At 45.0% G+C, this 72089-nt stretch overlaps 1 protein-coding gene across 1 annotated transcript; it reads left to right on the forward strand.

The window, feature by feature from the left end:
• The first annotated feature begins 11236 nt into the window (after positions 1–11236).
• LOC8041229 (carboxypeptidase M-like) lies at positions 11237–57136 on the forward strand. The gene is made up of 9 exons (XM_029991050.2): positions 11237–11459; positions 13554–13651; positions 22085–22257; positions 25422–25609; positions 31034–31201; positions 31263–31415; positions 42356–42498; positions 54941–55061; positions 56988–57136. The coding sequence occupies exons 1-9, from the start codon at positions 11243–11245 to the stop codon at positions 57134–57136; spliced, it is 1410 nt and encodes a 469-aa protein (XP_029846910.2). The 5' UTR covers positions 11237–11242.
• The last annotated feature ends 14953 nt before the right edge of the window (positions 57137–72089 follow it).

Raw genomic sequence — 72089 nt, forward strand, 5'->3', positions numbered from 1 at the left:
CACGTCACGCGTGTTGTGTAATGTCATAATCAGCTCAATATTTTGTTTCAACCTGATGTATATGTATTATCCACCTTAGGGCTTTTTAATGCTTTAACTTTCATTTTGGTGTTCAAATAGTTATCTCAGATTATTTTAATATTGTCCCTTTTTTTACAATTACACTTTTTTCTGGCCCTCGAGAGTGCAACACACGGGTGATTTGGCCATTTACCAAACAGTATGGAAACCTATGGCCAATATCATTATTACCGCGACGACAAAACTCTCCGATACCTTAAAGGGATACTTCAACGAAATTTGAAATATTCCTGTCGAGTTCAAAAATAGGCTGAATATGATCCACAATATCCGTGAATGACAATCGCACGTTTGTATTTTGAGCCTGATGGCTGTATTTTTCGTTATAAACGGCCCACTCTGGCAAGCGCTCGGAGAAGGCCCAGCGGAGACCACGTGACATCCAACGCAATCGTTACGTAGGTCGTCTCAAGAAGAGCAAAGCTACGGCGAGGCTGACGTCGAGAGGATGGCCTAGTCGTTCCAGCCACCGAAGCGGCCGCTTTTGTACGAATTTTGAGTGACGGGTTAATCTTCTGTAATCTTGTAGGGGGACAATGGCGACTTCTGCGACACACAAAAGGCATTCTCGGAAAGAGGGGAGTTCCTCCTGCCCCTCTTCTCTCGTCGTGGCCGGAGACGAGACAACCTTCGTCACTAGCTGTCAAGGTTCCTAGACGGGCATTACAAGCGAGGCGTTAGCGACATCCACCAGGTGCTCTTTGCTAATCGTATAATTCGTTTTAAAATTCCTTTTCGTGACTTTTTTAACAAGATATTGGTATGTTCGATGTGATGCTGCTTTTCTGAAAACATATAGACCAAAAAATGAGCGCCGAAATTTCGTTGCAGTATCCCTTTAACGCCAGTGTTTCAAACAGTTATTGGGAGTGAGATATCGCTCTTTGAATACGCAAATTCATAATTATAACCATTGTCTTCTTGAAGGATAATACTTCATATTGGTCGTCTCCAAGCACTTTGATAGGAACGTTAAGTCTATTCAGGTGATCTCAAAAATCCTCCGGGTTGCTTCACTAAACAAAACTTATGGAGAGCTCTCAATGTGCGTCCCAATGGTTACAGCCGAGGCTTTCGTAGCTCCTTTCAGTAGATTTAATTGAGAATGTCAGGTGTCTTCCGTTGTTCGAGAACGACCAGGCGCCACTTTTTCGAACATTTGACGCAATGGTTCGACTGAAGTTCGTCTCTTATGCGCATGCTCATAAACAGAGAACAAGCGGACGGCTCTGGTCGGATTATAATGCCAACCTAATATAGAATTAAAATAATACACTTTCTTTATAATGCGTTCAATTGGCATTTATTTCCTAATATATAAATTAAACTACGTTACGAACTATGAGAACAACTCTGTAATAAAATTTCGCTACACGTTCGAAAGTTCGGCGAACTAGTCGAACTTTAAGGTCTAGGAAAGTTCGGAACACCCATAGATTTTACAACATACCCCTTTACACATTGTTTATTGTAAGACCCCAGTCATTTCTTCGTCTGGATATTCATATTTAGCTAGTGGTATCTGCTGCCCCAACAACGAAGGTCTGCACCTGCGATTCTCAGCGTAAACACAGCTCATCAAAACGGTAAGGCGTAAGCACAAATACATTATCTCTAGATCCACCATGCTTAAGGTACAGAGTTTGTAAAACAAGATTAAGGTTTTTTAAGCATTTGTCCTGAGTAGTGAACAGTCTAGGACATTAATTATCTTTATATTACTTAACGAGAGCTTCTTGACAAAAACAAAATGCTGCTGAGTGGTCAGAACGAGAAATCAACACTACAGGGAACATAACAAAGGTGAAACAATAATCAATCGCAAATTTTCTTGTTTTGTTCAACAATTAATTATTTTTGTATTAAAGAACACTTCAACCAAGTATTGCCGTGAAAGAGCGTCATTGCACAGGAGCGATCGAATTGTGATGAAGACAGCTTCAAACTCGTTTACTCCTAAAATGCTTACGTGTTCGCTTTAAGGAACTTGCACGAGCAACCTATACACGGGCGCAAACCTTCGCTCAATGTATGCAGGGACGAATTAGAGTAATTTTGCTGATACGTACAACTTAAGCGATCTTAGACCAATGTCCAAAGCTAAACAATTAACGGAGAAATAACTGCATTCACACTGTACCCTAACTGATTTTTGTTTGTATTGTCTGCAGTGTGGGAAGGGAAAAATATTGACAGCGGCCATTTTGTCCAAAGTCTTCTAATGCATTAAATACAGTATTTGAGGAGCGACGGTTGAAATGTTCTTAGAAGACATTAAACAGTCGTCTTGAGAAGTGCTCCGAACGTATATTGGTATCAATTTATCCCCTAAATTTAACAGGGAAACTGACCTGATACAAAAGCCACGTCACATAAATTTGCCCGCTAAATTTAGCGGGAAACTAAATACCTGACGTCAGGTCACGTGACATCAATATTCCTTCTAAATTTAGCGGAGAAAAATTATGTACGTCTTCATTCCCTGTAATACCGAATTAGAGCGCATCCCTTGAGGAGAAGGAGAGGAGGGTACGGTGGAGAGGATTTCATCTCCTCCCACTGCGTACACTCCCCACCTCCTCGCCTGCTGCCTTCCCATTAACCGGCAAATTTTCGCTCAATTTCCCGATAAATTTAGCAAAAATTTCTCAGCTAAATTTAGCGGAGAAATGTTGCCGCTAACTTTACCGGCTAATTTAGCGAAACTTTTCACGCTAAATTTAGCGGGGACACTACATTGGTGTTGAGATCACGTGACGTCAATTTCCCCATTAAACTTAGCGGACATATTTTTCCGCTAAATTCAACGGGAAGATTTTATCGATAAATTTAGCGGAAAAAACTTTCCGCTAAATAGGAAGTTTTTTTATGATGCGACGCGCGCGCTTACGCCGACGCCGACGGCGACGCCGCTCAACGCGGAAACGGGCGCCTATACCCTGTTTCTTTTTTTTTTTTATTTAGAGGATACTACATGTCATCGAAGGCCCAAGTATGTGTGGGATACAACATATACATTCACACATAAAACGAAAGCAAATAACACGACATTAAAAGGTCTACAACTAACTAGCAAATATACAGGATATATTATTTAAAAAAAGGGGGAGGGGGGAAAGCAAGCATCAAGCAGAATGTAATTCCATCATGCACTAATACAAAATGACCTATCCAGATGTAGTATGAAGGTTTATACAATCCTAATGTCCATGCGAAAAAGATGAAGGTGCAGCAATGTACAAAGCAAAACATGTTAGTTATCAAGACGCTCGAGTCGATAAATAGTTCGAGAGGTAAACCGTTCCAGTCGCTAATAGTGCGAGGGAAAAAGCTAAACTTAAACATATTAGTACGCGCAAAAATGGGTGTTAGTGAAAACTGATGTCTGTGCCGCGTAGCTCTTGACGCTAAAGGGGAAATATATTGCAATGGGTCTATGCGAGTCTGTCCTTGCTGAAGATGAAACAAGAATTTCAACCGCGCTAGTTTCCTTCTGGCCTGAAGAGTCTGTATTCCGTTAGCCTGCATAAGTTGAGATGGTGAACCCAGCCTTCTATACTTTCCGTAAATAAACCGAACCGCTCGACGTTGCACCATCTCCAACTTCCGGATATCTTTCTGAGTGAATGGATCCCAAACGATATTTGCATACTCCAACTTGGATCTGACTAATGAATAATACGTATGTAGCTTAACCTGAATCGGAGCATCGTTCAACTTTCTTTTAATGAAACCCAACTTCCTGGATGCCGAAGTACAGATATGTTTTATATGAGGAGACCAAGAAAGTGTGTCCGATATAATTAAACCAAGATATTTACATTCTCGCTCCACAGTAACCGGGGTGTCCGCGATATTATAAATGTATTCAAAGGGTTGCTTCTTTTTTGTAATACGTAAAAGTGTTGATTTAGCAGGGTTAAGCTTCATTTTCCACGTATCGCACCATGATACAACGGAATGCAAACTATGATCTAGCAATAACTGATCCGAGCTCGAAGTTATTTCTTTAAAAATAATGCAATCGTCGGCAAAAAGACGTATATGGACACCTGCGTCAATGATTGAAACAATATCATTTATGTACACCAAGAACAAAAGAGGACCTAAAACGCTTCCTTGGGGGACCCCTGACGTTACAGGCAGAACTGGAGAGATGCAACCTCCGATGGAAACAGACTGTGTGCGATGTGACAAGTATACAGCAATCCAGTTAACAAAACCATGAGGAAGACCAAGCTGTTCAAGTTTAAAAAGCAGTTGTTCATGAGGCACCTTATCGAAAGCTTTGCTGAAGTCCAGGAAAAGCACATCGATTTGACCTCTCCTATCAAGGATTTGCGCAAACTCATGGATGGTAGTGACGAGTTGGGTCGTAGTTGATAAGCCTTTGCGAAAGCCATGTTGAAATTCTGTTAGAAAATTACGACTGTCCAGCAGTTCATTGATTTGGCTGCAGATGATATGCTCTATTAATTTACACGAAGAAGTCAAGGAAATTGGACGGTAGTTCTCAACTGCTAGGCGATCCCCTTTTTTGTGCACAGGTACCACTATGGCAGTTCGCCAATCATCTGGCAGCGAGCTGTTTGAGTATGATGCACAAAAAATAATGAGAAGATAATGGGCTAGCGACTCAGCGTACCGTCGTAAAAACGTGTTTGGAATCTTATCGGGACCAGCACTTGTTTTCGTTTTCAGTGACAACAGCAAAGAAACTATGCCGTAATAATTTATGAACTCAGAGTGATAGTTTGATGTGGTGGAAATCACATAATCATGGTTACGGATATCGGAAAAAACCGACTGAAAATACTCATTGAAATGGCACGCTATAACACCAGGATCAGTTGAGACAGTGTCATTCACCACGATTTGCTCAACAGGCTTATTTGTTTCAGTCAAGTAGCGCCAAAACTTTTGGGGGTCATGTTTAAGATAGTTTAGAAGCGTACCGGAGAAGTAGTTGTTTCTAGCCACTGCAATTAGGCTACAAAGATCGCTCTGCTGATTGGTGACATCACAGTTAACTGGCCTTGATTTCTTCGCTCGTTTTATCCTGCGTTTGAGATGTATGATTTTTCTGTTAATCCACGGATTATTACGATTAATACGCTTGTATTTTGTAGATACAAATTTGTCAAGGCAGTATTCACATAAGTTCTTAAATTTTAGCCAAAGGGTACCAACATTTGTGTCAGTGAAATTATCAAGATTTATGTCAAGAAAATCGAGTATGCTAGTATCGTCAGCTTGCGAGTAGTCTTTGAAAGGTGAATATATAACTCTTTTTGTAGGTGAAAAGCGCTCAAGTAAACAAGTCAAGAGGACCAAATAGTGATAAGATATACCCTGTTCAACAGATATGGTGCAATCACTAAGCGAATTGTTTACGAAAACAAGATCAAGAATTGAGTGACTTGTACCATGTACTCTGGTTGGATCCTGAACTAACTGCGTCAGATCAAAGGCGAACATCATATCAAAAATGATTTCAGTTGCAGAAGAAGAACCACACATATTCGGCCAGTCAACGGACGGGGTATTAAAGTCACCAGCCAGGATTATTTTATGGCTGCTAAATTTAAACAAGTGGTCAAATAACCTGCACAAGTAGTCAGGAGTACCAGAGGGGGGTCGATAAACAGTTCTAAGGATAGCAGTGTTGCCCCAACAGTTAAGGCGTAGAAACAAGCTTTCATGATTTTCTATTTGGGTTTCCAGGACCGCTTCAATGCCTGGTTTAAGTAAAACAGCCAGTCCGCCACCCCTTCCATCACGATCCCTGCGAAATACATTGTACAGATCCGGAAATACCTCTCCGTCACCAATGTAATCAGTAAGCCAGGTTTCGGTTATAACACAAACATGCGGGTCATGCGTAAGAAGGATAGATTCAAGTGCGTGTGATTTGTTGACGACACTTTGTGCATTTAAGTTCAAAAGCCGAAACTGTTTACGATTAGGTACAAGTCAGTCAGAACGGGTGGTTTTCATCTGGGTTGAAATACTTGCGCGTGTATTTTTGTTTTCGTCCCATACAAATACATCGTCATTCACGTGAAGCTTATAATTAAATAGATAAACACGGGCACCTTTATCTTTATCGTTTCTGGCACTCTCCCACAGCATTTTTCTTTTCATGAGTGTAGCCTGCGAGTAATCATTGTTTATAAACACTTTCGAGCCTTTAAGTTTTTTAGCATCACAAAGGATTTCCGTTTTTTCATTGTAATCCTGAAAGTATAAAATAATCGGTCTTTTGGAGCCATGTTTACCAAGCCTGTGAGCACGCGCCACGGGCGAACACGCAACGCCCAGTTTATCTTGAAAAAGTTCAACGAGTACTGTTCTTTTTAATTGGTCGTCGGTTTCATTGGGAGTTTCTGGGATGCCATGGATTACAAGGTTTAAACGGCGACTTCTGTCTTCCAGATCAGTAATTTTTGCATTTTGTTTCAATATAATTTGCTTAAGAGCAGTTACAGTTTGCTTTAGGAATCAATCTGCATAGTCTTTATTTGTAGATCGCTCAGAGTTCTCTCGATTCCCGTGCATTTAGACGTTAGGTCTTCAATTTTTTTGTCATTACGATCGTGTCGAGCCCTGAGCTCAGATATTTCACTTTTAATCGCGATTTGGCCATCAATGATTGTCTGAAACATTTCTTCAGTTGAAACTTCAGAAACATTTCTTCATCTTACGATGGACTAAAGACCAAAGCCACGGGCCGCCAGGTCCAATCGCGTTCCACGCTATTCTACGACACGCTTAACATTGATAAGGGGTAGACGAATAATGCTCGAATCCAAAAGCGCCCCATCATTTCTATAGCTTCGACGCTGCAAAGAGCCTATATGTTGTGGCTTTCTTTGCGGTGTAAAATTGTTGAGTCCCTGTTTGCTCTTCGATTCGAATCACTGTTCACCCGTCTCCTTATCAGTGATCCGAGATTCGGGCACCGATGCGTGCATCGAAGCGAAGTATCGCACAATTTCTAAGTGGCTCTTGATTGGATCTGGCGGTCTGTAGCTTTTTCCTTTAGTCCATCGTAGGGTGAGACGAAGTATAAGAGCTACGCCCTAAATATTTGATGTAAAGGTCTAGTGATGTCGGGTAACGTGACATTAATTTCCCCGCCAAATTTACTGGGGAAATTTACTTGCTCAGTCACGTGATCGCAATTTTTCCGCTTAATTTAGCGGGGGAAACTGAATTGGTTTTTAGGTGTCGCGACGTAAGGTCACGTGACATCAATTTTCATGCTAGATTTAACCGGTAAACCTAATTGCTGTATAAGTCACGTGACGTCAAGTTCCCCGTTAAATTTACCGGGAAATCCATGGAAGGACGGCCAAAATGTTGAGATTGGGGAAGGGAGGGGAGGGGGGTGTTCTGCTCTAAAAGCATTTCATGCTTTCAGGTGAAACCCCACCCTTGGTTAGTGTGATTCTGAACCAACAGATGGCGGTGGGATCGCCTTCCAGGACAGGGTCTTTTGCGAACCAGAACATATAGAGCGAAGTACCAGGAAATGTTTACAGTGTGCACTGCTTGTGGAGATTTGGACGAGACGGCTGAGCACTTGATACTCTACTGTAAAGGACTTCACCCTATGCCTACCGAAGACAACATAGATATAATAAAGTCATTGGGTTTTAGAGACAGCGAAGGAAGAGTGGATTTTAAGACAGTAGAGATTACCAAGCAAACATTAAGTGAATGGTGGCAAAAAGCGAGAGAAAACTAGGTATTTTATTATTAATTGATGGCAAGGGGTTTTCATAGCCTCACTTTCTTTTCAGGGCGGAGTGAATATTGTTTTCACATTTAAATATTCCAAGCTTAAATGGTCAAACAAAATGGCTAGGTGGCGTAAGCTACCGCGCGGTGCAAAGGGCTCAGAAGAATTCATCCATCGATTCAGGCCTGTACGTCAATGCGAGAAATCGTGTGTGGTGGCGCTTCGATGCAGTGGAGTATTTTTCCATACCCTGAATGGGACATCCCTGGTCCTTCGGTTGTTTTTCTCTGCACGAGCTTTCTTTGGAACACGCACAGCTGCGCCAGTTCTTGTGAAAGAAGGCCAGTTGCCTACGCTCCGAGCTCACGTCTCCAGCAAATGTGGTCAGAACAAAGCGCGAAAATCGTCCTGGGCCAAATAGCGAGACCCATGCAAAACAAAACAACCGATGTGTTAAAAACTATAAAATTGCCTGCGCGCCGTTTGCACCCCGCGGGGATTTCGGAGTCCAATTACACATATTTCAATGTGATCAGATTTATACCACGGGCCGGCCCTTTTGTCGTGCACGTGTTTGGCTTTTTTTGGATTTCCAGGAAACCGTGATAACGTGATAAACTTGGGTTTCCAAAATGCTAGCTTGAGAAAGTAAATACCTCCGAAATCAAAACAAATGAACTATTTTTTGTGCGGTCAGGTCTCTACTCTCATTTAGGTGGCTGGGTGTTTATTTTTACCAAAACCACGAGGCTGGAAAACACAAAAAATGACACTCAGGTTTAGATATTGAGTTTGGTAAACGAAAAAGCAGGAATGGTGCGGGAGTCATAATGAAAAAAATACCAAGGTTAAAAATTAACTCGCAGGAATAAATGATAAAAATTAATTTTAAATCGAGTTTAGTGATTAATGCAATGACTTACCAGGAAAAGATTCAGGGACTGTGGATAGCTTTTTTCACAGGGTTTAAGCAATGTACTAGCCTTAATTTGGTGATTTATGCGCGCAAGTAGTGGTGTGCAAAAATGAAAAAGATGCAAACGGGTAGAGTTTGACGTTCTATCAAATATAGTGCAAGCACGCCTATGGAACGCTGATTAAGACAGAAACAGCGCTACATTTTACACTAGGGTTGATTGAGCGTATTAAAAGTTAAGGGTACATCAAAATCTAAAGGTTGTACATATACGCTGCTCAGGCCGTTCTCTTTGAATGTTCATAGTACTTTATTACCCTCAGATTTGGTGTAAGTTGTCTAGTGATTGCTTACAACAGAAAGAAGGAAACATTCTGATTCTGGGTTGATAGAAAAGCTCTACCTGCTGACAGCTACCAATCATCTCGACGCCGATTATGAGTTTTCACCGCCTGCCAACGGTCGCGTGCTTAGAACGAGTTTTTCCCACGTGATTTCATACAATCGCAAATGCTCTTGACAAACAACATTGTTTACCCCCGCAACCGACCACGTGCAAAGTTTAGAATATTTTGTATTGATTGTGCCACACGTAACAAGTAGCATAGATTTTTTTTTTACAATCTGCGAAATAGAATGTTTTTTTTACCTTGGTCTCTAATGCATGTACCACTATAGTCTCCTCAATACTCACAAAGTCTGACAGTTCGATGACGGAGCCATAGAGTGCCCGGTCGCAGATTTGGTGCGCGAGGATCTGGTAGCACAAAGTATTTCTCGGGGAGTCCGGTATTCAGCGCGCAGCTTTTGCAGTGGCGAGAACCCGAAACATGGTTTTCGAATCCCACGAGAAGGGAAGCGGTAGCCCTAGGAACGCCAGAAGCACGAGCGGACATTCCATTGCTCGGAACAAGCCTGTCTCAGCGTCTCGCCGCAGCTCGGCGTCCGTTACATGACTCTTGTCTACCACTCTACCTTTTCACTTTCGGCGGCCGCGTCACGTGAGGATCTTTTGACGTGCAACCAAAATCTCAGATTGGCCTCCGTCAGATTGCGGGCAGCTCGGCCGGTATTTAAACCCGACACATATGAATTCAATGCCAGCGCGTTGGCTCAGAGACACTGAAACGTTTTAATGTTTTGAGTTTTGTTTAAATATCATTCCAACTTAAGAGCCACCGCAGTCGTTTTTTAGACAAAATATAGTAACTATTCCAACAAACATAGTTTGATTGCGAAAATGATTTTCGCAAGCGATAAAAACATTCAAATGATTTCGCATACGTGGCGGAATCGTAAATGGCGGAATCCCTTTCATGGCACCCATTTCATGTGGATCCCGTCAGGCATCTGTACCGACGCACAGTAGAACGCGCGCAAAAGCAACTGTGGCGCACCCGTAGCCTCACGCCTTTTGTTTTGACATCTCTGGCTCGCTCACTGCAAACAAAAAGCAAATTGTTGTGTGTATGTTTACACAGCCGAGAGTTAGCCCGCCCCAGTGGGCGTCTGGTGTCTCAGCTGCAGATGAGCAGTATTTACCCAGTGCTATAACACCGCTAGCTTGTGGTCTTTAACGTGCACGACGCAGTAGTGATACACGACCGCACGCCGGTATGATGCTCATTTAGATCAAAACGGGCAGGAGTGGGGATTGAACCCAGGATCCCTGGGGTCTGCAGCGCGAGCTTTCGCACCACGTGCTCCGAGCTGGTGTGCGCTAACCCCCTCAGCCACCGATCCCCCCTCGCTCACTGCGGGAATCCTGGCATCTGACACCCTGACACCCGGCGCTTTTTCTGTCTTTCACGTGGCGTTCCCAGCGGCACACGACGGAAAATGCACATCAAGCTATTCTTGAACACGTTTCACTATCTATATTTTATATTAAGAGACTGCAATTTGGCGTAACCTAATGGGAAAAGTTTGAGGCCTAATAACATTCTTAACATTTAATATATCATTATAAAAGTTCTGGAAAATGTAATATCAAAGGATGGGCTTTCATAATTTAATGTCTCGTAATTTTGATTAGTTGACGTGATTCCGTTTTTATAGAACCATAAAATAATATAATTTTAAGCTTTATTTTTATTTTAAATTATACATTATCTGTACAGTTCATTGGTAAATTTTTAATTCATTATATTCAACCGGACGTTCACGTAAAATATCGTGGACGATGGAACGTTATAACTTGAGAAATATTTTTTTTTCATTATTGGTGACTGTGGTTATTAAAAGCTGGATAATAATCTAACAACTAAAAATAATTATAATATCGAGACATTAAAGTATCGTTGAAAAACAGCTCTTTCATTCGACATTAACTTTATAGCTGTAGGATACATAGAAAGAAATATATAAACCGTCAAAAAAGCACCAAAATGTCATGACCGGTGGGGTTGCACCTTAATGATGAAAACACGTTTATACTTGTGCGTGTTTTGATCTGCCTGACTCCGGAATGCATGTCCTCTACTTTCGCAGGTTCCGTCAGCATGCGGCCTTCCAACTGGTGCGCGTCGGCGCTGGTTCTCACGAGCGTCCTTCTGTACCTAAGCGCCGTGAAGCACGTGCGCGGGAAAAGCACGGGAGGCAAGCACCGGAACGATTACTTCTACTACAACCACGAGGAAATGACGGCCTTTCTGCGCAATGTGAGCACCGACTACCCGGACTTCACCAAGCTCTACAGCGTCGGAAAGTCCGTCGAAAGTAAGCCACGCGTCGATCCTACCAGAGAAAGACAAATCTACTCTATCACTATACTTCTTTTCACCTTAAGTCAAGACGTAGCCAAACACTGCGAGCCGATGAGACCAATCAAACAGCGTCAAAAGTGCAGTGTGATGGTATTCATCAAGTGTCGTATACGTGTTCTATCATCGCCGAATCAATCACGTACAGGAAAGACTCAGTCACTTGCGCTTTTCACGCTGTTCGATTGGTCCCATCAACTCGTAGCATCAGCTGCGTCTGGACTTTGTGAAACGAAGACCACTCTAAACAATGCCCGTGCGTCTGCTTTCCCGCACAAGCTCGGAGAGCCAATCACCGCAACTTACGGAGGCAGCTCAGCGAATGACGATGCCGAAACGTATGTTTAGACCAAAAAACGCAGTCGGAGTTGTGACATTAAGCAATGCAAAACGTCACGCTTGCATTGCTTATAGTCACAACTCAGACTGCGCCTCGTAGTTCCAACTGACTGGAAGCGAGGGCCAGCCCAACGCTGCCGTATCATTCGTCCCCAATCTGTGACCCGCGCTGACCGCCAGTAGATGACTTTAAAAAATCAGCACACTACGCCTTTCAATTTACAGTCGCCATCAGCTAAACACACGTGGGGCATAGCTTATTATGTCTACCCTTCTTGCTTTGTGATTGGTTGTCTGGCAGTCTTATCGGCAAGTGCTGTACTCTGATTGGCTGAGGAGAGGTAATAAGATGCCCGGGACCCACCTCCCCCGTCGTTTCTTAAGTTGTCCGCGACTATAGGCTGTTTTCACTCGGGTAGTTGACTAATAACCCCCCTTAAAAGTGCGCGCAATCTTGTAGTGGCTGTGCAAATTATCCTGGTCCGCCATTGCTTGGGTGCGTACTCTGGGCATGCATTAGACGGGAGGGCTGCGCCAGCGCCCTCCCGTCTATCTCGATGAACTTTGGAAGAGGGTCTATTGCCGAGAGTGCTTTTGGCTATATTTCAATATCAAAGGTTCAGCTACAAATCACCAGGGCCTGCTTGACCGGAAAGGGACACTAAAGTGCTTTTTGAGATCCTCTTTTTATGGTCATAACTCAATCTACGAGCTCTAAGAATCCTAATAAATAGAAACGCAATTACATTCATGCGCGACCGATCTGCATATTTGAAAAGTGATCAAAGTTCCCGACGCGTATCACTTTTTTAATACGCGAATCGGCCGGGCGCGATTACTTGCCTTTTTTTTTTTTTTTTAGAGTGCTTAGAGCTCGCAGATTGAATTATGACAATAAAACTAGGATCTCGAAAAGCACTTTAGTGCCACTTTGATAGAAATAATTTCAGAGTTTGAGACTTTGACTGCGGCAGCTTGCTTCTTTCTGCAGGAGCATATTCGACCTGCTCTAAAATTTTAGGGGTTATAAGGTCGTTTAACCTCTCACGATGAAAGACATTGTTTAATTGACGTCTTTACGATGATTTATTGTAAGGTTGTCAACGCAGCGGTTCATTGGCCGCTGCTTTTAGGCACTGTTTACTTTCATGGTTTCTCTAGGGTAAAGTCGCTCTTAAAGTCTTTTTTATCTGTTGGCTTTCTAGAATACATCGCACATTACGAAAACGCAATTGGATAGTAAAAAGAAAGGCTAAACCAATATGCAATACACACTATTTTATGACATTACCACTTTTGGACGAGCAATAAACATAATACATTAGGTGGCAGGCTAAGAATGAAGTGGAAGCTCCTCCCACCTCTTTTTACTTAAGAAAAGCGAACGCTGGCTAGGAGGTCGCCTCCTTTCCAGCGTTCACTTTGCCAAAGTGGAAAGAGACCGGAGGAGCTTCCACTTTACTCTTAACTTGTTACCGACTATAGTGTGTGCATAATTGCAACGTTGATTTTCAAATATTTCTGCTGCTTTGTACGCATTTTTTAATCCTAACGACAATGTACCATATTCAGGCTTAGTGTTTCTTGTATAGACACTATGATCAATATTATTAGAATATTATGCGAAATAATTTAAAGTACCCTTACGACCCTAGTCCCACCCTTCGCTCAAGTTATTTGCGCCTTTGTTGACTCGCTTCTGTCTTCCCAGACCGGGACCTCTGGGTTCTCCTCATCACCAAAGAGCCGCACGAAGAGCCGCTGCTTAAGCCCAACGTCAAATACGTGGCCAACATGCACGGCAATGAGGTAAGGACGCTACAGGCGTACCGAGCGAAGCGCGTCGTATTATTTCCCAATTACTTAACGAACTACGGGTTAACGTATACGTTGGTTGCTAATGGAAAAACAATGTCCTTTATGAATAAAGCCCCTAATATTTTTACGGAAACGCTGGTACTGCCTACGTGGCGTTTTATTGCGGGCGAAAAAGGCCAGAGAAAAAGTTCATGCCTTTTTTTTTATTTCTCATGTTGATTGCTGGCTGACGTTGCCAAATTGTTGCTATTATTTTGTAGCCCCTGTATTTTAAATAACGACAGAATAATTATTGACGGGGCTCATACTAAGAAATCACAGTCAGCTGTACAACACGTGAACCCCAATTTGAAAACAAATGAAATGAGTCGCGTTTCTTAATTTGTTTCTGAAATGAATCATGAAGCCTAGAAGTAGAGTATATAAAAAAATATCGATTATTGCGAGCGTGGCATAGTACTCGCGGGGCATTTTACTCTGGAAAGTATATTCACAAGTAATTATCGTCTGTGGAAGCCATACAAGCTTGAAGAATATCGCGCCAAAGGCACAAGACAAACGGCTTTGCCTTCCTACAAAGACACCAAAACGGCTGCATTTTTCGGACTACAGGCAGCGCCCTGTGCATAGTCCGAATGACCAAAGTTCGGCTAAATAAAAAGAAAAAAGTTTTCCCTTACATAGTTTACACCCTGTGCATAGACTCACTCCAGGTGCATATTGCGCGAGTGAAACAATTATCCCTCACCATGGCCCATTTTCTGGGACATACTATATAATTAAAAAAAAATCTACGAAATATCCAACTTCTAATTTATTTCCGATTTATGATACGCAGGCAATTACAGTCCTCGGGAACATTAAGATATTTTGTCAAGAAAAGCAGAAATTGATAATTTTGGGAATGTGGCCTATGGGATTTAATGCAACAAAATTGGTAGAGTCGTGGAATAAAAACTATACGCGTCCGGAAGTTGAATTATAGCTATTTTATGACTGATAGCTAATTAGTTCCGGGGAACAGTGCGACGTTTTTTATTTTGTTAAAATTCTCATTTTACTGCATGCACCCAGGCTTTGATTACCAAGTGAGTCGGGGATGAACACACCTTAGCACATGAATGCTTCAATAGAGCACAAATAAGCTTTTAGCATACAGAAATCAGTATTAACATAATCTGTCATTAATAAAATCATCACGCCTCTTCATAATGATCGATCTTAAAAACAAAACAAAAAAATCTAATCCTCATATAAACCGAACCTGTAGATAGTCCGCACCGCGAACAATTTCAACTTTTATACATGCATAGTTCGCGACCTTTAGTCCTCAAAATACGGTGTAAAGTTCCCTACTCAAAGTGACATATGCAGATTCGCTTAAGGAACCGCAAACAGAACATCCACCTGGTTGAAGAGTATACGCGAAGCAGATGGGGGAAGATGTTACTCTTGCTTCTGCTCCTGCAGTAAAAATCCGTCTATTCTCACTCGTTCTGAACAAAAACAAGTCACTAGTCTAACATACTGAAAGAGCACAACAGATCTTCAAGTCCTGCTGTCACTAACTGTTTTTTTTTAACTCCTGTTTTTTTGTTTTTCCTCTTCCCTTTTTCGGTTTGTTGCGAATCTGCGTTAATCTGGAAAGAAGTATGTTACCGGTGGTTTGCTACTCTTGAACTGTCCCAGAATCGACGAACACAACCCCCCACGTAACGAGCTTAGTCCACGGACCTATAACTTTAATGGTTAGGGAAATGATGGTTTAACAGGCGCTTTGTTAGATACTTTGATTATAAAAAGTTTAAATAATGATCTTTCAATTTTGTAGCGCAACTGTTTATGTGCAAAATTCCGGTTATAAAGGAGACTGTGTTCCCACGAATAGACGTACTTTTCAAAAGAACGCACTTGTGTTTTGTGTCTTGGGCTACAATTTTTGATATACCCTAACTACAAATTCGGAACAACTGCAACATGCAGAACCATTCGCATGTTTAGGAAAACAAAACATTTACGCAGTATTCGACCTTGTTCTGCTCGAGTACCTTTGGCTGAATTGTTGGACTTTTGATGCGGCGGAGGGTACCCCGGGGGTGCTAAACCATTGATAGTATCGATACTATCCATAGTGGAAGCAAACTTTCAGTATCGATATTGAATGAAAAAAAAAATCGATAGTACCATCGATAGTAGACCATCGCAAGACTATCGATGGCATACTATCATACTTGTCGACTAGCGTTAAACTATCAATAGCCAACTACCGTAAAGGTGTCGATAGTATTTTGTTAGGTGTCAAAGAACGTCAAGAGTCCATTCAGGAAATGTCGTGAAGCTCGGACAAAAACGTTACTGCTACTTGGGACTTTCGCATAATCATTGAGGAAAAACCTAAAGCTATTGGAAAACAATCGGAAAATTATAAAAATCATTCTTAGAAACTATTGATAATAAGCTATTGAAAAACTATCGATTTACTATCGAAAAACTACGAATAAAAGCTATCAGCCTAATAGATTGTCAAAGTTTTTTTTTATTTTTTGTTTTTTAGATTGCTTTGCGGAGTGCGCCATTTGCTTTTTGTAGGCAGTGCTTCATCAAGAAAATGGAAATCTTTTAGTCGCTCCTGATAAGTAAACTACCTGTCGCAGAAACTCGGAATCCTGCTTGAATATGATGCTAGCGACGGGGATCGGAGGCGCAACTATGGGGACGTGGCTTTACCCGAATAGAAAAATGCGTGTGGCGTTTTTTTTTTTTTTTTAGAACCAAAATTGGTTGAGAGAAAGAAGGGAAACAATGTTGCCTTTCGCATTTTCAAAATCTTTTTACTGAAATACTGTAAAACCCTTTATTTCCGCGGCCCCTATGTTTCGCGAATCGATCACAGAGGACACCATCGCCGCCACTAAATTTCGCGACTTCCAGACGCCTGCATTGAAACTATTCAGGATCGAAATTTTCGCGTGCCCTTAAATTTCTCGAACTTTTCAATTTGCGAAATTCGCCAAAAATTAAGGGCCCGTGAACATTAAGGGTTTTACAGTAGTAGTGCTTCATTGCCACCGATATCTTTACTTGCATCACAAGAAATTTTCGTTTTTATCTTCTATTCTTGATCCAGTTTATGTTACATTCACAAACTTATTGTATTTGAAGAATGGGAAAAAAAGAACAAAAGCATCAGTAATGAACTAACCATGTTGGCTCGATATTAGCTTTTTTTTTAACGCAATGTTCAGTTTGATGTCTCCACAACAATATCTCAGTTCCATTTATTGATTAAAATATTTATTTATAGATTATGTGACGGCTCCTATCTTCTGAAGATGTATTTTACACCAATAGCTAATTTTTTTACCAGCCGTTAATCAAATCTGCGAACATGGAACCGAACAAAAAGTGTAAACATATTACGCCAAACAAGCCTAACCGCTTTTGTCGACAGCCAATTTCCGATTGTCGGTGATTCGGTATAAATTGACACCAGTAGAAAAAAAAAAAAAAAAAAAACTCCAGCAGAGTGCTAATTTTCACATGTCAGGGGTCAAGGTTATGAAAAGTAATATGTGACAATTAAATCATAAAGGAAACACAAGCGTAAAACATGCTCGTGAAAAACCCTGATGCTAAATGTTTTCAGCGAGTGTTTTCCCTAAATCAAAGACGAAAAAAAGTATTGAATATACGTTTTAGTTGTACAAATGAGAGCATACTAATGTGTGCAGCCTGGTATCTGATGTTACAGTCCATACAACTGTAAAAGCAAGTAATGTTCTTACAGTTGTATGGACACATTTCTCTACCTCATAAAAACTTCAATTGAAAATAAGAAATACGCGTGACACCACTATGACTGACCTTATCTGAGAACACCCTACAGAAAAAAAAATGTTCCGTATTATACGTAATCCGTCCCACGACATATTACATATGATGTGCAATAGCCGGTTGATATAATGTGCAATAGATTTTTGGGTAACAGATACATATAGCATGTAATAGACGGTTTGCATAGTTGACGGTTGATACGTGATTTTATGTTTTTGCATAAGGTTGTCAACGATGTTGGTGATTGCACAGCGCGACTAACTTGTGTACTACTTCGTGTTCCTCAAAGGTCTAGTCGTATACGCTCATTGTTTTATCCTTCTGTTTTGCACAACACTGATTCCATTAGCCGTCCGCAAACGGATTTTTAACAAATTCGAATCCATCTTAGATTAATTTGATATTGCTATTTTTGAATGCGATCAAACATTTAGAAAGTTCGTTGACGCCTTAATTTCATTCTGACGAGTCAAAATTTGTTCTTGAGATGTGAACTCTTAGTATTGTGACGTAGGACACCACTAAAAATGCGCGTAATTGTTTGTGTGGCTCGCAAAATAAAGCAAATGAATGAATGAACGAATGAATGAACCGTCACCTCGGCAGTGCTGTTTCTACAAGCCTGAATGGGATACCAGTATATAATTTGCACGAATTTGGTTTATGTATAAGAGACAGGTCAAAAGGAAAAAAAATATGTTCGTAATCTTGTTGAACTTGTTTTCTCAACGACGAAATTGCCAACATAGCCTACTCGTAGCATAGACAAGTGGAGAGTATCCAGTTGTAGAACTGTGGGGAGCGGAGGCTATCGCACATTCTTTCTAACCTACTTAATTACGTAAACGCTCAAAGCATCCAACCTCTAACATCAAAAACGAAAGGTATTCGAGACTTTTTTTAAGGATGAATACATGTAAATATTTTACTCAGTGTCATACTTAGTACTCTATTATTATTTTATTTTTTGCTAGTTTGTAATTTTTACATGAATTTAAGAAGGGTGCCCATTTTAGTTCTTGAATATTACATAGAATTGCAGCTTCATCCTCAGTTTGTCTATGAATTGTTGTCGGAGCTGCTTTTCTTTCTGCGTGCCAAAGTGAGTTTCGAATTGTTAAATTGAGTATACACTTTATAATTGTTTCCGTTTTTAAATAAATGTATTTCGCTTATTTACTTTTTTCTCTGTCTGCTTCCATCATGTACACTATGTCAAATAAATAATTATTATTATTATAATATCCTAACTTTGTTTCAAAAAATTCTGCTAGAAGTCCTTATGTGAGGGTCATTGCGCTCACGAGACCGCCAGTGGATACTAGGCTTTAAAAGAAAAAAAACAGAACCAAGCAACAGTATATTTAAACGTGATCATCCTGGAATAATAAATGAACGTCATGAAATTGCTAAGCCCGCGAGCTTCATTCCTTAGGAACTTGCAAATGTGGACAGCGTTTCTTATTGTCTTTATGGGTAAACTTAAAACAAGGTTGAGAAAGAGCTTGCACTTTAATTGGGTCCCTATTGGCTAAGCCATGCGGGAATGAAGTAGCGAAGGGCACTTCTGCCTGAGTGAGCCTCTACCCCCGCAATTTAGAGGATGTACAAACTGCAAAGTATATACAAAGGAACAGGATACTAAATGTTTCACATTTCTTTGAATACTAAAATATAGCTTACATCTATCTCCATAAAAACATCGTTACCACAGGATGGGCACACGAACTACTAAATAGAATATAGACACTAAAGTAATTTGGTTGTCTTTTGGTAGGAGGGGTAAAAATTAAAAACAAACAGCGTCCTTATTTAAGAAACAAAAATGTCCAAGCAGGCAACAAATGATATTCCCTTCTCACGTGAGTACCTTTGAAAGTGACCCTGTATTAGTGAAACAGCTGCTACTTATAGCCAATTTTATTATCTATAAGTCTGTGTAGTCCGCACCCTTTTCTCTACTATTTTATGGCGACACCAAGTCAGTGTTAATTACTAATATGTTCATTAATACATGATGAGAACAGCTCAAACAACGAAGTCAAAGGGAAGGAACATACGCGACAGGACGAAGCTGCATTCACACCTAAAGTTTTATTATTGCGAAAGCATTAACTGTCCCATAGAGCAAGGCGCGCCAAACGGCACCTTAAAGGGCAACTACACTCAAAAAGTCGGCCCTATAGAAATGGCTGATATCGCTTCGGGGGCCAAATACAATCATACCTAAAATATCACGTCAAACGGACGCTGCATTCTCGATTAAAACCTATATTAAAAATGTTCTTCCGGCTCGGTTAGCACCCGACAACGGGTGAGCAACGCTGGCACCAGGTGAGTTAGTGAAGCAACACTGGGCAGTGACGTAGGTTTCGTCCTCTGCTCTCGTACAAACGCCACGGACGCTTCGTTTCCCGAGGCATTCTGCGATTCTCCTGACGGCAAGAGGTGCTTACCACGTTACCCCGTGTTCTCCTATATTTAGTTGCATCCTGGCAGTTCATTTAACTCCAGCATAGCTTCCTCGACCTTGCGGAAAAGAGCGAAGCGGTGCTGCTCGCTCACGTGCGTGTCGTGGAGCCGGAAAGACTCGCCGGATTCGCGTTGGGCAATGTCGAGCGTGATTTGTAGTGCTGTGGGCTGCATGAACAACACGGTGCGCAACCCCGGAGCTGCGGCTCCACCAGTTCCCAAGAGACCGGAAGAGGCACAGGGTGTGGATCGGTGCCGTTCACCGGATAGACTTCAGAAGACCGGGGACTCCGAGCTCCATCGCAAAACTCTGCTCCCAGCAGTTTACGCCAGACACCTACACACGGGATCTGCGGCGGCTGACTGCTGCGGGTTTCTCCACGAAACACCCGTCTTTGAAGAACGATGCGGTGCCGTCGCTGTTCACGTACGGTCCGCCGGCTGCTCCAGCACGAGCGGCCGGTCGCAGCAGATCTAACTAGCGTGCACATGAAGGCACCGTAGCTTTAACAACTTAGACCGCTTGTGGTTACCATCTGTCAATCTATCTCCCATTATTTCTTTTTCTCTTGTTGCGCGAGAAAGAAACAAATACAGTCACGCTGCTCTGCACTGACCGCGTCATATTAATAGCAGTCGGATTCGCTTTAAGGTAGGCAAATTTATTAATACAAACTAAAACTTACTACATTTGGTGCATATTAACAAAGTGCAGAGGTAAAAAAGAAAATGTGCAACTTACTTTCTGCTTTGAAACTCCACGTGCGACTGAGCCGGCAGTGTCGGTTCGGCGGCTCAGGAGCGCGGGACGAGAACTACGTCATGCCGTCGACGCGCCGCTGTCTACGTTGTTGGTTATTATTTTCTTCGCTAATAAAACTTTAGTTGCGAGTACAGCTTCGTCCTGTCGTGCGTTTCATTCCTGCGTCTTCGTCGTTTGAGTTGTCTTCCTCATATATAACGTTTACCAACGCACACAATTCGCTGCCCTAGTACAATATATGTTTAGTAACGCAGAAACTAAGAAATTTAATTTTTGTTTTTTTATAATTTGGGAACATAGGCGTTTTTATTATTTTTTTATTTCTAGCATTTCTCATTGCACGAAGTGACGAAGGAACTTTGTCTACTTTATAAAACTCTTCTTTTTGTAATGTTTGCATTAGCTTAGTGTGAGAGATATAGAGGGTTCTAGGAAGAGATAGGTGTGATGGAAAGACGTAAAGGGTAACCTGAACCAATTGTTGTAGTAGGTGGAGCGAGCAGTAGATGGTAATGTGTCACAAAAGCACGGGGGAATCCACAGTAACCCACACTTAACCTCTAAGCTGCCGATGCACCATTGAAAAGCCTAAAGCCTCTGGGTTACACTGCTCATACTAGGGTGCCGCAATGTTCTTCTGTTTAGGGTGATGCCACACTTTGCAGTACCCGATTCCGACAGCACGCGCTCACGGGCAAAATGCAAAGAAATCGACGAAAACAAAATGTGGCCAAAGCACGGTCAGCGCCAGAAACGCGTGCAGCGACACGCTCTTTCACGCGCTTCTGATCAAAAAAGAAACACGAAAGTGGGCACAGAAGGACCAGATGTCTCCATCCTAAGCAGAGCGCACATGAAGGCACCCTAGCGCATATATCATACAAGAGACAGTCTGCAAACACGAGTCACCGCAATATCCTTGGTTCGAATGCCGCGTGCCCAAGTTGCTCCTTGAACACGTTGCCATGCGGCATTCGAAGCACGGATCTCGTGGTGACTGGCGTTCGAATAGGTTTGCAGACTGCCTTTTGCATGATGTATAAGCAGTGTCTGAAGTCGGGGTCACACTGCTTGTACATCATTGAAAGGCTGTCTGGAGACAGTGTCTGATGGGGGCTTCTTCCTTCTATGACACTCCTGCCTGCAGACATCTTCGAAGCATGTTTGAAGCAAACAAGCTTTGAGCATGCTTGAGGCGGGTCCGTAGATTATTTTGCAATCGTGTCTTTTGTATAATATGCGAGCAGTTTGACCGGGAATTCATTGAAAACTATCGAAACCCTTAAGGAATCGGCGTGATCCAGTTTTGTTTTTCCATTCGATGACGTACTACGTGGCCGGGGCGGTTTGCGCAGGTCGTGGGCCGCCAGCTGATGGTGTATCTGATCACGCACCTGCTCACCGGGTACAGTACGGACGCATACGTGCGCAACCTGCTGGACAACACGCGAATCCACATCATGCCCAGCATGAACCCGGACGGCTACGAGATCTCCGAGGAGGGCGACTGTAAGAGCGGGCACGGACGGTGCGTATTCAGCCGTGGCATCTTCGCGGCTGCTTGCAATGTAAAGGCAAATGTTCACACATTTGGGTTTGAGGGGGATCATCGATTGCATCGTACAACCACTATAGTGATCGCTCGCGACGAAAGAACACCGGATAGCTTAGATTGAACAGAGCGTGCAACTAAAACCGCGGGAAGCGTTTGGCTTTTATTGGCGCACGCCTCCTGCGGAGATTGGTCGCAAATGCGCATGCGTTGTTGCGTGACGAGGAGGACAACAGATGGAGAGGTGGAAGCGCTTGCTGACGATGGACGCTTTCCACCGCTACCTCGCAGCTCGAATTGCAAGCGCGCCCCATAAAGTACACAACCCAGCGGTTGGAAACTCTCCGTAAGGATTCATAAGCTCTCTAGAGAACACACTGGCATGCTGGCGCCATCTGTTGGCACTTCAAATTTGGATAGGACAATAGACCGAAAGTTTAGCAGCCTTTGCGAGATCCAAGCTACGCACTAAGAAATGGTCAATCATCACATTTTCAGAGTTGGCTTCCCGCCCACGGTGAAAGAATGTTGCGTAAAATATGCGCAGGCCAAAAGTCTTCCAGGGTTGCCCGACATATGACGCCAGTGTCTCATCTCGTCGTAAGCGGTTGTGACGCGCAGTCAATCCCACTCAAAACGCAATGGCGTGAAACTGCCATTAGGTCTCCAGTTCGTGTCCCAAAAGGAAGATCTGCTACCACTCAATGGCGATATCCTGGGATCTCGTGAAAGTGCATCCTAGAGGCAGAATCAGAAAATATTTTTTCAAAGTTTAACAAACATGTGTTTGCAGAAGAAAGGCGGGCTCCATATGCTCACAACGGGGTGAAGGCCCCTGTGACTGTCCTTCTGTTCTAAAAATCTTTCGAGACGAATTTATCGAATCGATGGAAAGTTAGGTCGACTAAATTTCTCATGTTTCGAGTGGTCAAGGGTGGGAAAACTCCGACGTGAGAACAAGCGAAATTCAAGCTGCAAAGCGTTATTGGACGTACGGGCGACCAGAGAAGACGGCAAAGGAAAACAAAAAAAACCAAAAAAAAAAAACCCTCTTACTTAAAAAAGGAAAAAGAAAACGCACATTGCACAAACTTTCCATATTTTAGTGGTGCAACAATGACGCTCTATTACCTCGTAAGATGCGGCATCTTGTATGCATTGTCATCCACAACGTGTGGTGCCGAGACCAGTTATGTGAAAAACAAGGAGAAAGTCGTGTACCTTGAACGCAAACACGTTGCGCCATCTCGATTTGCCCGGAAACTGTTTCTGTATTTTCTTCTAGTGCTTGCTACTACTTTCTGTGTCCTCAGACGTTAATTGCGTGGTTCATTCTTTGTTGGCAGGAGAAGTTGGGTAAGCAGAAGGCATGTTTACTCGAGTCTTTGTTCGACGGAGTAGTATAGACGAAGCGTATATCTATAGCTTGCCGAGGTTAAGTGTTAAGTCAATAGTTACTTGATTTTGTCTGCCATTATGGCAACTTTTTTTTTAATTGTTTGGGTGCCCACCAACTGAGTATTAGTTTAGAACCCAGTTCACGGTAGGCTCGGTTGTGGGTCTGAGATTGCTTCTATCTAGTTGCGTTGTCTAACACTGCGAACGTCCAAGGTTTTCTACTGAAATTGTTTAGACTTTTATATAACACAATATTGCAGGATGGCTTATCGTGTCGAGTCATTTCTATTTTAATCATGCATGTTCTTTAATGCTTTGGATTAGATTCAACAAAATATGCCATAGAGCGTAGATCTTGCACGTCGATAGGTTCGAAGGCGAACACATACTTTACTCGGTGTTACTAATTCACCATCACCAAAAAGAAAAAGCACAATAAGCACTCTAAAAGCCACAGCAGAAAGTCTATTATCTTGTAGGGTTTGTAGTAAACGATAGACTGTTTTACCTGTTTACTTTTTGTTGTCTTATAGCATTTTCCTGTGTGTATAGCGCAGGTGTGCTGCCTCATGGTGTGCCTAGGCTATACTTTTAAACTTGCCCATTCATCTACTTTTTCGCACAACACTGGGAGAGACAATCTCCGCAACTTACGGAGGCAGCTCAGTGAATGATGATGCCGAAACGTATGTTAACACCGAAAAACACAGTGTGAGTTGCGATATTAAGCAATGGAAAACGTCGCGCTTGCATTGCTTAATGTCACAACTCAGGCTGCATTTTTTTCATATAGTTTTGGCATTATCATTCGCTGATCTGCCTCCGTAAGTTGCGGTAATTGACTCTCCCAGTGTTGTGCGAAAAAGTAGACGCATAGGCTTTTTTTAGAGTGCATTCGGAAGATTGAGTCGTAAATCAAGGGCGCGTATTTAACTGACCAGATGTTTAGGTTAAATGCTCATGCTGAACGTTAGTTAGATTGTTAGATGTACAAATTCATGTACAAGATGTCATTGATTATATTTAAGACACGCAGACGACCCATTGGTTTAATGTTTTATACAGTAGCGACAGTAAAACCAGTAGCCTAAGTTGTGCGCGTATTCTTCACTTAAAGGCGTCTTATTAAAGCGCAAAACTTTCAAGGGTATAGTGTGCAAATAGTGTGGAAAGGCGCGGAGCTTTATTGTACTATTTCGCCTAAAACCGTCTTAAACTAAAAAAAAAAGTTCTGTGCGACAAATGAAAACAAATGGTTATCATTAGTGTTCACCACCGTCAGTAATGATTAATGGGCTCTGTAAAAGTGTACCCAATAAAAAAAAGTTTCAGCCTTTCCACTCTGGTGAAGACGGAACAGCTGCGGAGCTCTAGCTTCTGTTCTCGGCGGTGGCTTTTCAGGCGAGCGATCTGCTCGTCTTTCGCAAGGGAATCTGAACTGCTCGACGAAGTGGAACTTGAGGCGATAACGGCCTTGCGGCGGTGGTTGCGGAACCATTCGCGCTGTTGCGCACAATGCCGTCGCTCAGAGACGATGACACCGAACTCTGCACAGCTACCGCCATCTATGAGCGACGGCGGCAACCAGCCGGTTGTCTGGTTGCCGCCATCGCTCATAGATGGCGGTAGGTGTCCAGAGTTTGGTGTAACAATTTATTTGCTGGGGGACATGATACTGGGAAAATTAGTTCTTAACAGCTCCGCTGTAATAGAAATAACACATACGTGCACTACTTACGCAGGGCCAACGCCCGCGGAGAGGATTTGAACCGCAACTTTCCGGACTACTTCGAGACTCAGACGGCGATCGAGCAGCCGGAAACCACGGCAGTGCGTCGCTGGATCCACGAGATACCTTTCGTGCTCTCGGCAAACCTCCACGGCGGGGCCGAGGTCGTCTCCTACCCCTTCGACAACTTGCCAAACGCCGGTGAGGCAGGGGTAAAAAACCCTCATTAGTCAGCTTGTCGGGTAATCAGAGTTACCGATCTTGAATCACAAAAAGAAAATTTGATTTCAAATCACAAAACTGATTTCAAACGTAACAAAACTAATTTAAAATTTCGCAAATCTCGGTAAAAAGCCAATTTCAAAACTCACAACTCTGACAAGATTAATTTCAAACCTCGCAAATCTCACAAAACTAGTTTCAAATCTCACAGAAAGCTAATTTCAAACCCTCCCTCTCAACTATAACGAAACTAATTTGAAACCTCCTAAATTGTATACAACTAATTCAAAATCACCCAAAAAAGCTTATTTCAAACCTCACAACTATCATAAAACTAATGTCAAACCTCACAAATCTCATAAAACTAATTTCAATGCTCACAAAAAAATGTAACTTCAAACCCTCGCAACTATCACAAGACTAATTTCAAACCTCATAAATCTCACAAAAAGCTAATTTCAAACCTCACGACTATCAAAAAACAAATTTAAAACCTCACAAATCTCACAAAACTAATGGCAAACCTCACAAAGCTCACAAAACTATTTTCAAATCTCACAAAAAGCTAATTTCAAACCTCACAACTATCACAAAACTAATTTCGAACCGCACAACTATCCCAAAACTAATTTCCAGCCTCAAAAATTTCACAAAACCAGTTTCAAACCTCATAAAATTCACAAAATTATTTTCAAATCTCACAAAAGGGTCATACCATGCAAAACGTCCCATACGTTGCGCTCGACCCCTTCCGATTTCAAAAAAAAATGTATGGCCTTTTGCCGCAATGTCCGTCGCCATGTCCTAAAATATTTTTGCCACAAATTTTATTTGATGACATGGGCGCAGTTTTAACTTTCAAAAATAGCGTGAAACTAGCCATCACTCAATAATTTGTGAAAAATCAGCTTTTTAGTGAAACACCCAACAATATGTTTTTTTTTAATTTGCACGGCTTTCAACTTACAATGTGGTTGGGCTTGTAAAGTTTTGTTAAAAAAAAACTATTCAAAAAAATTATAAATTTTAAAATTTTAGTTTTTTATCAAAAATTTGGAAGAACAATTAATAATCCTTTGATTCTGAAAATTTAATCAAAGTAATTTTTATTTAAAGCGAGAAAACATTTTTTGAAGTTGAACTCCCGCATTAAAATCCTGCGTCGCTTCTTAACGCCTCTTCGCCGCACAGCACGCCACCTGCGACAATAGCTGACACGATTAGGTCCAAAGAAAGAGCGGAGTTTTCTGCCGCTTCCCCTTGTCCGTCTTTCCGGCTACAAGGGAAGAAACGGCGGGTACCGTGTAATAATCGGAGGTGCCGCCAGTGCGTAGCAATATCAGGCCCGTTGTGCCCTTTGTACACGAGGGCGGCTATACGGGCGGCAGCAGCTGACGTGGACTTCTCCAAAAAGGGAAACGCGATAATATCGCCGCGAAATCTAGCTGTCACGCATACTGCGGCGAAAAAGCGGAACTATTCAGCGACGCATGAAATTGCCATTTCAAAGCTGATTTAATCACGAACGAGGCGTGAGCCTCCAACTGCGCGCATTCGTTAACACCATATCGCCTCGTCGTATGAGATTGCCCGTTTACGGGGCTTTTGTGTTGGTGTTTACATCTGTCCTAATGTCGAGAAGAGAAAGTGATTGCGATGTTTTCGTAAGAATCAGCTAGCTTAGTAGTGGACGCTCTTATCTGGCAGTGCTAAGCATTTGCTGATATCAAGACAGTGGAAGACCACAGGAGGACACAGCCGCGGAAATCGGTCTGAATAGGAAAAGCCATAAAGCAACAAGAGTATAAAAAAGCCTTTTCCCACCAAGATGTCCCCGACAACTCGATGTCCTGCTGCCTACCTGCGTGCGCACACCGTGACACTTTCGCACGCTTTGCCGGGCTCGACGATGGCGTGCTGTGCAGAGAGGAGATGCAAGGACGACGCCAGATTGCGGCTCGAAAGCTCAATTTCAAAATGTTTTTTTTTTTCCTCTTTAGAACAAATTTATTTTAATTAAACTTTCAAGAACAAAAGGAAATAAACTCTTGTGTAGAAGTCACCATGTTACATAGTTTTCTTTGGGCCACCTCAAGGCAGAATTGACGGCTCTTTAAACGGGAAAACGCAATCTTGCACACAATTTTTTTTCTGCAAGATATTTAGTTGTACGGCCTGAAACCTTTTTGTGTACAGTATACCTACAGGGGTTTCAAGAAGAGTGTTTACAATCGCAAGCAGCAAAGCTATAGTTTGTAACAAAACTTAAAATATGCTAAAATGCTCGTATATACCTCATTTTTTAAAACTGTTTTGAGCACACCAAGTTCCATGACCATGATCCTTATTACATAGCAATCCAAATACCATACGATTTTTAGGCAAAAATAGTCCAGTGTTTCGTAAAAAATTCTTATTTTTTCATAAATTATAGAATGACTCACTAGTTAAACCCCCTTTTACTAGTTCAAACCGCCATCACCCGATGAAATTTGTTTTTCGTCAAAAAAAATGTTAGAGAGTCCCAGAAACGTTACGGTGAAGAGCCATCAATTTTATTTTAGGACTCGGAGGTGGCCGTGGAACCTTTGGCATGGCATGGAGAAGTCCTGGTCACCTGATTCGGCCCGTCGTTCATGCATCGCGTTTTGAGCAGCCTTCGGGTACAAAGGGCAGAACGGGCCTGCTATTGCTACGTGCTGGAGGCACTTCCGATTATGACGCGATACCTGCCATTTCTTCCCTTGTAGCCGGAAAGACGGACAAAGGGAAGGGGCAGAAAACTCTGTTCTTTCTTTGGACCTAATCGTGTCAGCTATCGTCGTAGGTGGCGTGCTGTGCGGCGAAGAGGCGTTAAGAAGCGAGGCCGGGTTGTGGTGCGAGAGTTCAAATTCAAACATTGTTTTCTCGATTTTAACAAAAATTACTTCGAATAAACTTTCAGAATCAAGAGATTATCGATTGTTCTTCTAAACCCACCATATTTTGTATTATTACTTGGACCACCTTAGGGTCAAATAAACGGCTGTGTATGCGTTAAAACGCCATTTTTTGCAACTTCAGGATTTTTGTTTACAGCGAGACATTTAATTGGACGGTTGAAAACATTTTTATAGATTATATACGTGCAGGGCAGCTGGTAAAAAGTTCTCTTAAATCCCGGGAGCTATAAGATATTTTTAAATAAAATAACAAAAATGATAAATGTTTAAAAATGTTGTTTTAAAAAAATATATATATTTAAATTAAACAAAACATTAAAAGCCCAACCACATTGTAAGTCGAAGGCCGTGCAAATTTAAGGAAATATGTTTTTGGGCGTTTCCCTAAAAAGCTTATTTTTTCTGAATTATTGAGTAATGCCTAGTTTCACGCTGTTTTTAAAAGTTAAAACCGCGCTCACGTCATCAAAAAATATTTTTCGTCAAAAGTATTTCAGGGCAAGGCTACAGACATTGCGGCAAAAGGCGATATTTTTTTTTATAAATTGGAAGGGGCCGAGTGCACGTTTTACGTGGAATGACCCAAAACTAAATTCAAACCTCATAAATCTCATAGAACTATTTTCAAACCTTACAAAAAAGCTAATTTCAAACCTCACAACTATCGCAGAACTAATTTTAAACATCACAAACCTCACAGAACTAATTTATACCCTCACAAATCTCGAAAAACTATTTTCAAATTTCTCAAGAAGCTCATTTCAAATCGTACAAAAGGAGCTAATTTAAAACCGCACAACTATCGCAAACCTAATTTCGAAGATCACAATTCTCACAAAAACTAATTTCAACACTCACAAACAAAGCTAGTTTCAAGCCTAGCAAATATCACGAGACTAATTTTAAACCTAACAAATCTCTCAAAAATAGTTTCAAATCTCACAAAAAAGCTAATTTCGAACCTCACGACTATCACAAAACTAATTTTAAACATCACAAAACTATTTTAAAATCTCACAGAAAATGTCACAGAATATCGAACCTCGCAACTATAACAAAACTAATTTAAAACCTCACAAATCGCACAGAACAGTTTTAAAATCTCACAAAAAGCTAATTTCAAACCTCACAACTATCACAAAACTAATTTCGAGCCTCACAAATCTCACAAAACTAATTTCGAAGCTCACAAATCTCACAAAAGTATTTTCAAATCTCACGAAAAGCTCTATTCAAACCTCACAACTATCACAAAACCAATTTCAGACCACACAATTCTCAAAAACTATTTTCAAATCTCACAAAAAGCCAATTTCAAACCTCACAATTAGCACAGAAAAAGCTAATTTCAAACCTCACAACTATCACAGAACTAATTCCAAACCTCGCAAATCTCATTTCAAATCTCACAAAAAGCTCATTTCAAATCTCACGAAAAGCTCATTTCAAACCTCGCAACTATCAAAAAACTAATTTCAAACCTTAAAAATCTCACGAAAAGCTTATTTCAAATCTCACATAAAGCTCATTTCAAACCTCCCAGCTATTACAGAACTAATTTCAAACCTCCAAAATCTCACAACACGATTTTAAAATCTGCCAAAAAGCTCCTTTCAAATCTCACAAAAAGCTAATTTCAAACCTCCCAACTATCACAGAACTAATTTCAAACATCACAAATCTCAGAAAACTATTTTCTAATCTTACGAAATGCTTATTTCGCAACCTCATAATTTTACAAAACTAATTTCAAATCTCACAAAAAAGATAACTTCAAACCTCACAAATCTTACAAAACTAATATTAAACCCTCACAAATCTTACAAAACTCACAAAACTAATTTCAAAGCTCACCCACAAGAACCCGCACACGGAGGCAGATATAAAAATACCCGTGGACAAGATATTGCAGCTTTCATGGTTGCTAACAATTTAGGGAACTCGGACGTGGCGAGTCCCGAACATCTAATTACCGCTCCGCAGCCGATCAGGTTGCGGCATCAGCTGATAAAAACACCCAAGATCCAATCAGGAAACAAGAAGCGTAACCATGATGCGCCACACCCTGAGTGTTGTCAGTGACTATATCTACATCTCTTGCAACGACCATATTAACAAGTTTTATACAATTTTGAAAGAGGCATAGAAGAACGTTCGCAAAACCGAGGAGTTGTAGCAATCGTCCTCGGAAACGTGTGTGAGCAAATAGTGGGCCAGCGTCCTCTAACTATATTACCTGGAATGTTCATGGTGTATATAGTCTGCCTTCCGAGGGGGTATTTATGAAGCGACAGACTGGCACGGCTCGACCGTAACAATGACTACTGTTGTGTGAAGCCACCCTTCGCCCTAATGCAACTTTTAGACTCGAAAGGCCTTAATCACTGCAGTCAGGAAGAATCGAGGTTCATATTCCGCGTGTTCGCACGCTCGCGTTCTTTTTTTCCCCCTCTTCCCGTAGTGTCCCGCCAGTACAACAAAGCGTCACTGACGCCCGATGACGACGTGTTCAAGCACATCGCGAGCGTGTACTCGTTCAACCACGCCAACATGTACCTGGGGGCGCAATGCGACGACTGGTCCTTCCCCAACGGCACCACCAACGGAGCAGCCTGGTACCGGCTCAAAGGTGGGCGTTGTGCGGGTTCCGTCGCCTGGTCCACGTTCCTTACACCGCGTTGTTCTCGCAGGTGGCATGCAGGACTACAATTACGTTTGGGAAGGCTGCATGGAGGTGACGTTGGAAATCTCCTGCTGCAAGTACCCGCTGAGACAAGAGCTTCCCCGCTTCTGGAAGGACAACAAGCAGTCCTTGCTTGCCTACTTGGGCGAAGTCCACAAAGGTACCCTCTGCGCCGACTGCGTCATCGCGCACTTTAGGACGTGAATCCGAATCTTTTCGTTTGCACGAGGGAGATGCATTCACATACGTCCAGGCAGGCCACATTCGTGACGCTGCTAATGCGTTGTACAAAAGATACGGTCTGTATACACACTGTCTGAGGCGTGTCTTCTCCTTGTGTGACGGTTCTGCTAGTTTTGTCATACTTTCTGCGGACATATCTTCGAAGCGTGTATGAAGCAAACGTGTTTCGAACAAGCGTGAGGCGAATCCGCAGATGAATTTCTTATCGGGTCTGTAGCGGAACACCGTGTCTTTTGTATGGATTAATCAGTATGACTGCGGTTTTATTGAACCCTATAGGAGGCATTCACTGGACGCCATATTTGAGGGCGATGTTTAGTGCGCATGTTCAGAACGAGCTTACATTAAGAGCCTGCTGCTAAGACCGGCAACCTTGATGGTGTAGAATGCACGTTCCAAAAGAACTGTGGAAGCTCGCCGTCAGCACGCGCTCAGCAACCACACACACAGATATGGCCTCAAGTGAATACTCCCTATACTGACACGAATGACAATTGGTGAAGCGATGATAACTGGAGAAACTAAGCGTTTAATGCGGCGAAGTTGTGCCCAAAACAAAAAGGAAACAAAAGATAACAATAGCACATTGCGGGCGTTGATAGCGGCGTAACAGCAGGATCGTACGCTGGAGCGAGACTGATCCCGGCTCGCCACGCGGACCACCTTTGTACGCGCGTTGGCTTCCAGCTGGAACAATCGGCCTAGAAGATTCGGCGCGAAGAACATTCTGACCTAGAACAAGCAACACGGTTCTCGAATTTAGAGAACATCACATTCCAGAGTCAACTAAAAATCTGTAACCGCGGCCACGCATCGAATTTTGGCTTTTTTTGCGTGGAAGGCAAGGGCGATAACCGTTAGGCCAGGAGCCCGCTGCCTACTTATCTTTTCATCTTCATTACCACAACAAGCAACAGTTCACGTCGATACCACTTAAAAATGGATTACAATGCTTTTGCAGTGCATATTGAAAAGCCCGCATTTCGAGCAGTAGTTTACACAAGCCCAGCCACTCTGGCTTAGGCTCGCGTGTGGCAAAAACACATTCAACCTGTTTTACGAGTGAAAAAAAAAGAAACGTACCTCTTTGGCACTGGGGTTCGCATGCCAAACTGCCATGGGGACCGCCGAATGCTACACATCCCCAAAAGGAAAAACATGTCATATGGCACACAATCATCATTTGTCACTTTCAGGCAACGTATGCCAGATGGGGTAATGCAGAACTTCTTCAAGGTACGTTAGGAGCCGTCCCCCGAAAAATTGCGTCCCAACAAAATATGAAAACGTTTTCGATGGTTTCAGGTCGTTTACACAACCGACACGCCACTGGCCATAGCACATCTACACCTTTTTCCTTAAGCTAAGCTTTCGTATGCAAAACATTGCAGTGCAATTTAAAGAAAAAAATATTTACTGAAGGGGGAATGCACATACGTTTCACCCGTTTCAATACATCACGGCCCTCGCTGCAAGCAACATTCCTGTACAAAGGCACTGGAAATATGCTTAACAACAAGTCACGTTTTAGTGTTTTCTTGGATACCACACTGTTAGCAAGTCCCGTGTATTTGGCGAATATTTGGGGTGAAAAACACGCTATTTACACAAATTACCATAAATGTACACGATGAGTAACGGATAATTCGTTCAGAAATCATGCGAGGTTGTAAAAAACGTGTTTTGGTTCGGTCATACACGCATAACCGTGTAGCCGACCTCGATAACACGCATCGCCCCCGGCGACGACCGCGGCATTGCCGGCTATCGAAGCACCGGAATGCTTGGGGACACACTTAGAAAGGACCGTCGAGACAAATGCCGCGGAAAAAAACATGTCTCGGAGACAGATATGCACCAAAAGCAATTGCGCCATGTCGCAGGACGTCGGCGAAACCCACCCTTACTGTGCAAGCCGCCCCGCCATTTTCTGGTCGATGGCAATGCGGCTTCCCTCATGTCGCCCATGTTTGTATTTAGTTTAGGGGTCTTGATAACAGTTTCTTACACACCACAAATAAAGTCATGGGTCTAATTATTCGTTCCAAACAGTTAAAAGAGATATAAAAAGCGTGTCCTCGATGTGAACACGTGACATTGCAGTTGGTTTCGTTTTTGCTTCAACCTTCAACTGCAAGCGATCTGGCCACGGCGCAAGCGCAACGCCGATGTACGCTGGAAGCAAGAGCCGGTTGGCTTTCGTTGTTTTTGTTTGACCGGAGAAAATCTGGCAAGTGCGCATGGCGCCACTACTGTTTTGGTTTGACGGGACGCGAGAAGCTTCGCATAGAGCTTCGGAGTTTGCGAGCAAATAGTGAAGACATGACCGGAGAAGTGCCCCTGTGATGTTCCCGGAAGACGGAAAGTACCATTCGTAATCGTCGTGTGTGTTTTGAAAGCGAAGGGAGCCACAGGGTCCACGAGTTCGCAACCACAAGCCAAGGTTCACGACAGCGCGGCGTTGACTTCGGCGATCTCGTTCTGTTTGGTGCAACCCGGCGATGCGAAAAAGAGCTGAAACGTTCGTCGTGTGTGGTGCGGTGCTTTGTATTCCGGGTCTGTTTGAACCACGCTTTTAACACGGAGCGCAAATTGTTTGTTGCGGGGTGGAGATTCAACGGGTATAGTCGCCTCGTCGTCAGCTGATCCGGTCCAGCTGGTCCGGGAGGACGCATCGAGCGTTTTTAAAAGTAAGTCTTTCTTCGTTCCGTTTCAAACTGTGTAAATATCCCGACACATACCGTGAGTAAGAAGCAGCGGGCGTTTTCAACAAAATTACGTTGTTTTAATTGAATAATAGACTCCGGATTGTTGTTTTAAATCTGCCGTTTTTTATGCTTCGTGTTGGACTGCGTTTGCACAGCGACGCACACCACTCGAGTAGATGATTCGGTCCTGCAACGAGTTTGTTGCGTCAATCATGCGGCGTGAATAAATTAGGGCAAGGTTTCCTACCTCCCCACAGATGCATGCACTGAGACCATTTTTTACGTTGTGAACGTAGTGCTCTTTCTTTATTTTGGAAGGGGCGTTGGTGCATTTATTATAGTACAATCACGTGAGAGTTGAGAAATTGGAGAGCGAGCAAGCTTTCCCAACTTCGTCTCTTTCTCTCTGGCTCTGCCCTGTTTCAGTTTCAGTAGGCATATTTACTAGCAGGTACAAACTGCTCTAAAGCAGGTAAAAAACGGGAAGCTTAGGACGGTGCGGACTCCGTGTTTCGCGCTTTTCGCAAGGTGACAGGGTAAATGCTTTTGTGAGATATGCGGAATATGCAAGCGATTTTGTTATGCCCGTCGTTTGCGTCTCTCCAGCAAAACGAATAAGATGCTACAAAGGCGCAATCACAAGTCAAGATATAAGATAGCAGTGCGTTTGCTTCGGTGTTCCGTGTAGCTGTATTTTACCCTGCTCTCTGCAACACCGTGTCATGACGAAGAGCTGGAACGGTCACGGTTTGTGCTGGCCTCCTGGTTGACAGAAACCCGCTTCGCCGGCATCGGCACCGAGTGCGCTTGGGCTGTTGATGCTCAAGCCTTTCATCCGCGGCTTGTCGCCAGCTCATCCTGCTGCTCAACGGTGAGGAAGCGGCGAGAGTAACCTCGGAAGTGAATGTAAATCCTCGTTCATTCAGTTATCCGGTGTCAAAGTGTGGAAGATGTCCAACGTGTACTGAAGGCGGGAACTACGAGCGTTTTGCCTTGCTTTTATAACCGAAACCAGACCAACGAGATAACTGCCTTGCGTAGTCTAAAATGACGGAAGCAATCAGTTTCAACAGGTCAAGTACGTCACCGGGGATGTAGGCGAGACGGTGCACACTGTTTAAACACTTGCAGTATCCACGAGTGGTACCAGGAAAGCGACGTCAACAGAGAAGGAGCTCGCGATTCAGCATAATGCACTGCTATACGGGCCCGTGTATCTTCAAATTTCGGGGTGGTGGCAGTATAAAAAATAGACGCATCAGCGCCCCACACCAGCGTTCACGAATAACACCGGTCACAAACTCCCAAGCCTTACCGCTCCACTCGACACCGACACGACATACGACAACAAACTGCATCAAAACGCCCCAAAAGTGAAGGCGACTGCTCCCGTACTGCAACTAGCGGAAGTGAAGTGTTGGGCGGATGTCCGGATGTCCTCCACAAAAATATATAAAAAATGCTTTGCGCAAGGATCATTTTCATTTATTATTGTATACGTAATGACAAAATCCCAATAATTTGTTTTCCTATCTGATTCAAGCTATTCGGACTGCTCATAACACTGGTTAAGCAAGAAAATAACAAAAATTTGAACTTTTTCATGACCGGTTTAAGATTTATTGTTAACATATCGTTATTTATTGCAACGGACTAGCATTATAAATTTTGCCTCCATACTTTTTAAATGCTAACAGTTCTAACACACGGCTGTCCATTGCGCCGCGTTTTGTGTATTCTTCTATAAATCTGTAATGGTCAGCGACCGAAGAGCTCACCCGCACATGTCAAGCTTATATGCGCCGCGGGGAAAAATGGAAATCGAGTAGGAAGTGTCGGGCGTAGTGTCGGTTGTTGTGTTTGTGTACATGTCGATGCTGTGTAGTACGTGGTACTGGTGTTGCCTGCGTTGTATGTAGGGTTGCTGTGTAGTCGCGGTCGCTCGTAGTGTTAACAGACTCGTTTTTTTTAAATACAGGCTACTAGAAATCTCTATAGGTTGCGCAAGTTACCGCCCGATTCTAAATAGTTTGCTCAAGTTATTTATCCATGTGAGTTCGGCATTCGTTTTATTTTTTGTCTAGCGGCTCGTTGAGGCTACCGACACCGCCGACCGCCGACAATGCACGTACGTACCTTTGCAAGTAGCTACGTGCTACGTCCGCCGCTTGGAGACATTTTTACTGTGTATAAAAGACATCGACCGAGAACTAACGCGCCCTGTGTGCTTTCAATTCGGCTGAAACGCGCGCGGCTCGCTGGGCTCGTCTCTCGCCTGTTCTCGGCCGCTGGCCGCCATGTTTCATAAGGAACACGCTCGAAACGTTTTTGCGGAAGGCAGACACGGTGTAGCGTGTTAAGTTTACTCAGCACCTCATGTGTAGACGAAAAACACAGATGGCCTCGTGTAAAACGAACACGTTTCGACGTGTCCGCTATGGGACAACGGTTTACACGTCTGGGCGTGTTATTTTTGCTAACAGTGCACCGACAGGCAGTCCAACGAAAAGCGCGAAGTCAAAAAATGCAGGCCATCGACGACCTCTTTCTGGAACCCGTAAAGCCGTGATGGCTCACCGCCCCAGGATGACACAAGGAACGATGGCAAATGAGGTGACAATTTTGTTTGGGTGAACACGCGTATGAAGTGGTGCTTGTGATTGCGTAGAAAAAAAGAACAGTGTCACCAACTGTCGCACAAACAATTGAGATAACCCTAGTCCCTCGTTACTCACACAATGAAACAGATTATCACGTCTCATAGGCTCCCAAGACGATTCCCAGGTAAAAGTAGCGAATACGCGATAAAACCTATGCACATTCATACGAGCTAATGAATGACTTGCAATCCTACACCATATTTTGGATATAAGAAAAACATTACAGACAATCGCACGCGCGAAAATGGACAGGTCACGCCTCTTCCAGCGAGAAGCAAGCCTGTCGAGGTCGGTGGCGACACCCGACCAGTAGCGCTTGTTTTCGCGATAACAATTGAGTGGCACGCCAAGGTATTTGCACGGTTCGCAATATCAGCTAATGCCTTCATAGTCTGAAGACGTTGTAGCCCCTGCCCCATGCCAAAAACCACGGCACTTATACCAGTTGCCGGACGCGCCTGCAGCCTCACAAAATAACAAACTAAACAAATAGCGGCACTGACGTTCTGCTTATTCTTACAAAAAAAAAAATACGCAACGTCGTTTGCGTAACTCCTAACTTTCCCTTGAGCACCGCCCAAACTAAAAACAAAAAAACCGACACTGTTCGCTGTTCAGAACGCTCAAACAGAAAAGCTCCAAATATAAATTGAAAATTGAAGGCGATAAAGGGCATCCCTGCTGACGGAGGAGCGAACACAATTATTGCTTCAGTTAACTCCTTGTTGACGATAAGTCACGTCGTACAGTCTTTGTAAGCCATTTTGGCACCCTCCAAGATAACTGAACCAATATGGATTCGCTCCAGAACGTCAAAAAGAACGTCGTGTTTAACACGATCGAAAGCTTTGTCGAGATCAATCTGAAGTATGTCAACTTGGTCCACGCCGTCATCACATGCCCCTAAAAAACTATGTGCCACATGAATGTTTGCCGTTATAGAGCGGCCCTGCATATGCCACAGGTCTGGTGTTCACCTATAAGTTGACGGGCAGCGCCCTGGAAACGTCGTGCTAGGATTTTCGCGAAGATCTTGTAGCACACGTTACACAGCGTTATATGTCGGTAACCTGTGACTTTCCGCAGCTTATCGACGGCATCACTTTTCAAGATTAAAACCCTGTACGGTCGTGTGAACGAGGGTGGTAGCATTTTACGTTTATACGCTTCAGAAAAACAGACACCACAAAAATGTGGCTACAGTGCTTTTGAACTTTTAAAAAAACTCCGCCCCTAAACTATCTTGGCCCGGCATCTTTGAGTTGGGCAGATCGTCAATGGCCCTTTCTATCTCCCGTGTGGTGATAGCCTCCTCGAGCCTTTCTTGCTCCTCTTGGTCGAGCTGAGGAAGAGACTCAAGTAGTCTCACGCAGGCGGGGTCCTTCCTTCCTTTGACTTGGCTATCGAAGAGCTGCTGATTGTGCTCGACGAAGCTTTTCCATCATGCTTGGGCTCGTGCTGCTGACTCTCCGGTACTCGATTTCCCCAATCTCGTTACGTAGCGCGTACGTCTTCTCGTCAGCCGAAACGCGCCTTCGTCGGTTGCTCTCCTAACAAATACGTTTCCGAGCGAGCTCGCACTACGGCACCCCGGTAACGTTCACGGTGCAGCTCGTCTGAGCGTTCCTTGGCTCCTTCCAAATCTTTAAGACCAACGTCAGGGTTCTCACACTCGTCTCTCGACAGTACTGCCAAGTCGCCGTTTAAGCTGCTTTCATAGCGTCGAGCCTCAAACGCTAAAATTGACGACCTTTCCACAGCTGTCATTTTAAACTCTTGTGTGCGATGTTCCCACGTCTCAAAAACGTCGTCCCCCGTTTGTTCACGAGAAATTTGGAAACTGCTGTCTACTGCTTCTAAGAGCGTTTCATCACTCAGCAGCTTCAAGTTAGGTCTTCAAATCTTTCAGTTGAACAGCTTTGCTGGCGCCCTGTCACATATAGTTGTTCATACCAAACAATGGTCCAAAAAAGAAAAAAAAAAAAAACAGGCGTGACGCGGTATTTCCGCAGCATGGTTTCTACTGAAGCCGACAGGTACACTCAATCTAAGCGCGGGTTCGACGTTGCTTGGAAATGTGTGAAACGAATCTTTGGCGTTTCGTTCCTCATGGTTCCGGCATCTACCAAATCAAAATCCTCGAGGAGCTCGCTCAAAACGGGAACACATCTATCTGCTTGCCGCTGGTACGGCGCCCTATTCAATTCTCTCACGTCGCCGTTAAAATCGCCTACAAGCACAACGGTCCTACCGTATTCCACAAAACGGCGTAAGTCAAAGAAAAATGAAACCCAGTTTTTCATCGTGCTGGGGGCATATATACAAATAAGCCGCCAGTGAAGTGTTGCAAAATAAAAATCGCCTAAAATGAAACGCCCTTCCTCGTCAGTCGTGACGCTCAGCTCTGACAAGGGCAAGGGCTTCCTCAAGTACAAAAAACAACCTCCCGAAAAACCGACAGCATGGGTAACGCAAATCTCGTACGTAAGTAAAAAACGGTTTCAGTGCGTTGGCTACCTGCTCCTCGTCAGCCATCTTGGTTTCTTGCACAGCTAAAAAATCGGGTCTCTCCTTAAATAGCAATCGTTGTGCTTGGTACTGTTTCTTGCGTGAGCTAAGACCGCAAACATTTAGCGTTGCTACTTTGATGGCCTCAGCGAGTGCAGAAATAGTAGAGTCACTACGCAGAACTTGCTTTCACAATCCTTCGAAGTCCTCGTAACCAGGCGTTGCCGCCTTACTGACTGTCACGGCTCGGCCTTCCATCCGGGAGCTTATAAGGCACCGCCTTAAAGGGGCGATGCAACTATTTTTGTATTTTGCGCAAATACCGCTTAGAACGGATCCCTGACGTTATTGACCTGTGAAATACTCGTTCGTTTTTCACCACACGCAATCGAAGTCGAAGAAAAAAATAAAGAAAAATTAGCAGAGTTCACCCCCTCAACTCGCAGCCAGAACTAGTGGTCACGTGATCTGGAGGCGATTATATGCCTCCAATGTTGATCATAGCCATGCGCGGGGGTTGGCAAGGCACAGGACACGCGCTGAGTTCCAGATATTGCTATAGTTTGGCTGTTGTCGTCATTGCAGCGATTGGGCACAGGACACTACCCGAATGCTTCTCGAGCTATCGATTAGCACGAGCCCAAATCGAGTGTCCACGCCATGCTCGGATCCAATCTATGAGCCGCATTCAAATATCGTCACTGGGCGGTACTGCTACCGCCCAGTTACGTCCTCAGGTTTTGCGAAGGAGAGATTGAATGGAGACACTCGGTTTTGTCCTCGAAATTACACCGCAACAAAGTAGTTTCTTGGTCAGTGGCGTTGCGTGTGAATATCCTTGAGTCCCACTAGTGCCAGTAAGCTCGTGTAAAGGGAAAAACATTCCGATTGAATATCGTTGTACCGCCCCTTTAACACGTCCTCTCCTGTTCTTTTCTATCCCCATCCAATTAAGGGTTGGGGTCGGGCGTCGTGCCGGGTGCTAAGGGCCTGTCCTCCAGGCTTTAGTCTCGTCCATGACGAGGCCGCCTTCAAGAGCCCTCTCAGCCGGCGGGGGACAAGATAGGACCGCAACGGCCTCGGTCGACGTCATCTCAGGAGTGGACGTACCAGGGCGTTGCACAGAGACGGCAAGTGTAGACTTTTTGACGTCTGCCGTGGTGACCTGCGGTGAGGCACCGTCTCCGCCTGGAAGCCCCTGTTGCGGTTGGACGTCGCGCTGCAGTCCTCGGAGAGCCAGCTCTGCCTCTTCAACCTCCATGGTCAGCGGCGACACCTCGTCCTTCTCAGTTTCGCCGGTGACACGGGCGTACGTCTTGACGCACTATTTCTTGTCGTGTCCGAAGCGGTTGCACTCCGAGCACTTCGGTACACGGCAGTTGCGTCTGATGTGCCTAACCCGGTTACAACGCAGACAGACCGGCGCGCGCCTTGGGACGACAACGAGGACATTGCCTCCGTGGAGCCTCCGCTGGTGCGGTAAACTGACGGGCGTGACGCCGTTCCTCAGCGTCATACGGACGATGCGCGTGGTCAATTCGATGGCCTCGAATCCCTCGACGCGCCACTTCTCGCGGGAGACTTCGATAACTTTGCCATAATGCTCGAAACGTTTACTCACCGCGTCGTCGGGGACGTGTAAGGGAACCCAGTGCACCCGAAGGCGCACTTCGGTGGAACACGTGCCTATTATGACACACCGCAGACGTTTCACTCTCAGTTCATTCGCTTTCAACAGTCGTTGCTTGGCGTCGGGCATCCGAAGCGTGGACATCCAAACATGGTTCATCTGATATGCGCCTAACGAGGCAATATCAGACAACACTGCGATTCGCTTTAGTTCCTGGCGAAAGTCTCCTGTCCGATACGGACGCCCCTTGAGGTCACAGTGAAGAAGTAACAACATGTTTGCCCAGTGGGTACAGAAGGCAGAACAATCTTGTATTCTTACGAAGTAGTGCCAGCAAAAGACAAGGAACCACGGCCGGCAAGGGCCGCTATCGCCGCTCCATCGGAGCTAGTTACCCTGCAACGTCTCGTGCGAGCGCAGAAGCAGAATCCGCTGCCTACTTGATCAGCTGCGTGCGCGGCAATACAAAGTCATTATAGCCGTAAAGATGGGCAGCATGACTCCTTTGGGGGTGTTCACTATTCTAGCGGCCATGACTGAGTCCATGGCTGCTGTCGGTGAGTGGCCACGGTTTCTTATTTTTATGTTATTTTTTGCAACTTGGATTTTACATCATTATGTTTATCACTCTTGGTAGCCTACAAGGGTGCGCTTGTTCTGGGCATACACAGTGAACAGCGTACTCAAATATGGCGTCCAGAAAATACTCGTTCTTTAACGCAAAACATATAACTTTTTTTTTTTGTGGGGCGCAAGGGTTATGCGCAAATTCTTTTAAAACGGTATAGTAACAAGCAAAAAACCAACGCGCTCAAATCACACGAAGGTTCAACATATGGTGAGAGTATTCGTGTTTCTGAACATTAACTGTGTTGTTGTGCAATGATGAGTCTCACTTAAAAAAAAAATTGGGTTGTGTGTGTGTTTATACAGCCTAGAACTTGGTCTGCCTCACAGGGGCGACGAGTCTCCCAGCTGTAGATGAGAAATTTAGCCAGTGCGGTACAGCCGCTAGCCTGGGGTCTTTAACGAGCATCACGCAGTAGTGATACACGACCGCACGCCGGTACGATGCTCATCCAGATCGAAACGGGCAGGGGTGGGGCTCGAACCCAGGATCCCTGGATTCTGCAGCGCGAGCTTTCGCTCCACGTGCTCCGAGCTGGTGTGCGCAGAGTCTCACTTTATAAAGTTAGGATCCTGTTAAAATGCTCTCACAGTAAAACCGCAAAACGCTTTATCGTCCTTTTATAATTTTGCGTCCACAGCCCATGTTGTAAACTCTGGCGGGCCGTGCTACGCGTTGTGCATATACGTCTCGCGCCTTAGACATCTGTCCGCAATTTTCTAGGCGTCCGTGGCATTGTGACAGATGAAGAGAACAACGCCGTGGCCAATGCGTCCCTAAAGATCTCCAACCGTAGCATCGGCTTCAGAACAACGTCCAGGGGAGAGTATTGGAGGATCCTCAGACCGGGTCACTACACCCTCGAGGTACGTTCAGATTCGAGCAATGCTACTAAATGACCTCAGTTGCGGAACTGTCCACAGACGGTGCTTCTACGCTTCTGCACACTCCCCCAACCCTCCCACCACCACTCCCGACGCCCCGTCCTCCCGTCGTTCGAAGCACCACCGTGGCTATAGAGACGGCTGTTATAGTAACTCCATGAATACAAATGTTTTGAAGACATACAGCGTCTGGATAACGCTTCGCAGGAGCATCTCCAAATAGTACAGTTTTGGCGCACAGTTTCTAGGTGGCGCAAGCCGCCACCAAATTAAAAGGGTTCAGCCGTATCCATTCATCTAGAGTCGTATGCGTAGAAAGTTTCGCCATTTGTTGGGATGTATAGGAGACAAATGAGAAGGCGCCATTGGCTGAAAACGGGCTGCGCGTGTTCCAGGGCCTCTTCACACATTCGAATGTGGCCAACCAGAAGCCGGAGATAATACCCTGGCGGTTGTCGCGAGAAACAAACTTAATAAATGCGTCGGAGTAACTCTCGGTGACTGAAAATAGGGTGCACGTGATGTTTCAATTACGGTCATCCAAAATCATGGTGCAAGAGCGTGACTAGTGTAACGATCGACATAATCCGTACGCCAAGCGCCGAGGGCCGGGAATCTTCCGTCCGATTGGTCACACACTGTCCAAGCAAAAAGAGTTGAACGACACTTTCGTTTCTTACATCTTTCTGCATGATCATGATCGAAACATCACGTGCACCCTGTTTTCAACCACGTAGGGTTTCTTAGTCTAACTCTTACGCGCTTACTAAAACGATTAAGACTGCTTCTCGCTACCACTGCTAGGTTTTCTTTCCGGCTTCTGGTTGGCCAAGAGAGAATGTCAAGCCCTCTTTCTGCGTCGGGTGCAGGCCCTGGCTCTGCTTGCGCCTCCTATTGACCAAACTATCTCTATACACGACTCTGCATTCATACAATCCAGTCATCGGCGGACTCGGGAGAGAGAAAGAGGAATTCGTTTCTTCACGGGATTTCTGACACTGAGTTTGCTTCAGGCAATGCGGTATATTGAAAGGATCACGCTGACGTTCTTGCTATGGCTTATCCAAATGCCTTGAGGAGGCTAACAAGTATCATGTCTCTTATTTGTCGATCGCTCGCATAATTTAGTAGCACGATCGGGTTACAAAACGCAGGCTCGGAGTTTTATACATTTCTACACAGCCCTGATTTATAGTCGACTACTGATGTGTGATCAGAATTTCGAGCTGGTATCTCGGTATAAATGTGATTGATGCTCGTTGATTCAGTTGTAGGTATGGCAATAGCAAATCGAAACTGTGAAGATTAGTCGTACCAAACGCTACCTGCCATTAAGCTTATAATTAAATTCGAGTAGAATCCGATCGACATTGTATGAAAAATATAGAGCTAAGGCTGTTTTTCTTATACATCAATGTGCAGAAAAGCGCTTGCAAGAAGTCAAGGCTCGTGCGACCGCATAGAAGCTACTGTGTACACCCACGCTGTAATCGCCGAAGTCTGCTTTCTAGAGAAGGTTAAGAAACTTTTGCACTTTATCTTTTACTATTACTGAACAACCGGTCGCTTCTGGTATAATGAGGGGTTTTACTGTATTGCACTTTTCCGTTCAGAACGCTGCAACTTAACTTGACTTGAGTTACCGAGATTGTGGGATAACAAAAAATGAACGGAATCAAAGCTTTGCACCGAGACCCCCCCCCCCCCCCCCCCTCTCTCTCTCCGATAAAAAAAGAAATACGAGTACTTAAACCATTTGCAGTTTACCCAGTCCAATTTAGATTCACCACATTTAAGGAAATTACGGTACACCACAACGGCACCACATGCGCCTGCACACGCAAGACACATACGTGCAAATCCCGGAGTCACATGTCGGATTCGTTGCACTAATTTGGCTAACCATCGAGTTTTTTTCTATGAACATATAGATGTATTCAGGCCGCTAGGTTTATTGTCGTATGTAGGCAGCCATCTTGTTGAATTGTACCCAGTTTAGGATCAGCGGCAACCAAAGCAGGCGTAAGACTACGTGCAGTCCCAGAGGGTACGCAAACTCTTTTCTTGTCTGTGACAGATTTTCATTTCATTTCATTTATTTACCTTGAGGATCCGAGTCCCGGTATTACACAAGGGTAGGTAAATTAAAAGACACTTGTTTGAACACAAAAGTAAAAATCACAAAAACATGGTGCAAATGTTAGATGACAATAACAAGTTAACCAATCACAGTACAAATTTATAACTCGTTCATTTCCTAAAAAAAAACAAAAAAACACTGACAAGTTCACAAAACTTAGATATGTTAATTTCTAGTACAATGTCCTTGGGTAATGAATTCTAATCATCAATAGGAATAGGTAGCATGGAATTTGTGAAAAACAAGGATGAAGTGCGGATAAATTTGATTTCACAGACATTTTCAACCCTTGCGGAAATTCGATCTGAAGCGCTGAGAAAGGCCATTTTCATCTGCGGATTGTGATAATATATATTATGAAGAAGGGCAAGTCGGGAGAGCCTTCGACGAAGAGAAAGTGTTTGGAGATCAGACCGATTACGAAGTGAAGTGATACTTGTGTAGGAGGAGTAGTCGGAGTGAATGTGCCTTAGTGCTCTGTTTTGAATTTTTTCTATTTTGTTAGAGAGATAATTTTTAAATGGTGACCAAATCGATGATGGGTATTCCATTTGTGAACCAACCAGGGTTGTGTAGGCTAGCCTTTAAATTTCGGGCGAACGGAGTCTGAGGTTATGTTTTAAGTATCCAAGTGTGCGGTTAGCTTTTAGGACAACTTCGTTAACGTGGTTGTTCCATGTGATACCGCTGGTGAGGTAAAGTCCTAGGTACTTATATGATGTGCAGTGACGAATGTTATTGATACCTAGCTGGTATGAAAAGTTAGACGAGGTGGTTCGACGAGTGACTGTTAGTTACTTTCACTTTTCCATTATTAGGCTCATCTGCCAGACATTACACCACTGTTCAATTATTTTGAGGTCATTGTGAAGTATTCTATGGTCATCTGGTGTTTTGATGGCCCTTTAAATGACGCTGTCGTCTGCGAAGAGACGCACGGGGGATGATAGAAGCTTTGTTATGTCATTGATGTATGCTAAGAATAATAATGGGCCTAGTACGGTTCCCAGTGGGACGCCTGAGGTGGCAGAGGACCTGTATGACATTTTGTTATTGATGACTGATGACTGGGGAACTCTCTGGTCCAGTCTGTTATGTTTGGAGAAAGTTTAAGGCAAGATAGCTTTTGAATGAGGCGTTGATTAGGTACTTTATCAGATGCTTTTGAGAAATCGATGAATATATTGTCAAGTTTGGAGTTTGATATCTAGGTTAGTGTAACAGCTGGGTTTTTTGAGGAACCCATGCTGGTTCGAACATAGCAAGTTATTAGATTCCAAGTAGTTAATTACGTTCGACTATATGATGTGCTCGAGAAGCTTGCAAGGAACACTGGTGATTGATATGGGGTGATAATTGCCTATTAGGTTGCGGTCCCCGTTTTCTGAATCGGCAGTATTTTTTTTTTTTTTTTACATTCCAGTCATCCGGTAGCCTCCCCGAATTTAATGATTGGCTAAATATTTTACACAAGTAATCAGCCACTGTTTGCTTTGTATTTTTAAAAAAAATTTTGTTTATCAAATCATCGCCAGCGCTAGAAGCAATTTTTAGATTTTCAATTGCTTTCACGATGCCGGGATATGAAATATCGATTAGGTTGATTGGCGCATGGTCTAACGTGTTCAGATTATTTACGATGTCACGATCCTGATGTGTGAATACTGAATTAAAAATGCGTTAAGCTTTTGTGCTCTTTTTTCATTCTCAAATTTCACACCGTCGTCATCAATGAACGTCAATGCGTTCGCACGTGTCGGGTTTATAATTTTCCAAATTTTTCGGGGGTTGTTTGTAAGAATATTTTTCAAGGGATGTTCGAAAAACTTTAATTTTGCTTGTACGACGGCATTTTTATATACCTTTGCATGGCTTCCACATTTATCCCGAAGGCTGTTATTCGAAGGCGATGATTTTGAGTTTTTAAATTGTCGTTTTTTTGTTGTTGTTGTTCATACGACTAATTATTTTCGTGAACCATGGATTGACGTTCTCCTTCTGATCGTATTTTTACTCGTGGTACATAGGACTTGCAAATTGAAGACATCATACTTTTAAAGCGGCCCCAGTTCTCATTAATTGAATTCTGGTCAAAGGTGGACATAAATGAACAGTAAAACGATTCTAAGCCCTCGTTTATTACCTGCAGTGATGGTTTGCTTTGTTAGAATCTATGATTTATGTATGGTATGCAGACTTTCGTGACGTAGGAAGTTCAGCGAAAAATGTATTACTAAGTGATCACTCAGCCCCGGAAGGTAGGAAATGCTGTTGATGTCGCTGGGATGAGACGATAAGCATAGATCAGGGGTGTTGCAAGAAGAACCTAGAATCCTAGTTGGTTGGTTTATCATTTGAACTTAGTTGAAGGTTAAACATGTGTCAATGAATGCACGTGACGTAGCGCATCGTGACGACAAATAAAGCCAGTCAATATGCGGATAACTGAAATCACACACAAGTGTCATACTAGCTCTCGGAAACTTTTTGGAGAGAAACAAAAAGTGCGTCATAAAGTTCCGTAACAAAATCATGCGAATAATCTGGCGGTCTATCGCCAACTCCAGCTAAGGCCTGATGAGATCGTGATGATGCAACCACACAAACCATTTTCAACGATGACGGCACTGCTACCCGATTACAAGATACTGTGTTTTTGGCGGCGATAAGAACGTCTTTCGTCTCTATCACACCTAAACAATGCGAAATTCATGTTGTTGTTTTTTTGGAACACTTCTATATCTTTTATTACTGGACGTAACCAAGTCTCTGTTAGAAACACTATGTCAGCATTTGCCGATTCAATCAATGAATGCAGTTCTTCTCGTTTTGAATGTACACTTCTAATATTTGTAAAAATAACCGAGTGCGAAGTGTTTGGGAAAAGCGGGGCAGTAGAGTAATTTAAATGGGAGCCCGCACTGATATCCACCGGTTGTACACGTCGTGGCCGGGAAACAATTTTTCTGGGTTGCTATATTTTAATTTCAACCACTGTCTAAATTCTCGTTAAAGACAAAGCACTGTTCGCCAATGTAAAACTTGTCTACGCGAAGTCTGTAACGAGCCTGTCGCGTTTTGGCGAATTCCAATAGTCTCCGTCGGACCACCTGCACAGGTCGAGGATAGTCCTCACTAATTGCAAAGCCGCTGTTCTTACGTTTTGAGCTCGAACCTAAAATCGCTTCATTCTGTTTATAAAAATAAAATTTGACGATAATTGGCCTATTCCTACCTGCCCGAAACGAACCGATACGGTGTGCTCTGTCTATGTTATCAGGGCTTATTTGTAGTTGAAGTTAAGTGGCACACAGCTCGATTACGTGTGACTCGGATTCAGAACAGGTTTCGTTTTCCTTATCTTGAATCCCAAAGAATATTAAATTTGACATGCGTGACTGGCGTTCTTGTGCGATACAGCGTTTTCTTTAGTTGTTCTAGTTCGGTCGGCGCTGACTGCAACTCGGATTCGGCTTTTTGCATGGTCTCTTGGTTTAATCCGGTACTTATCAAATCTATCTCTACTTCGCTTACCCGCGCATTCAGTTGGCGCACCGATTGTTTCGTGTTGTTTTGTTTTTCGGTGAGTACCCCAATTTGTCTTACTAACTCAGTTTGACCATACTGTAGCTGTAACACCGTGGCGTGAATCTGAGTGAGCAAATCTGCCTTGGCCTCTGTGAGAGGGCTGGGATTCTGCTCTACGTCTCCGGACAGTACCAATAGCAAGTTCGACAAAACAATGTTAGTACACGAAAGAAAGTACACTGACAACCATTTTTGCGAGTCACAGAAGTCGTTTGGGCACGACACCAATATCAAACAGCGATTACTACTTTTGATAAACTTAGAGTGATTTAGGTAACTAACCTGTACAAATAAGAAGCTTGAGATCATCGTGCCACGGTCGGTGTCGTGCCCTGGTTCACCGGAGGGTGCCTGGCGCTTATATTTCATTGAGCTTGATGTCACCGATGCTTGTTCCCAAGCAGCACAGAGTTGGCCAGTCATCGGCCAATGGCTGGCAATGGCCCTTGGCCAAGTGGCCAGATAGTGGCCAGAGACTGGCCGGTGACTCGCCTTTATCTGGCCATTGGCCAATGGGCATCAGCCATCGGCCAAGCATTGGCCAGTGAATGGCCACTCTATGGCCACTGGCCAAAAGACCATCGCCAGACATTGGCCATTGCTTCGCCAAAATCCGTGCTGCTTGGGTTGCCAGCAGCTGCGGTACGGGCCACGAACGAGAAGGGGTGCTGGAGTCACCGGCTGAATCATCAGAGCAGGCAGGCTCGCCGGCACAAATAAGATGTTGCGGTCATTTGTTGATTCCGTCCTACTCATGGTAATCGCGCCAAAAGCCTCGATGTTGCGACCGGCAGTGAGTAGCACCATCTGTACAAATAAGAAGCTTGAGATCATCATGCCACGGTCGATGTCGTGCCCTGTGACAGATGATGCGGAGGACACAAGGAATATAGAAATGACTAATACCCCTGTCAGACGGGCTAGTTTAGTGTCACTACAAGCGAGTGCACTTCGCCCTTAGTGTCATTTCTGTAGTGTGCACACGGCTCTTTCCTGCGGAACACACTTCGCTTGAAGTGAGTTTGACGAACTCACTTCGCTCGATCGAGTGCTTGGCATCAATAAGAATGTTTCAATAGTAAAGCATAACAACAAAGAAACCAAAAGCGTGACGTAAGTTTTATTTTATAAAGAAAAAGAAATTTGTGAAAGAGAGGACATGTAGAAGAGTGGCATTGCAAAAAATTAGTGGGGTGGACTTGGAGTTTAGGCTGATCCACTGGGCTCATCTGAACCAAGATTAGCGCCGCGCGAATTGATAAAAATCGACGACAAAGCAAGTCATTCAACGGTTATCTTGGTTAGCGGAAAATGATGGAGCGTACTTTTGTTTCAGCAAGTAACTATTCGAGACAACAGGATAATTATGATCTAAATAGGCAGTTTCAGGGCCTCCTCGTAGGCTTCCATGGAAGAAAGCGGAACGCTAAAGTTGGATATGCTTCGTTCTTTATCTTGGCTTGCGATGATCGATCAGAATCATCCAATTGGCGTAAAAATTCTTTTTTAATGTAACGTTGTTTTAGAGCACAGCTCCTAGGAACCCGTTTCCGAGTTGAGCGGCGTCGGCGTAACCGCGCGTTGCATTAAGGGCTGTTTTCCAAAATGACGTCGCACGTGACGTCACTTGTCATCACGTGAGACGTCACGAGAGTTAAATTTTCCCGCTAAATTGTGCGGTAAACGTTTTTGCTAAGTTTGGTGGAAAATTTTTCTGCTAAATCTAGAGGGAAAATTTTACCCGTGTGACGTCACGTGACGTCACACTTATAATTTCAGGTGACGTGTCATGTGGCGTCACACGCCAATTCAGCGGGAAAATTTCCCGGCTTAATTTAACGGGAAATTTATCGAAAGTTTTACGCTAAGTGGGATGGGAACAGGAGAGGAGGATGGGAGGGTACGGAGGGGGAGCAGCTGCATACCCTCCCCTTCGTACCCTTCCCCCCTTCTCCTCAAGAGCTGCGCTCCCATTCGGCATTACAGAGAATTTTAAACGGCAAATATTTTTAATGTGTCTTTATTAACGGGTATCGGTGGCCGAGTGGGCTAGCGCCCGCCAGATCGGAGTACGTGGAGAGAAAGCTCGCGCTAGAGATCCCAGTGATCCTGAGCTCAATCCCCAGTTCTGTCCGAAGAACACACTTCCAATTAAGTGAGTTCGGGGAGCACACTACGCTCGCTCCGGTAGACCAAGTGTGTAATCTCGATAGCTGTGTTCAAGCAGTAAAAATAATAGAAGAAATTAACGCTGCGTAAAATTTGTATTATTTTTATAGGAGTGATATTAGATGCGCACTTGTTTTCTGTTGGCAGGAAAGTAGCGCATTGTAGAAAAAACAAGCGGCTAAACTAGTTTCCAGCCTTGGGCCCTGCGCGACAGCCAGCGACGGCAAGGAGGCACCTGCAAGACTTCACCAGGAATCTGAAGGTGGCAGGGGAGACGCGAAAGGCTTGCTTGAAATGGAACTCGCCCAAATGGGGCAAGGTGTCTTCGAACCACCGTTCGTTCCTCTGGAAAGTCCACCGTTCTCGACTGATCACGGGTAGGTTGTCGGTCATGAGAGCGGGTATGGTGAAGGCATTGGCCTGCAGCTGCTGATCGATGTCACTTGAAATTCTTGCCTGTGCGTCGGCATCCAGGTCTAGCATGCCTCTCATCTGAAAGGCGCTGGGCTCTCACGGAGAAAAGTGACCCAACCACGCGCTTCCTTTTTCCAGAGAAAGAGAAAAAACTTTTAATAAACAATTAGTTTGGCTGTTCCGAGGCGAGAGGAGCCCTCATTCCAGGGCCCCTGTAGCTGTCGCTGCGGCACGGGCCCGCGAGACCAGATTACGCTGGTCGTCCGGATCCCAGCTGGACAGCGCAGCTTCCCACTGCTCGGCGCTTGGGTTGGGAACTGGGGGGAGGGGGGGGGGGGGGGGCAGCCTGAATCTTAGGGCATGCCCACGTGATGTGATATAATGAAGCTTTTTCGGTTCACAGGGGACATTTGTTTTCCAACATCGCGGATATCGCCTTCCAGCTGGTCCTCCACACACTCCATGATGTTTCGTTGTGGCGAGTGGCGAGTGGCCGAGTGGACTCGCGCACACCAGCTCGGAGCACGCGGAGCGAAAGCTCGCGCTGCAGAGCCCAGGAATCCTAGGTTCAATCCCTACCCCTGCTCGTTTCGACCTGAATGAGCATCGTACCGGCATGCGGACGTGTGTCACTGGCTTGTAATGGCTGCTCGTAATTATCAAATTGGATTTAAATTTGGATTAAAGCTCGTGAGTTAGCCTAACAATGTGTGGTAACGTGTTTCCAATAAGACGACGAAGTTATTTATGAAAAAAATGCGTGTGCACTCTAATATTTTGCGTGCCCATTACTTACCCATCGTCATTGCCATCATTTTGAAGTGACACTAAGTTTTCCCGTGTAGCACCAACACACTAGGAGTGTGTTTCGACGGGTTGAAGTGCACTCGCTTGCAGTGACACTAAACTAGTCCGTCTGACAGGGCTATAACTCTTCAAGGTTCCAGTTGCACGCCATGGCAGAGTGTCCTTTATGTTAGAAAATAACGCTTTCCTATTTAAGAGAGCTGCTTCCTTTATGAAGGAACAACAAGCATAGACAGACAGCCGTAGATTTCGAATACAAAACACAAAAAAAAAGACAACGAAAGAAACATACAAAAAATTCCGGGACACCTAAGCACTTCTTACGAGATGTGAATACGAAAGCATGAATGTCGAATTGAATGTCGCTGAGTGCTCCTTCGAGTTTTATGGTGCGATTATTGAGGCGCCGCAATGTTCGTCGGCGCCAAGAAAAGCACCCGCTACTCCCCACTCCCCCCCTCTCCCTCCCCCGTCCACCCCCTCGATCCTCGGATGTATGAAGGATGGATGAATCCGGCTGAGCCCTTTGGATATGGCGGTAGCTTACGCCACCTAGCCATTTTGTATTACCATTTAAACTTATAATATTTAAATGTGAAAACTATATTCCCTCCGAACTGAAAAGAAAGTGAGGCTATAAAACCCCCTTGCCATCAGTTAATACGAAAATACCTAGTTTTCTCTTGCTTTCTGCCACCATTTACTCAATCTTTGCTTGGTAATCTCTACTGGCTTGAAATCCACTCTTCCTCCGATGTCTCCAAAAACCCAATGACTTTATTAAATCTATGTTGTCTTCGGTAGACATAGGATGAAGCCCTTTACAGTAGAGTATCAAGTGCTCAGCCGTCTCGTCCTCCTCTCCACAAGCAGTGCACACTGTATGCATTTCCTGGTACTTCGCACAGTATGTTCTGGTTCGCAGAACACCCGTCCTCACCTCAAACAACGATGAGCTTTCCCTAGCACTGTCATAATTGCTTCCTTTGGCAATAACTGTTTTGTTTAATCTATTGGCCTCGAGATCGACCTAGAGGTGGCGCTACGGTCGCGCTATCATCATCATCAAAGCGGGGATAGGAGAGCGGCCGCCTCATAGGCTCTCCACGTTCGCGCGCGAGACGGCGTATATTCTTGCGTTTATTTTGTCGCATACTATGGGTGGGAAAACAATTCTTGCGGAAAAGGATGCGGTACTGTTCGCTGCTTCAGCGAAGATCAAATCGTGTTGCCAGCGTGCGGCCTAAATTTATATAATCGCATCTGTGGGTGCGTCGTCTGCTCTAGGCAGACGACGCACCCACAGACGTTGGAAAGCATGGATCACCACGACTGATGCCTGTCTCCGGCTGAACTGGATTATTTAGTTAAATATTTGTTTCTTTTAAAATGAATGTATCGGTTCATCAACGTGGCAATTAAAAAAAAGATAGGTTCCAACACAGGTAACATAATACTGGTACTGTGGGCTGTGAAATCGCAGCTTCTATGTTTTTTTTTAACTTCTAGCTTTTGCAGTAATAAAAATATTTGGAATAAAGATAAGTTAGCGCTGTATTAGAAATTACCATGCAATTGCGTTCCTCTGCCCTTTTACTGTGCCATAGTGTGGGTAAGGTTTTTGGTGTCTGAAAAAATCTACTGCGTTGCGATGAGGACAGGGTGTCTCTCCTAGTTAAGATCTGCAAACTGCGCGGTTGGCAGGACAACTGAAACAAGTGAAACAAACTGTTCTAATATCCATGACTGTAATAAACGGGTGTAACCGAGCAATGCAGCAATGTTCCTGTTATTAAATTCTTTTCTCGGTAGTGTGGGTTCACCCGCTTCAATTTTCTTGGTGAGGGCCGCGGATGTCAAGAGGCTAATACTATAAATTTCTAGCTAAATAATCTTGTAATCAAACACTGTAGACTCTGCAACCCCAACAAACGACGCGCACCACGACACAGACAGCATCGTCCGCAGTGATACTCTTTTACTGATGAGGGCTAGCGACCTTCACGATAATTTCCGATCACCCTCCGCCCTCACCTAACGTATATCAAAACTGGGCAGTTCATCGATTAACCTTCAGATTATTCAAGTAATGCTTTAATTGCATTTTTTTTTTGCCGGTTAATGTGCCGGTCTTGTGCTGGAGAAAGTCTACAAGGAGTAAAAAATGCCTACTTTAATATTTTTGACGTCTTTATTTCTTTTGTGACACTGGCTTGCACGGTAAACTACTTCAGCGTGCTTGTCATTTCACCGGGGGTGATTATACTGTTTAAATAATACCTTAAAAAATACTCCATTTTAAAAGGCCTCCCGTGTTCATATTTATGTAGGACTCACAACGTGAAGTTTTGAATGGGAACGCAATATGGCCATTTATGACATAGTAAAACCAGTAAAAAAATGTGTAGTTTTAACGTCTTTCACGCAATATGACCGGCAAAAAATCAACATTTGAATTTATTGATTGATTAGTTTATTAAAGGATAGCGATCAGTCGGGTTAATTTTCTAATCAGACCACAGACCCACTCAACATTCAATACTTTATGAAAGCCACGGTTTGTGCGAGATAACAAAACTACGTGGGACCAGCGATTGTATACAAACCGGCACACTAAGATTGTGGAAACTTCCGCCTTAATAATAATGGCTTTGCTGAATTTTTACGCATGGGAAACGATACAACGCAACCTTTAGTAAGAAGAAACGGCAACAAAAACATAAAACATTTAATAAGGAATGTCAAACTCAGCCTGAAACGGGCTTGCGTCGTCGAGATCCATGCTTCTGAGCGTTCGCCCGTAGGAGACGACGCACGGCGGTATCCCCGCTTTCGCGCGTTTCCAATTTCGGCCGCACGGTGGCGACACGGTTCGATCTCGAGGCGAATAGCTTTCCATGGCCGTCTTTGACTGCCATGGAAAGCTATTCTGTGGCCTTAACTTTTTCTGTGGCCTTAACTTTCTTCTTAACTGAGACCTGCTCTTCCGTAACTCCACTATAGCCTAAAAGCTTTGCTCTTAATTTCCTAGTACGCTGTCTCCACTTTCTGTCTATACTCCTCATGTATAAATAGCTGAAAACCTTTCGTGCCCATTGCTCCCCATCCATTTGCCTCAACCGATCCTCAAATTATATCTTGCTCACAGCTTCCCTGCTCTCAAATGACGCCCATCCCATGTCTCCATGTACTCCCTGTTATGGCCTTTTGCAATGTGCTTGTTAATTGATGAACAACAATGGCCAAAAACAGCGCCGCGTTCCCGCCGACGGTGTTGTTACTGAATGCTTCTTGGGACAACCGCAGGTGACGGCTCCTGGCTTTCACACTTCGAAGCAGGACTTCATCGTCTCGGACGAGCAGATCTCTATTCTGAACGTGACGCTCAAGCCGCAACAGCCAGTGTCTCCGCCTAGAGTTCCCCCCCATCACGGTAACCCACCCATCTCCTACGGTCATCCCGCTCACCGCCGAGGTACCGCCAGATTACAACGAAGACGACGACGATAACGTCGACGAAGTGTCTCACGATGTAATCGGTGACGTAGCCGTTGACGTTTCTGGAAATTACCAGAGGCAAGAATTTCGCGAAGAGGGCGGTGTCGCAGGACGTCGTGCTCGGCCTCTGCATGGATGGGAGCATCACGCGAACGTCTTTGTTATAGGAGTTAGGTCTGGCACCACCAGGAAACGACCGAGTCTCGTGGAGTTAATGGTAGTCGCAGCTTCGCTGCTCTGGATGAGGAACAGAGGCACCAGCTAGTCAATGGCGTGAAATATTAATTTATGGATTTTCGGAAAGTCTCTTTGAAAGCAAGGAATTAGACCATAATTCCTTCATTCCAATGGTGTTATCAATATATGGAGAAGTGGTAATTTAATCACGCAAGCAATTAGGAAATTTTACGGGACATTATTCTCGCGTGGCATGCATCGTGATGCTATGTCACATGTCACGCGAAGAGCAATGTATCTTCAAAAGAGACGGCCTGAATTCCCGATGAATGCAGTGCCAATCGCTTAAACACCATCTGTTTGTTTGTTTCTTTTTTTTAAATCGGGAAAGCAAGGTCGCTGTGAAACATGTCATGCAAACTTATAGATAAGCGAGATGCCGTACACCATTGCCCAGAATATTGCTATTCCCAAAGATCTGATTTCGAGCACCTGCGTTGTTATGTACAACACTGACGTCCTAGTAGACGCTGACATTTCTGAGTCGAATTTGCGATTTGAACGGTGAAGTTTTTTTCATATCAGGGCTATTGTTTACCACCTGTCAGTAGTATAGATTTGGGTTGTAGTACCTCAGGACTTGAATACTGCAGATCAAAGTTCACGCACTCTTCAGCAATCAGCGATTGTGAAGCTACTTCTAAAACTGGTTGATATAAACAAAAACGTAAAAAGCGTAAAGAAACCACGCACATTGGAATAATGTTTCTACTGAGCCTCATGTTGTCAGAAGCGTTTTGTCATGCAATTTTCATGCCTGGTAATCCCGACCAGGAGCCCTAAACTCGTGAAACACAAAGTTAAAGCCGAAAGTTCACGGAGCGCGCTGATTGGACGTCCGCGACAAAAGCGCAAAGTCATCGTCGTGGTTGTCCAATCGGTGCGCTACGTCAACTTCGGCCCGAACTTTGTGTTTGACGAGTTTAGGGCCCCAGCGTGAAACTGATAATCTCAGAAAATGAAAGCAGGCGGTGGGACGCTTGCGTGCAGTTTACGTAGATACTTTTCTTTTTAATTTCTCATCGTCAGTGATTGAAGATGTTTGCTCAAAAGTTGAATGCACTGACATCATTTACACGTATCTCTTTTTTGGCCGTTTTTGGCATTTGCACTTGTTTGTTAATTTTGTGTGTGTGTGTGTGTGTGTGTTCAGGCAACGCAGGAAAACACTACCACTTATTGCGAAAGGTTTTTTATTCCTATTTTGCGCGAACATTCATAGCAGATATGCTTAACTACTTTCTTGTCATCGCTTTGTCTGAACATCCTTAAGTCGCCGTCCCACTGCTTGTACATCATACAAAGACAGTGTTCACTGCAGAAATAACGACCCGAACTATTTGCAGACGGCCTTGTACGACCGATGTAACAAGACCGTCGTACAGGGCAGAAACAGGCCTCGGAGTGACTCGGACAACGTCTGCGTTCTGTCTTTTGTTCAATGCACTGGCGGCGCGACCGCGCGGTTTCATGCATATGTTGGACACTCCGTGTCTCGTGTTTATACCTTCTTTGGTGTGGGTGATGAAATCCCCCAAACAAACAAATGTCTCGCAGAAACATTGTTCCGACTCTTCGTTCAAGTTATTTCCCTTGTAGTTTCTGTTAGTCTCCACACTGGAGGTTCCGACCGACCCGACTAAGCCAGAGTCTCTTAGACTCGACTACCCCGCCGTGTCCCCACCGCGCCAGTTGTTCGATGGCTTTAAGGTGCAGCCTTTCCCCACTGACAACGGATTCGAGCTGTCTCCTTTCCAACATCACTAACATCGGCGTATCGAACGCTATCGCACTCATTTATCCATCATGAACACACACACACGCGCGCACACATTAGATAGTTAAGCTCATTCTTCATCCTGTGCTTGGGGACGAGTTCATGGCATTTCTAATAGATAAGTGGTGCCGATGAAAGGCGTTTGCGGGTTTTGTGCGATTATCATCCGCTAGAAAACGTACCATTTTTTATGAGATTTGAAAACTTAATTAAATTGCTGGATTAAAGAAAATGATGCGCAATTTCTTTGGGTTTTGAATGCCATCACCCAATTAAATGGGGTATTTTACAAAAAGCGGCACACTGTTTGTGAGGAATGGCGTTTTCATTTCCACAGTTTTGTCACAAATACTTGTCTCCTGTATAAAAAAAAGTCCCATATACGTTAGTTCCATCCAAATGTGACAAGGCAGCGTGAATTTATAATATATTTGAGGCCTTATGCATAGCTTCAAGCCCGTTCTGCACAACAAGGCTACTAGATATTCTGGATGGTTTTTCTATAGCTTTTGTGATCCCGCTCGCTTAGACAACTTGAGGCATTGTTTCTGAAGCTTTAAGTTAAGGCACTACTTGCACGGTAATATGTAGATCACCTAAGAACAACGTCCGAACAAAAACGTACCAAAACCTTTTACTGCCGTGCATTTTAAAAGTTACAAAGCTCGAAAAATACGTAAGAAAAAAAAAACTCAAGTTTATTTTTTGTTTTGTTTTGTTAATTCATCAGTCATGTTGAAATAGCACACACACACACACACCACCCACATTCGACTTCATTATTCCCATTGTTTACATATTTACGCTTTGGTACTTTTCCTTCGCTCTATACGTGGTGGTGGTGGTGGCGGCATGTTATACTCCGTCAATTATTTTTTTTTTTTTTTGCGAGGGTTGACTGATATGGGTACTCGCATGTGTCTCTTCGTCTGAGCATGCAATCATTCAGGTCAAAACGTTACATGGAGAGCTTCAGTCGCTGCGGCGCCCTGAGACTCTGATCACAGAGCTGTTTTATCTTCAACATAGCGGGAAAATCAAGAAATTATTGGCAGGACTTATACTATAAATATATCTCACAAAACTAAACTATTGTTAAATATTAAACACCCAATAAACCTTGTCGTTTAAAGCTGGGGAACGAACAAGTTCACCCTAACGTCATAACATTGCTCCTGTTTTGACCGCAGCGCCTTGTATGACATCCTGACCACTGTCCAGAAGGAGCGGCTCATGTCACCGACGACTGTATATAGTGATCTAATTACGTGTCTTTCTTTTGGGTGTACTGTCTTCTAACACCTTTCATCCGCATCAATGTGGACATTAAACTACGCACGATTCGTCCACTGTCGATAGCGTCTCTCTTCTTCTCACTCACACCTGGCGGAAACTGTCCCTGGTGGTGGCGGTAAACCACCCAACGTCGCGCATGTATTTGTGTGTGCCTGCGTTTGATCACGACGCTCTGACTTTAGAAAAAGCACCGACACTGCCCTTGACACTCATACGTTTAGGCTTCCTGACTCCACTGGTAAAACCAAAAATGGTAAAACACCGATCATGCGTTCATTGCGCTGAAATTGAGCCGATGGTTGCGCAGTTGCACTGGTGTCTGGACATCGGATTATTACAAAAAATGATATTTCCAAAAGCCATCATTACCTCCAGACGGTAGGACTCGTGTCTACTAAACCGGAGTGTCGATTATTGGGTTAAACTGCAGTTCTGCTTCTCGCACGCTACTAACCTTTCCCTGTGACGCCATCAACTTCTGGTGGTCACTTGTTTGAAACGGACGTGACGTAGTTGGCGACCAAGATATCTCCTGGGTGCTGACGGTGAAGGTGGGCTCTTCTTTCTTCCTATTTCTCAAGACGCATCTCTTTCTACTTTGTTGCTGATATGGGAACATTCGCCTGATATGTGTATATTTCCTGGCAGAGGGTTGTGTGCATGTGTGTGATGTTCTTTGCATCTCTACTGTTTTCATGTTGGTCATGTTGCACGTGCACTGAAAGCTAAAGGGTCACTCTAGCTAAAAACTAGCTGTAGAGCAAAACATTGGTTTGCTTTCGCGGCACCATGAAAGCACTCTCTTGGTTTTAGGAATGTAATATACAATTTCGAGGACACTGATCTGGGAACGTTCATTTGACCACTGGCAATGTATGCATCTTCGCACGCTTATTATACACCAACACGAGGCCCTGACGTCCCGCCGCTGCGGTGGTGCTACTGTCGGCGCATGTGCGGGCGCTTCACCTCACGTGATTCTGGCTCTGCACACGCTCAGTGGCCACACCTGGTGTGACAAAACGGGGGACTTGTTTGTAAACCGCGCATTTGTTTATACGCGTAAGAGGCGGTTCCCAAAAACAAACAGAACGCGCGCTAAAAAAAAAAAAAAACTTTCATCGTTTTTTATTAAAGTAGGCATAAAAAACAGTTTAAAAAAATGAAAACCGTTTACAACTCCTTGTAAGGCCGGAATAGAGCGCAGCTCATGAGGAGGAGGATGGAAGGGTACTCAAGTATTGGATGGAAAGGTATTGAGGGTTATGTGCCTCCCTGAGGTCACGTGACCTCAGGGGATGAGGGGTCACGTGACCTTAGGGGGAGGGCGTCACGTGACATCAGGGGGGTCACGTGACCTCTGGGGGTAACACTCATGACCCTCGTGAGGGTAACACTCGTGACCCTCGTGAGGGTAACCCACGTGAGGGTAACCCTAGTAACCCTGGGTAACCCTCGTGACCCTCGCGAGGGTAACTCTCATAACCCTCGCGACCCTCGTGAGTGTACGTCTCGAGAGCCTCATGACCCTCATGAGGGTAACCCTTTTGAGGGAAACTAACCCTCGTCAACCTCCTGAGGGTTACGAGGGTTACGCGCGGTTACGCCGACGGTGACGGTGACTCCGCTCAAGCCGGAAACGGGAGCCTAAGAGCTGCGCTCCGTTACTGAAAATAGTTTTGACCTCCAGGTACTCGACGAAATATCAAATTTCACCTGGAGTGGTCCTTTCAAGCTCTTGACAACAATCTGCCTGATGTCTGCACGCCCTGTTCTGCGCAATCTGGTCTTTCCTGTGCACGTGATAAATCACACGCACCTCTCACAAAAGCTAGCCGCCATTCTCTCTACACACTGACTCCTCCCAAACAGTCAGCAAGGCCATCGTGAGCTACTCGGGCAGAGGGAGGTCAGGGGCTGTATTCGAGACTTTTCTCGATCTTACTCCAGGGCAGACTTAAGAAGTAATCCGTTACAAGTAACGGATTAATTGTAATTCATTACTTTTTCAAGTAATTTGTAAATTCCACGTCACTTTTTTTCGGAAGTAATTTGTAATGTTATGTCGTTACAAAATATTTGTAGCGGATTACTTTAATTACTCGGTAGTTTTTATAAATATGAGCATAATACAGTAACTAGAGCAATACGAGCAAAACACGCAGCAGCATAAAGACGTCAAGTTCAACAAAATGGAAAACATCAGAAGGGGGAGAGTCGCCGGAAAGAAAACACAATTTTTTGTATGAGCGTGGACTAGAACCACTAGAAAAACGGGCAAGTCATGTACAAATATACGAGAGACAAAGATCAAGTAAGACAACACCGTTGTCTTACTTGATCCGTTTCCGTCGTGTTTTTCTTCTCCCGAACAGGAGAAAGCTCTTCGAGTTTATTTGCTTTTATTTTTTACACCATGTCACAATTTCCAACTTCTTCGACGTCTCCCGCCACCCGCACAAACATCAAACGCGGGTCCGTACCGACCTCGATTCGCGGGTTCACAACTCACGTAACAGACGATGTAGCCTCATGCCAGGGGGTCGAATTCTCTTTGTCTTTGATATGCGCTACTTTATTCTAGCACGTTCTTGAGGCACGGCTGAAAAGCGCCCGACGCGAGGCTACGAGCATCGTCTTCAAGGGCACGGACGATACTTCTTTTGGTTTACTTCTCTGGGCATGGTGGTCGACTAACCCCGCCTCTTTACGGTCAACTGTCAACATAAGGGGGGGGACGGGGAAGGGGGTGTTAGGCCATCTAAGGAGTTTGTTCGTTTATTGCTGACAGAAAGAGACAGAGAGAGCATACCTCGGCAAACCTCACTCATGAGGGCCCTCACTCATGAGGGCCCTCACTCACCCTCACTCACCCTCATCTTCACAGGTGAGGTGAGGGTGAGTGAGTTTCTGAACCAGGAAAATTCATGAGTGTGAGGGTGAGTGAGGGCTGTGAGGGCTGTGAGGGCGGTGAGGGCGGTGAGGGCGGTGAGGGCGGTGAGGGCCGTGAGGGCTGTGAGGGCCGTGAGGGCTGTGAGGGCGGTGAGGGCCGTGAGGGCCGTGAGGGCGGTGAGGGCCGTGAGGGCTGTGAGGGCCGCGAGGGCTGTGAGGGCGGGGAGGGCCGTGAGGGCGGTGAGGGTAATGAGTGCGTGAGGGGCTTGAGGGCGGTGAGTGGCGTGAGGGCCATGAGTGCGTGAGTGGTGTGAGGGCGGTGAGTGCGTGAGGGGTGTGAGGGCCATGAGTGCGTGAGGGCAGTGAGTGGCATGAGAGGCGTGAGGGCCGTGAGGGCGGTGAGTGCATGAGGTGTGTGAGGGCGATGAGTGCGTGAAGGCGGTGAGTGCGTGAGGCCCCCTTCAGATCGAGCATCTTTCTCAGCAATTTTGGTGTTAATGGTGGGTTGTTCTCTAGCTTTCCCTAGATCGGCACGAATTGCTGAGATTGGGTCCGGCTCGAAATAAGCAAGCAACTCGGAGCAATTCGAATACGTTTGAAGCGGCTGCATCCAATCAGGGACGCAAAATTTTCACGTGATACCTCGTGCCGGTGATGATGACACCGAATGACTTGGTTCTGGTTTGAAATCGATCGTTTTTTTTTTTTTTTAAATAAACTGTTTCAGAAAGGTGCATTAGTATTCTTAACGAGGTTTAAATGCATAAAAACACGTTTATAACGCGTAATTGTGTCTAAATAGTGCAAGAAAAATAAAATTTTATGAAGACGATGGCAAATTGCAGCAATTGGTTGCTGCGTGTGATCGCGGGCGGCCCGTGTTGCTGGTGTTGCGACGTAAAGTTTCTGGGCGAAATTGCCCCATCTGAAGCTGGCCTGAGTGGCGTGAGGGCCATGAGTGCGTGAGGGGCGTGTGGGGTGTGAGGGCGGTGAGTGGCGTGAGGGCGGTGAGTGGCGTGAGGGCGGTGAGTGGCGTGAGGGCGGTGAGTGGCGTGAGGGCGGTGAGTGGCGTGAGGGCGGTGAGTGGCGTGAGGGCCGTGAGGGCCGGGAGGGCCGTGAGGGCCGTGAGGGCGGTGAGTGGCGTGAGGGCTATGAGTGCGCGAGGGCCGTGAGGGCTGTGAGGGTCGTGAGGGCCGTGAGGGCGGTGAGGGCGGTGAGGGCCGTGAGGGCGGTGAGTGGCGTGAAAGCGGTGAGTGTCGTGAGGGCCATGAGTGAGTGAGGGGCATGAGGGCCGTGAGGGCCGTGAGGGTGAGTGAAGGGCTGAAGGTGAGTGTGACTGTGAGGGTGAGGGTGAGTGAGGGGCTGAAGGTGAGTGTAGCTGTGAGGGTGAGGGTGAGTGAGGGGCTCAGGTGAGTGTGGCTGTGAGGGTGAGGGTGAGTGAGGGCGACCTAAAATGCCGACCTCTGAGAGAGAGAGAGAGAGATCGCGTAAAAGTGGTGTGATCCTGTATTGTTTTGTGAGCCCGATGGCCACCGCTTGTCTCGCTCTCTATGCCCTTTCCTCCCCTGGCCTCCACAAATATTGATATGAAAGTGAGAACCGATGAACTCTGGTCGAGTTTTCGGTCATGGAGTGTCCGTCGTCTCCATGGCCATCTCTTAATGAGACGTTCAAAATTAAGGAGACGGAAAACCTAGAGTTTCACTGCATAGTTTGCTTGCCAAAAAGACATATTGTCATCAGCAAGAACAATAAACTGTAATCTACGGAAACACATCTAGGTAAGGTGCGACACCTGCTTTCTGCATCGGCTACACAATGTAACGTTAAAACCATTTTTTTCTTTTCTTGTGAACAACAGGCGAAACACCGGAGTCAAAAGGGAGCTTTCGTGGATCGCTTCTTTAGCTCCGAATCTCGTAGCAGAGGTAGACGCTGCTACTGAGCATGCGCACCGCTAGCTTTGTCTGCACAATTCCAGGGATCATTTCCGGAGGCCATAAGCTAGCGGGATGGCGGGTGTGGTTGCAGCTTTCGGTGCCTTGTCAGTTGACAGGTGAACGAAGTGCACCTACACTCTTTCTCTTAGATACAGTATTTTATTTTTACAAGGACTACCGTAATACGGGCGTATGAGAAATGAAAAGTAGCGTTGCAGAACATTTTTGAAAAATATCAAAATTGTTTCTATTGTTTTCTGGGTAAGTGTACGGAAAGAGTACCGTGAAAGTAATTTGTAACGTAACGAGTGAGGTAATCCGTTACTTTTCAGCGAAAGTGATTTGTAACAGTATTCAATTACATTTGAGGCTCGTTAATTTGTAATTGTAGTCCATAACATTTTTCAAGTAACGACCACAAGTCTGCTCCAAAGTAAGGGTTTTATACCTTGGTGTTCAAAAACTTACTCGAGTCCAGTATCGTTCTATCTGTGTTTTCACGTGACACGACCTCCTGGAGTAACGCGGATCGATTTGGGTAAGATTAGGAACACAGCCATGATCTGGCTTTTGGGCACCGAACGCTGATGTCGTCTGCTAATCGTAGCAATAGCTGTCGCCTTTACTATGGCTTCCGCAAATGGACCTTTCCCAAGAAGCGTTCTGCGCACGCGCGAGTGCCTGATGCCAAGCGGCGAAATTCGGCACGAAAAATCGAGGAAATTCGGAAGGAGGCTGTGGATCAGCGAGCAGAACACGCAATTGCAGCATATATATAATTTTGTTACACAAAAAAGAAAGTGGACGAAAAGGAAAACACGACGTTTTGGTGGGCACCACGGATGTCCCTTTTTAACGTCGCGTTAAGCACGCGCCGCAGCTCAGAGAGTGAAGAAACTGGTAGCGTAGCTCCCATCATCAATTGGTAGCGCAGGTAGGTTACCTCCTCGGTTTTTAGTTCGTGCAGCCACCGCCTGGTGTCGTCGGTATGTGGAAAAGGTACATTGAGGTCTTAGCCTGAATTTTGTGAATTGAAAATGATAAGTAGATCCCGTTATAGCTGATGCTAAGGACATTATGTCTGCACAAAAAATCTCCATTTGAATGTCGGGAGCGCTCTCGGGCATATTCTAATATAATAGAAATCGAGCAAGCGTTGTAGCGTCAGTTTTGATTCGCACCCCATTATAGGGAAAGTCGTGTGTTCAAAGCACGCCTGGACATTCTGAGAACTTTTTAACCCGAGTCCAAAGAGTACGAGACTCATAACCCTTTTCCATTATAATATATTTTCTCTTTTCTTATAGAGACTCGCAAGGATGGAACCAGTGGCACCAATTCAATACAAATACTTTTGACGCTATCTCAACTTGTAAGTATATAAGCCATTATAGCTCGTTTAAATAGAACTAATGATATCGTGAGGCTGTACTTCAGCTTGTTATTTATTTCGAGTACTAGCAGCGTTAATTTTCCAAGCAGATGACTCGCTAGACAGTGCACAAGCCTTAAAATTAAGCAGTGCGTCAAAGGTTTAACAAAGCAGAACATCTGATACGAACCAATTCGACTTGTTTTGGAAGTAGCAAATGCTACTTCAAACATGACTCGCGCCTTACCGATGTAGCTTGTGTCCTCTTCATTATATTGGTGTTCCTATTTTGTACGTTTCAACCCTGCTTTATTGAATTTTATGGATTGCACTCACACACGCACATAGACACACACACATATACACACAACCAAAAGCGAAATTTGTCCTTTCACACTACGTAATTAAACTACAGAGTTCAAACTCTGCACAAATGCAACGCTTGGAATTTTGTAACTTATAATAATACCTTAAAACAAAATACATTTTATGTCGAAATCTTAAAGCAATTTGCCGACTCCCCAGAAAAATTAAATTAAATCTAACGGTGTGATAAAATACATGGAGTAAAATAGTGTCTGCGTCAAATGAAGGACGCCGTTTTCTAATGTAATGTTCCCCAAAATATTTTGTAAATTTCGAATGGGTAACATATAATTTACTAAAGTATTACCGTATTACCTAAGAACGCGTTACTGTTTTATGAATTCTGCACTCCCAGCAAAATTCACTTTATGCGTGTACGCGGTGCGAAGAAAAACAAACGAAAAGGCATTGTTAGCTTTTCTTCGTAACTGCCTTGTATTTTATTAATGCGCATTATATTGTCTACTGAAAAATTAATAACTTAAACCGCACGGAAAACGTTTAGTATGTACGTTCGTATGCAGTATCAGAAATTGTGTGTAGTCAGAAATTATATCACGCATGGTCACTGCCAATGCGTTTGTTTTTACGTCCGGGTTTTGTTCTAACTATTCTTGGTTACGAAAACCGTGTTTCTTATTTTTTGTATTTGTCAATTATAAAAGAATGGTCTGTTATTTCTCTTGGCTAGTGCAACGCACGGTTTTTTCCAGGGTTGTTAATTTTCACGCAAGCTTAAATATAATTATTTTACTTGATGCGAGGCAAAAACTTCACGAAACATGCGCTAAAACGTTAAATCAGTGAGTTTTTTTTTTTAAGTCCATAGGTAAAAAGGACCAAAAAATATCAAATTTAGATTTGACTCAGGAAAATTGTAATGGTTTTTACTCATGGTGTGACATATACCGCAATTGTGCAAAACATTTGTCAGAAATTGAGACAAGGGAACTGGCAACTTGCCTAATCCTAAAACAAAACCGGAGAAATAAAAAAAAATTAATACAGAATTCTCAAAGACAAGCATTGCACGTAGCTAAATGTCAACCAGCCCTAATCTAGCACCTAAGTAACTTTAATCAACTTTCCTCTTTTCCAGATTTTCTCGGACCAGGGGAATCTTTCGGCTTCTCATTTCAGCTCAAACTTTGGACCGTCATCGTTGCAGGACACGCCCTCTGTGGGGAAATCTATCAAGTCCGGCGTCGGGAATATTCGGGGAAATCTGGGTTGATTCTCCCGCTGTTGTCGGGCAGCCTCAATAAATATTCAAGATTTGGTGGAGAACCCTGCACGATCGTCGTCAGTGAAAGAGGATTTTCTCGGGCATCTTACTGTTGTGCTAAAAGAAGAACACGCTAGACACGAGTTGCCCAAGAAAAAACACCTTATGCGTGCTGAGGACTGGAAACAAAGAAATCCACGAAGCAGCATCGCGTTTACACGTTCGCACATAACGTAATATGTTCGAATAGTGTCAAAGACGTATCGGCTACGGTAAAGCACAAGACGCACCGTATTTATGTACCACGCAATAATATTGTACACTAGGTAAGCGTAAGAAAACGAGTGTTTGTAGCAATCAAGATGTAGTATTTTTCTTGTGGCTTCCAAACATTACCCACGCGTGGATAACGCATAACACTCTTAAAGCCGCAAAAAAAAAAAAAAAACACTAAGGACGACAGGTACAGTTTCCTTAGAATATGAAAGACTCATTCGCCCAGGCAGCTCCTCCCCAAGCAACGTGGACCTAGCCAAAGCCAATCCAAAACAGCGGCCTAAAACTTCCTCGTCGAATTGGAGTTTCATAATGCTGCAGGCTGTGCTTGCCATTTATCATTATATTCAAAGTGTACGCTTATACTGCACTGTACAGTATAGTTTAGACAGATCGTGTTATGGGCTTTCTCGGTTGGTAAAAAAAAATTAACTCGTGACGTTTACAATTTTGGACAACACTCACCGATTCACACGAGAACTTCCTCGCGTGTGTTTATAAGAAATCGTAGTGGACATTGTACGAATGCCTTTGACGTAACTTGAGTTGAGCGACGGTAGTGCGGAATAAAGTTGAATGAAGCTGTCACGATTCCTCGGGATCGTGGATGAAGGGGGTCGAAGCACCCGCCGAGAAGTGAACGACTCGCAGCCTGGTAGTGAGGGTGAACGATGGCTGACCGGGGCAGCGTGCGCTCCTCCGCGTTTATTCCTGCGGTGATCAATGTTGCCCGCCGAGCCTGGCGGTTATCGACGGGTAGACTTTTGTTTTTCTGAAAACAAAAGAAATGAATAAGCAAGGCGCACGGCCGACACCGATTTTTCGTCTGGTCGTGCCAAGTCCTGGCCAGTCGACGGTGATGGTTCCTTGGGCGAGTAACGGTCAGGTGGCCTTCGCTGCCGCGTACTTTGCCTGGTCACTGGTGTTGACGGGCCAGGTGTGGCCCGTCAACACCAGTGACGCTGGTGTTGACGGGCGCTGCGTAAACCGCTCGCGCTCAATTCAGTGGAGACGCAGGGACCAGATTTGAGAGTAGCACCGGTCCAATGGTGCCACAGGACTGGCGACGCTTGTCGCCTCCGTGGTGGTTGGCGCTCCACTGGCCGAGACTGGTGCTATCGTTGGTTCCCCTGCGGGCTGGCCTTCAGAAGCGACGCCAAGGGTACAAGCCCTGTCCCGAAGCGAGGCCTGACATGGCCGGCGTGCCGGTGCCAGGTGCTCCCGTCGGGCATGCGGACGAGTAGTGACGAGGCGCTCGCTGGAGAAACCCCATGTCCGGCAGACCAGGGTGGGCCAGGACGGAAGTTCCTGACGTAGACCGACGCTCCCGACTCCGGCAAGGGCCCGGGACGGCACCCTCGGTCAGCAGCCAGCTTCTGCATCAGCTGCTTCAGGAGCGCCGTGTACCGGAGGTCCAGATGCAAGACGTCCAAGGGTGTATTGACCATCGGGCACAGCAGAAACTCGCAGGAGCACGGCCGGTGACCTCATGGGGTGTGGTCCGGTACTGTAACAGTACCTGGGCCACCTGAGTCCGGAAATCCCCAGGTGGCTCTTCTTAAACTTGTTCTTGATTGTCTGTACCACCCGCTCGGCTGCATCATTGGAAGCGTGGTGGTACGGCGGAACCAGCATCCGACGGATTCCATTCTTCTGCAGCCCGTCCAGGTACTCGGCGCTGGCGAAAGCGGGACCATTGTCGGACAAAATAATGTCCGGCAATCCCTGCGCCCCGAATACCTGCCGCAGCGCCGCAATGGTCGCGCTTGCTGATTGGGCGGTGACAGGCAGTGCCTCCACCCACTTTGAGAAGGCGCCCACTACCACCAGGAAGTAGTGGGCCTTGAAAGGTCCCGCAAAATTTACGTGCAAGTGGGACCAGGGCCTCTGTGCGAATGGCCAGGGTATGATCTCCACGTGACGCGAAGCTCGCAAATGCTCCTGGCAGACCTGGCAGGTTTGCGTCATGTGAGCCATGTCCTGGTCCAGGCAAGGCCACCAAACATGCGACAGTGCTACCATCTTGGTCTTTTCCACGCCAGGGTGCCCCGCATGCAGCAACTGCAGGACCTTGGCCCAGAGACTTTCTGGAATCACCACCCTGGAACCCCACAGCAAGCAGCCCTGCACCAAGCTCAGCTCAGCGGCCTTGTGGCTGTAGGTCTCGTGACGCAGCTCCTCCGCTCGGGACACCACCTTGACCACCTGAGACAGGACCGGGTCCCGGCTAGTCGCCTGCGCCACCGCAGTCCTGGTGAGTACCCCCGGGTAGGCCCGCACCGGCAGGAAAACTTCATCTGGCTCTGTAACTGCAGCAGGCACCTCCAACAGGGGCAGGATCGAGGCTCAGGGTGTCGGCAGGTCCCAGGTCCTCCCCAGGGCGATAGACCAGCTTATAGGTGTAGGCCGCCAGTGTCAAGGCCCAGCGTACCACACGAGGCGAGGCCTAGACTGGAACTGCCTTTTCAGGCCCCAGCACACCAGCAGCGGCTTGTGGTACGTGACTGCCTCGAATTTCCGCCCCCACAGGTACTGCTGAAGCGCTCGATCCCGAACACGAGCGCCAGGCCTTCCTTGCCCAGCTGGCTGTAACGTTGCTCGGCCGTATGAAGCCGACGAGAAGCAAACGCCACAGGGCGTTCCTGACCATCCTGACCCCGGTGAGACAGGATGGCTCCTACCTCATCGGTGACGTATCTATGGTGAGGACTACAAGCTTGGCCGGATTGAAGTTTACCAGCACTGGAGCCTTGATGACTAACTCCCTGGAAGGCCAAGTCCTGCTCCTTCCAGGGCCACTGCTGACCATCACGAAACAGACGATGCAGCGGCTGTAGATATGTCAACAGGTCTGGCAGGAACCTCCTCCCTACTGAAAAAAAAACATTTGGCGCCTATATGAAAATAAACTGGTCCATACCGGGAACAGTTTAACCATACCGGTCACCAGTTTGTCAAAGGGGTCACCCGTATGGCTCAAAGGGGTCCCCCGTATGAGCCACAACGGTCACCTATTTGGACAAACAGGTCGCTCCTTTGGCAAACGGGTCGCTCGTCTGGGCAAATGGGTCGCTCGTCTGGGCAAATGGGTCGCTCGTCTGGGCAAATGGGCGACTCGTTTGGGCAAAGTTGTCGCATGTTTGCTCAAACCGGTGACCATGTTGCAAACTGTACCGGTTTAATCAAACGGCTCTCCGGTGCCCGTTTGATACTGAACGTACAGATCGGCAGCGTGGGCACGCCTAGCGTTTCAGCCGTGGCAGCCAATGTTTCCGGAAGGCTGGGAGCGCCGGTTCATCGATTTCAGATCGTCCGCGTAATGCAAGTAATCATATTTATATTTCAATTGCGCTGATGTTCGCTTATAATGCAACTAAAACTAACATCTTTTTTTGTTGTTGTTTTACGCAAACCCGCGACGTGAGCCGATATTTTTGACCGAACTTTAAAACTTTGTTCATCTTTGTTGCCTCAATGTACTTATTCAGCTCGTATCTCTCTCGCAGAAGACGCGACCGCGTGAAAAAATGTACGTCTATACTCCGTTTCACTTTAATTCAAGACGCAGCGAAGGTAGCACGCGTACACGCGACTGCAAGAACATCGAGCATTGCGAAAGCACACCCGCCGTTGCAGTAGTCAAACTACGAGCTCGCGCTGAGTACTTTCTTCGCTCGGGCGCAAGCCGAGCTTCTGGCCGCCCCGCCGCCATTTCCAAGGTTCAAATGTGCCAAAATGCACGCGCGAGCCCGCGCGCGCGTTTTTTTTTTTTTTTTTTTTTTTTTTTTTTGCGGTTACAAAAACACATTTCACAGGAATGCCTGGGGAGAGGGAGAGGGGCTGTACCTGTGGTCCTCGCCCCCACCCTCCCCTCTTGTCACCCGTCACGTGGCCTGCAGCCGCGCGCGAGCTACACGCTGATAAGCATCGAGATCCGGAAAGGTGCGTCTATACACCTTTTCCGTCTAACCTCGACCCAGCGCGTAACGTGCGTAGCCTCGACTCGGCGACTCGGCGCACAGCGGGAATGGTTCTTCCGGTTCTAACACTTCCGGTATGCGGGAGCAGGCCTAGCCGGCTGGCAAGATGCTGAAGTAGCGCGTTAAATGGGTTTTGAAGCCCTTGACAGCGAAGTGAGTTGTGATAAGGTGGGTTAATACGATCGATGTATCATGTCCGCGCATATTTGGTCATCGGGCTGCCACTGCGCAGTCGTTGGCTGCAGCAGCAATTTCCGAAAACGGAAGATAGCGCGCGACAAATTGTGCACCGAATACAAGACGTCGCAAAGCGAATGCGGTTGTAACGTATACATTTTGCATCGCTTCCCCGCTGATATCAGCGGGAGAGCGATGCAATATCAGCTCATAATAAAAGCAAATAGGCATTATAGAAACGGACATCTACAAGTGCAGTAATAAGCCTCGACAAGTCAAATGTAGAACGAATTTTGCAGCTTGTGGTGCAAATGTAAGACCCTGGGTGTAATGATTGTTATTGGCTACTCAAGTTTTGTTTTTCATTCCGTTCATTCCTACGAGGATGTGCACTATAATTTTGTGTGTTGCTCGGTAGTGACGCCCGTTAAAATACGTTAATGGAAACAATACGAAAAGAGGGCGCAAAATCGTCGTCGCCCCCCCCCCCCCCCCCTTTTTCACCCCCATCTCCTGAATAGTTCCGATGCATCTGGGCGTCATACGAAGTACAGATGTCCCGGTAACTAACGATCGTACCTCGACGGTGCACCATAACAACAAACCGTTCGCCCCGCGTCGCCAACTCCCATTGTGAGTATTTCTACGATTAAACGATGATACTTCTATGCCCAGGGTCACCTCGCTCCCGCATAGAAACCCTCCGTTAGTCATTTGCAGAAGGCTGTCATTCTTCACAAACAACAACACGCGAAGAGTAAACACTGGTAAACGTCCTCAGGAAAAGTGAACATGCCTCCGATTTCGATTACCGGCGACGCTGGCGACGAACCTCTCGGCGCTGTTGGCGCAAGAACGGGCGTCATGAAGGCGAATAAACACGCCAGAACACAAGAATAATTCACACTTTCAATAACAAACGAATTAAGAACTCACTAAACGAAAAACAATGAAGATACGATGCACGGGGTCAATGGGGACAACGCGGGAGCTAGGAACAACGCTGCTCTCCGCATACCAAAATGGGCGCACAACAACCGTACGCCAGACGGCGCGGCTGTCGCTGCAACACGCAAGATGGCGACGACTACGCGGAAAAGGTGTATACTCCGCGACAACTTTTCTTGGGAATGCAGTGGAAGCTACAGGCCCACGTCCCCTCTACCTTTTTGAGTGTGCGCGGGCTCTCATCCTCTCCCCAGAAATGGGGGAGGAGGAGAGCCTTCGTACACTCAAAATGGGAGAGGGGACGTGGGCCTGTACCTTCCACTGCATTGCCAAGAAAAGTTGTCGCGAAGTATAGCAGCCGCTTTCTTTTTTTTTTTTTTTTTTTTTGTCTGCTTGTTGTCAGTTCCAGCTCGAACTTCGCGCGTCCACCTGCTTCGATCTGTCTCCTAACCCTGCGGTCTTATTAGGATG

This window comes from Ixodes scapularis, unplaced genomic scaffold, assembly GCF_016920785.2.
Source record: "Ixodes scapularis isolate PalLabHiFi unplaced genomic scaffold, ASM1692078v2 PGA_scaffold10__122_contigs__length_95168666, whole genome shotgun sequence".
In the NCBI taxonomy this organism is placed as follows: Eukaryota; Metazoa; Arthropoda; class Arachnida; order Ixodida; family Ixodidae; genus Ixodes; species Ixodes scapularis.

Excerpts from the sequence above, each read along its gene's own strand:
- LOC8041229 (XM_029991050.2), top strand. The coding sequence starts at position 11,243 with ATGCGGCCTTCCAACTGGTGCGCGTCGGCGCTGGTTCTCACGAGCGTC. Across the intron at positions 13,652-22,084 it reads CCAACATGCACGGCAATGAG|GTCGTGGGCCGCCAGCTGAT; the intron begins GTAAGGACGCTA and ends CGGTTTGCGCAG. Across the intron at positions 42,499-54,940 it reads CGGGTCACTACACCCTCGAG|GTGACGGCTCCTGGCTTTCA; the intron begins GTACGTTCAGAT and ends GGACAACCGCAG.